General features: G+C 42.8%; 1 protein-coding gene across 1 annotated transcript; it reads right to left on the bottom strand.

Moving 5' to 3' along the window:
- Positions 1–9,652: 9,652 nt before the first annotated feature.
- TNFSF8 (TNF superfamily member 8) lies at positions 9,653–35,283 on the bottom strand. Its single transcript, XM_012768803.2, has 4 exons — positions 34,842–35,283; positions 25,349–25,391; positions 13,706–13,777; positions 9,653–12,182 (listed from the first exon to the last, which is right to left on the bottom strand). The coding sequence occupies exons 1-4, from the start codon at positions 35,034–35,036 to the stop codon at positions 11,788–11,790; spliced, it is 705 nt and encodes a 234-aa protein (XP_012624257.2). The 5' UTR covers positions 35,037–35,283; the 3' UTR covers positions 9,653–11,787.
- Between the last annotated feature and the right edge of the window lie 36,806 nt (positions 35,284–72,089).

Below are 72,089 nucleotides of genomic sequence, written 5' to 3' on the forward strand. Positions count from 1 at the left end.
GGACTTGCTGAGGCCTTTTCTTTTAGTTTGCTACTTTTTCATCTTGTTAGGATACATACTATCAAGTCCATGGTCAAACCCCATGCATTCACCCATGGAACTTCTTAACTCAAAACTCACAAGCAGATTCTATACACAATTCCAGCAAACTTGCTACTCCCTTCTCACGGCTGACAATAATGAGAAGTTCAGATAGAGACAGCATCCAAATGTTTCCCTTGTGAATTTAGGATGTGTAAGTTTGTGTATGTGTATGTGTGTGTGTGTGTGTGTGTGTGTGTGTTGTAAGTGTATATATGTAAATATGCATGGAGTCACCAATAACGTATAGCAGAGTCAGCAAACATTTTCTGTAAGGGTCATGTGGTAAATCTTTGAGGCCATGGGATCTCTCCTGCATTCTCGGGAAACTACTCAACTCCTCCTTTGTAGCACAAAACCAACCATAGACTATACATAAATGAATGGACATGGCTATGCTCCAATAAAACTTTATTTACAAAAATAGGCAGATGCCCTGAGGCTGTAATTTGGTGACCCCAGAACACAGTATAATTCTAGACAAGAACTCATTATACCAGGGGCTCCCAGTTCTGCTCCTTCCCAGCTGAGCTCACCACTTAGTTCTCTTATATATCACTTGAAAGAACAGAGCTTTCTAAACTCTAAAGGACTATGTAGACATCTAAGATGGAATTCATTCAATCTTTCATTTATTCAAGAAATATATATCAAATGCCCATTATGCATCAAAAACTTTCCTACAATAGGTGATGATAGGTAAGGACGAGTCACACAACTTTGGCAAAGGTACCAACATTGGGCTGCTGGGGGCGGTCACAGGGTAAGACGACAGCCTGGGAGGTGGAGGTGGGGCTTTCCCTGAAGGGAATTGATGTTCACATGTTCGCACAGGCAGGGTTATTTTGGGAAGTGGTTAATTCTGGACAGGAAATGAGTTGACAGTTTGGGTTGAGGGTGGTCAAGCTTTCTCTCACCAGGAAGTGTTGGGCCAAGGTTCCAAATCATGGAAAGGGCTGGATGACTCTGTCGGTGGGGAGTGAGCTGTTTCCTGGCTATGTGGGTTTAAGCCTAGAGTGATTGGTATCATCAAGTTCATGATTTTCCACTCAGCAGTGACAGTGACGGAGAGGAGAAGCAGCCCATTTCTGGAGCAACCAGCATCAATGCTCAGGGTTGTAGAGCCTCAAAGGAACAATGCCCCTTTCCACATTCCAGAGTAGGGTGTGAATGGGGGCGGCTCACCCACAATAATCTGGAAGCAAGAATCCCTTTACTTTGTAGGTCCTGGCAGGAGAGAGGTACTGCCTTTAGACATTGTTCTTACCCAGCAGTTCACAGTCTAGCAAGGGAGGCAAACACACAACCACACCATTGTAGTTCAGCGTGGTAGATGTTTAGGTAGATTTGGGGATATCAAGGCCCAGGTTGGATTCCTAGTTTAGCCTGGTAGTGGCTCTTGAGAAATAACATCTGAGTTGAGATTTTATGGGCCAGGTCAAATGAATCAAGCTGAGAAGGAAGGCCACGGACCTCATGGGCAAAGGAATCAGCAGGTACCATTTCAAGAGACCTCCTAGCAGTGTCGTGTGCTTAGGGAGCCGGATTGTGATCATTTATACCCTGGCTCTTCTGTACATGAGTTGCTGACACCCAGACACCCTGTGCATTTTTTTGAGCCTCTGTTTCCTCATGTGTAACACGGGAATGACAACCTGTATCTCATAAGGGTATTACGAGGATGGAGTAGGCTGCAGTATTTGAAGGCTTCAGTGTGGTGCCTGGATCCTGGGGAGCAAGCATTTGGTAAGTGTTAGCAATTGCATGTGTTTATGTAATATAAAGCATGTTAACCAAATACACTGTAGTAAAGATGGAGGAGCGTGAAAAGATCAGATACAATTGTAGGCTGTGAACTTGAGTATGTGAATGTAGCTTTTTTTTCCTTTTTTTAAATTTCAGCATATTATGGGGGTACAAATGTTAAGGTTACGCATATTGCCCATGCTCCCCCTCCCCCTTCGAGTCAGAGCTTCAAACGTGACCACCCCCCAGACGGTGCACATCTCACTCATTATGCATGTATATATCCGTCCCCTCCTCCCCCCTCCCACCTGCCCGACATCCTATAAATGTTATTCCTATATGTCCACTTAGGTGTTGATCAGTCAATACCAACTGGCTGGTGAGTACATGTGGGGCTTGTTTTTCCATTCTTGGGATACTTCACTTAGTAGAATGGGTTCCAGCTCTATCCAGGAAAATACAAGAGGTGCTATATCACCATTGTTTCTTTTTTTTTTCTTTTTTTTTTTTATTTCGCCATATTATGGGAGTACAGATTTTAAGGTTTCAATAAATGCCCATTTCCCCCCTCCCCCCAAAAGTCTGAGTCTCCATCATGACCATCCCCAAGATGGTGCACATCTCACTCATTATGTATGTATATACCTGCCCCCTTCCCCCTCCCACCTGCCCAATACCCTATTACTGTAGTACCTATGTGTCCACTTAGGTGCTACTCAGTTAATACCAGTTTGCTGGAGAATATATCTGGTGCTTGTTTTTCCATTCTTGGGATACTTCACTTAGTAGTATACCATTGTTTCTTAAAGCTGAATAGTACTCCATGGTATACATATACCACATTTTATTAATCCACTCATGTATTGATGGGCACTTGGGTTGTTTCCACAACTTTGCAATTGTGAATTGTGCTGCTATAAACATTCGAGTGCAGGTGTCTTTTTTGTGGAAAGCAACATGGAGATACCTTAAAGCGATAAAGTGAATGTAGCTTTGGCAGTAGCCTCTGTCAGTGTTTTCTTGTGTTTCTTCATCTTGTGATTCCTCACAATCCTGCCACAGGCTGTGGCCTTTCTTCTGTAGCCTCCTAGGCCTGGTGCTGCCTGCGTCAGGCCGACTGGTAAAATAAAACTTACTGTGGGGGCGGAAGGCATGCTCAGAGGGTCACAGCAGTTATGTCATCTGCAATGGGAAAGGAATGATGAAATTGGCCAGCGTTAAGGCTTCCACTCAGCGTGTTCTTAACTGGCTGAGCTGCTAATTCCTTCTTCTTGTTGAGAGTGAAATCTAGACATTTTCTGGGTGCTGGCTTTGTGCCAGACACCAGCATAGGTGCTGGAGTTCAAAGATAGATCCTGGCCTTTGAAGTGCTCATTTCTAAGTGGCAAAAATGCTTATTTCTGGTGTCACCAGTGCTGCCTGGAGCAAGACACAAGGAGGCCCAGGGAGAGGACCCCCAATACTCTGTCTCCCAGCTTGTCAATTACCCAGTCCAGTTCTCCTGCCAGGATGAAAGCATCCTTTGAGCATTTGCCTCATGGAGACCTTTGTTGGTCTAGTGGGTGGTTTTTCCCAATACAGATGGGAACAATGGCTTTAAGTAAGTTTCCTTTCTCTCAGCCTTGCATAGATTTATTTTTCCCTGCTCTTCTTCCCAAGGTCAAACTCCTTGGCAGATACTGAATATAATGAAATACCCTACAGTTGTATACTTTTCAAGCCTTTTATATATGTTTGTTCTCCCAACAGCTTTGGGAAGGATTATCCTTCCCATTTTACAGCTGAGGAAATTTAAGTTTAGAGAGTCCCTGTGACATGCCCAGGTCATAGTGCCAGTAATTGCTTGAGCTCGATTCAAACTCAGGTTTCCAAATGCCAAGGGCACTGTTCATTCCCATCCGACATCCCCAGACTTGTTCTCTCTCTCTCTCTCTTTGGCTATAGGGAATGTTCAGCCCCCATACAAACTTCTAAACTATATCCAAATCTTTCAACATATTGGCCAGACTCTTTTCCCAGCTCTTGCCCAAGATTCCCAAGTGAGAGAGTTGGACCAAAGGCAATTTTTAAAAACTCAGTGATGAATGTTATGAATGACTCTCTGGCGCTTCCTGTAGTGTCTAGACCCTCACATTTGCGTAAGCCGCAGAAAGGGAAGAGAGAGTCCACTTCCCAAAGTCATCTTGGGGGAAACAGAGAAACATCTTCTTGATTTAGCATTCTCGATAAGTCATTGAAATGGTGCTCTCCAAACTGCAGGGTGCAGGTGATTCCGTCTTGGATCTTATTAAAATGCAGACTCTGTTTCAGCGTGGGTGTGTATGAGATGCTGCACGTTTAGTAAGCTCTGTGCTGATGCCAGCTACCAGGACACGATTTGGACAGCAAGGATTTAAGCCACTGACTCTTAAACTTGGTTTAAAGTTAAGGAGCTTAAAATAATCCTGATGCCTGGGTTCTTAATCCAGAGATTCTAATGTAATTGGTCTAGGCTGTAGCCTGGGATTTCAGGATTTAAAAAGATCTTTCAGTGGATTCTAAGGTATACCAAAGTTTTAAGATTTAAACTCTCTAGTGTATTTCAAAATAGACAGAAAAGAGGATTTTGAATGTTCCCATAACAGAGAAATGGTAAATGTTTAAGGTGATAGATATGCTAATTACCCTTATATGATCATTCCTCAATGTATACATGGATTAAAACATCACATTGAACACCATAAACATGTATAATTATTATGTATCAACCAAAAATAGAATGAAATGTTTTGCCTATTCAGCCTTTTAAAAAAATTATAAAATAAAATAAAACTTAAAAAATAAACTCTCTAAGGTTAGTATCCTCCTCACTAATCATTTCTAATCACAAAATGATGAGAATAGCATTCAGCTATCTCAGAGTGGTTGAGAGGGAGGTGGCTTATATGGCAAATATACTACTCCTTGCTTATAGAAGGGGTTCACTAAAGTAAGTAAAGATTTGCCTTTTTCCCTTCCAAATTCTCAGGTGACACAGGTATATTCTGTTTCCTAAAATTTTCACCTTTCTTCAGTAAGCATTCTTATTTCCTGGATGCTGAAAATCATTTCTAAGAAAAATGGTGGCTTTCAATTCACACTTTCATATTTTTGAAAAGAGTTGGTTTTTTCTTTTCATTTTTGAATAGCTTCTATGAGATTCTTTCCCCTGAAATGGACCTGTATTTAAAGTCGTTTTCTTTGCTTATTCATTTAAGAAATACTTATTGAATGGCCATCTACTAGGTTGCAGGAACTGTGCTGAGCTGTGAGGACTCAGTGCAGAATAAGACTGATGGGGTTTCTGTCTTCTGGGGGTTTGGATGTTGGTTGGGGAGGAACAGAAGAGAGAACCAGGGGTGAACAGTAGAGTGTCATGCAATTAAGGATGGGGGAAGGATGGGAGAAAGCAAGGAACTGGGTGTAGCCAGAAGAGTCAGGAAGACTTCTCTAAGAAAGCGACATTGAGATGGAAAAAAGGCAGAGCCTGGAGGGTTGGAGGTTGCACTGGAAGGAGTGCAGTGGGATTGGAGCATAGGGCACGAGGAGGTGAGCGTGACTGATGCTGGGGAGGCAAGCAGGCTGTAGATGGGGAGGGAGACCTGGTAGAAAGAGCTTAGAGTTTAGGAAGGCTGGAGCATGGGATGCGGAGTTAGGCAGACTGGGTCTTGATTCTGTCACCCCCTGGCCATGGGATGTTGGCCATGCTACTCAGTGTCTCAGACTCTCAATGTCTGGATCTGAAGCGTGGGTGTAATAATGCCTACTTCATTCTAAAGTATACTAAAGTTTGAGGTTTGTGAAGATGAAATGACTGAGTGCCTGAAAAGTATATAACAGGTAAGATCTTGACGAACGATCATTGGTACTAGCAATCCCAAGAACAATGGAGAGTTACTGGTGCTGTCTGGAGGTGGGATTTATAAGGAGTCCGACTGCAGGCAAGGACGTGAGTTGAGAGGTGTTGAGAGCAGTGTGTGTGAATCGATGGTGGCTGGAACTACAAAGCTGCAGGGATTGGCCAGATGTTGATGGGGTGGGAAATGAGAAAAAGGATCGTGAGAGACCGAGATAGTTGTTGAGATTCGGAACATAGGAATAGTGATAGATTTGGGGTAAGGATGGTAATGTCCATTCGTATATGTCGAGATTGTTTTTGTTATGAATCATTTGCAGAGCCCAGGCTTCACTTTAGTTCGTTTGGCAGGAAGGGCTTTATCACAGCGTATTCAATGGCTCAGACCTGTCAAGAGGGCTGAGGAATTGAGGTTGAGCTTTAGGAGCAACCTCTCCTAATGCTCCTAGGAACTGGCTGGCTGCGGTGGCTGCTTTCTCTTCAGTAATCTTGCAATCAGGAAGCGGGCCCCTCTAGAACCACAATACTGCTGTCGCCAACAGGAAACCACTATGGTCAGGAAGGCGCTACTGCTGCTGGCTCTAGAACCAACGTGCCTCTGCAACAGACGGTATCAGCAGGACGGATGCTGCTCCCAGACTTGCCGCAACTGCTAAGCTAGTGTCTGAACACTGGCACCTCTGCAAATGCAGCTGCAGAAAACCCAGACACCTCCACGGCTGTGCTTGCTGGGAAGATGGACAAACATTCCCAAATCCGTCCATCTCAGACCACACGATACTAGAGCCTGACTACAAAGGAATAAGGAAAGTATAATTTTAGCTTTCCAACGTCTAGGGCAGGGGAAAGCACAGTAGAACAGTGTTTTGCAGCCTGCAGGCTATGACTGAAGAGGGCATTATAAAATCAGATCGGGTGGTCACAACAAGATTTTTTTTTCCTTAGTCCTTCTTGGCAACATAGGACAATTCTTACGGTTCATGATGAGAACAAAACAAAACAAAGCAAACCAACCCAGAAAGCTCCTGCACTGGATGTTGAATGCCAGTCTCCCATTGCAGGCTCTCAGGAGAGAACTGTGGGAAGAGCCCAATGGCTGCCGAGTCTGTGGGGCTGGATTTTAGGAGAAAGTCAAAGCTGGAGATACATTTTGCAGGTATTGGCAGAAAGATGTCATTTGGAACCCATGGGAGTGGATTAAATTAGGGAGTGTGTGGAGTGTGAAGAGAAAGAGGTCTGGGACAGAACTCGAGGACCATGGGCATTTGATCTCAGGGGAGAAATCTCCTTCTGAGTTTGTGCTTGTCCTTCATCCACTCTGGTGATTTTAATTTACTCTCCAGGAAGCTGGAGCCAGGGAAGCCCCAGAGGCATGGATAGTTTCAAGCACAGGCTAACTAGTGCTGGTTTTGTAGCAGCCTGGCAGAGCTATCACACACGCCATGCTGGATTGTAAACTGGCACTTAGCATGGGGCCCGGTGCCCATGGCACTCAGGGTGTGTGTGTTGAATGGATGAAGTACTTGGAAAGGATGGAGAAAGCCATTCAGATTTCAGAGGCTCCAGATCGTGAGCTATGATCACAGAGGGGTCTAAAATCCTTACTAGCCATGGTTAACACAGTAGCTTTGTGCATCATTTATAATTTTCCAAGAATAGTTCTGTTGTATTATATTGAATATTTCTGTTGTATTGAAAAGTGGCAACAAGGGGTGGGAGCTGTACAAGATGTGCTTATTGCAATATTGTGTGTAATAGTAAAAACCTAAAATCAAGTTAAATTTTCATGCATTGGAGAATGGACACACTATGGTATATATTCAAGCAGTGAAGAATATATCAGTTAAATGAATGAGCTAGGTCTACATGTATCAGTCTGGATAATCTCAAAAACTTAATATTACATGAAAAAATTCAAGTCACAAATGGTTTGTAAACTATGATGTAATTTATTGAAGTTTTAAAAATCATATCAAATTATACTACATAATCTTATATGAACACAAGTGTAAAATTCTGTAAGTGAAGGAACACACAAACTTCCAGGCAGTGGTTATGTAATCTCTGGAATAGAAGCAGGGTAATGGAGAGAGGAGTAGGACTTTAGCTTTATCTGTACAATTTTATTTTTTTAAAAAAGCAGAAACAAATATAGTAAAATATTAATAGATATTAAATAAGCTGATAAAGTGGGGGAGAAATATTTTCTGTTCTTTTTATAATTAAAAATAAATACAAGCATGTATGAATTTTGCAATGCCCAGAGTGAGAATTAGGCTACCTCCCCTGACTCCAGGTTAAGCAGACGACATGTAAAACAATTACTAGGGTAAAACACACACACACACACACACACACACACACACAGACACATACATATACATACACACATATATGCATAACTTCAAATTAAAATAAGCTTTTAATTTTTTTTACTGGAAAAAAAAAACATGGGCTTTACTACATGTATCTTCAGTTTCTGAGAGATAGAACTTTTATGTTGTGGGCCCCTAACCCTTTTCTGAACCATGTGCTGACCGTACACTGGGTCTATGGGAGATAGGATCCATCCGTGTCTCCCGTCAGATGTTGACCCTGGAGTGGCTGGGGAGGTGGCGGGGAAGAGCAGAGGAAATCTCTGAGTGCTGGGGACTGCTCCAATGTAGGGCTGGAAAGACGTGCCCTGAAAGGCTACAGGAGAAGCCCTACAAAGCCTGTCGGGAAGTCGTGGAGCTAGCAGATGGGAGGCCGGGTTCAAATCCCAGCTCTCTCGCTAACCACACGTGATGATTGGGGAGTGTCTGCTTCCCCCTGGGCTTCCATCCAACAGGACTTCTGTTAGGCTTAGCGGATCTCTCGGGATCATTCCAGAGATGATGCTGGCTGACTTCTCTGTCCTCTTAATTTAAGGAGTTTGTCCTCCACCCCCCCCTTCCTGTTCCAGAATAAGTGGGACTCCAGGGATTCTGGAAGGCTCCCTTGTTTGGTAAATTCTGCCCAACTTCCCTTAGCACCTCCTCCCTTTAGTGCCTGCTCATGTGAAAACCTTTCAGGGCACTGGGCTGTCCTCTGAGCTATCCTTTATGTGACTGGGGGATTCTGAGAAGGAATTAGGTAATGCAGTTACAGGGCTTGTCTGGGTAATGGAGAGACCAAGTAAAGACAAAGTTACCAAATGTGGAAAAAGAAAGTCGTATGAATTATTGCAGGGGCAGTTATTTTTCATCAACTTACTCATCTTCCTCTAACAGTTATGCAAGTATACTGAGTGCATGTGTGTGTGTGTGGGGGGGGGGTTGAGGAAGAGCTGGAGTTGAGTTTTTAGCAAAGAGGAATATGTTTTGGGTAGCCTGGGGTCCACCTAGATGAATCACCTGTTTTACTTGCATAGATGGTATCTGCTCACATCATTGCCAGGAGTGATGCTGGCTAACCTTCAATAGTAACAGAATTTAATTTTAAACCTCCTGGGTTGTCCACTCTCTATGCATCTATCAGTTGAATTTTTAACAACTATTCTTTTTCATTTTTTTGTTTTGCTATACTTTTCATTAAAATAATGTACCTCTTGCATCATAAGGTGTTGGCTTTCTGAGCATTGCTTCACAGAGACTGAGATTAGGAACCCCTCACAGTGCAAAAAACAGGTACCTCTGCTCAGAAGATGGTTAGTGAAAAATGAAAATGGAATCTTTCTCAAGTTAGAATGTGAGATGGTAGAAAATTGGCTTAGTTTACACACCTTCTGGCTGCATATACCTTTTCAAGAAAGCATGTGTTGGTTTAAGCAAGGTTCATTTGTCCTACACAGTTAGTGTGCAACTCGAATGCCTGATGTTCCCTTATTCTCTAGCTTTGAGTCCTCAAAACCTGTCTCTGTTTTGACCACATACCATTTGGCTGGCTTCTTCCAATGCCCACTCCTCCCAAAGAATCTACTCACAGAAAGAGTTAAAGAGAAATTTAGACTTTACTGAACGTTTCACAGAGGAGACCTCACAGGAGGCGGATAGAGCACACTGCTCAGCAGATGATTTAACATGTTCCCTTAGCCGTCTGTGTTCTCCCCAGTCCCGCTCATTCATTCCACCACTGCTGATGTTTTCTTTTAAATCTTTTCTAGCCTCTCTCTGCAAACTTTTGCTGGATTGCTACTTTTCTTTTCTCTCTTCTTGGGAAAAATGAAAATCTTGCTCTGTTCTTTGGCATAGCGGTTAAGGGTCTGTCTTTTCTTACTGAAGCATAACCTCAGGGACTTACACTTCAACTCAAGTGGTTTGTCAAAGTCCTTCGACAAATAAAATGCTCCTCCAAAGATGATGCAGACGTGCCAAGTGTGACGTAGCTGGAGAAATCTCATGGCTACCCAAACCAGGAGAGGAGGCTGCCATTTCTCAGAAGTCCTTCGCCCCATTTTCGGGGTTATCTTTGTCTGTCAACAACTTTGTGGGGTCTTAAAAAGCCTCTGCCGAACTGGCTTTCTGAGAGACGTCTGAAGCAGGAGTGTATCACGCAGGGGATGGGAGCAGGTCTTCCCTGGATGAATGACCACATCACCTTGACGGTTGCGTGCTGATGGTTGAACTCACACTTTCTTGACATGAAGCGAAAACTGTTGCTGACTTACTGTCAGTCATAGCTGGAATAGAGTCAGGCCTGGTCACACGGTTTCTCAGGTACACAGGTGGCCTCTTGGATTCCGGATGGCCACTCTGACAGTTGTTTCCATTCCATCTCTCAGATCCTGCCATCCGTACCATCCTGCAAGGCGCCCTGTGTTCTGAGCCTGCTGAGATGACTGCCATGCAGCCAGATGCCACTACAGCCACTGGTTTTATATTGGCGCGGGGGCCCTTCTTCTGGTTGGGGGCTTCCAGAATTCTGCCTGGAATCTCATCCCGCAGGTCTGGTCTTCTGAGATGGAAGAGACTTTGGAGAGATTCAAATCCAGTACTCTCATTCTTTAGACTTGGATCCTGAGTTCCGGGGAGGGGAAGGTGTAGTGAATTCTTATGATTTTATGTTGCCTTGGCATCCACTTTGAACACAAGTTTAACTTTCTCATTCCGGAAGCAGGGCCCAGTCGCCCTTGACACAGTTTCCAGTTGTACGTCACACCCCATGGCTCGAGCTTTTGGCCAGAGATAAGAACTCAGAGGCATCTCTCCATCCTGGCGGACCAGGCTCCCCAATTTCCTGTGGCTTCCTTTAAACGGACCATTCAGGCATTTGCCTGCAAACTTAGAGTGACTCACATTCTACATCCTTAAATGTGCTGCTAGTTGTCTCACTGTCTCTGCCTGACTCTTCATTCCTGCCTTGTGTGACCTGGGGAAGGAGGTCACAATATGTAATAGATCTTTGAAAATTTTTCCACTGGGGTGGAGTATTGAATTTGTGCCTTCCATCGGAAGGACCAGGGACTGCCCCAGGCTGGGTTTTCTCCGATGATACAAAGGGTTGGGGTGGGGGACAAAAGGGCAGGCACCCAGTGCCAGAGCGATGGTTGGGCAGGCATGAACCGGACACAGGTGAGACAACAGCCACAAGGGCATCTGCCAGTACAAACAAGTTTCTTGCGTGAGGGACTCCCTGGTCTGGGGTTGGACAGCCAGGAATTAGGTCGTCCACCAGATAAAAGAAGTACCCTGTGAATACCCACACCCTGCTCCTCTTCATCTCCTCTTAGGGAAGGGTTGCTAGCCGCTCTGGGACTGGAGCCCCAATTTAGCTGGGAGCTCTCAAAACAGAAGAAGTGAATTAAGATCCTACAGTGAATTAGTGGTTGGGCTGGGCATACATCCATCCCTTCCTTCTGCGTCCCCTCTGGGGCTCTCTCTACCATACTACATTGCTTCCCTGCCCTCTATCTGAAAGATAACTCAGTCAAAACTCTCTTTTTAACCCTGGAGTTAAAAAGAGACAGAGAAGTATACTATCTTTCCAAGAGACAGAAGAAGTATACTATTTAATACCCTTTGTGGTTTCAGTCATGATCTAAAGTTTTCTTTTTGCCGAAGTGTTTGGATGGATGAAATACTGTATTATAGAGAGGTGTTTTCTTCCTGAAGCCCAAGAGAAACTGTTCAGTCCGAACTACTGTATAAGAAGATGGACAATACGTTCTCAAGGGGAAAGGTGTCTGTGTCCACATAGTGGAATTTATCCACCTTGACTGATATGGTGGTGTTGACCTGCAGGTAATCCAGCAGGAATTGGGAGAGATTCTGGTATATGTTTTTGGTTTGCACTTCAGACTCGCACACTGTCACCACGGCCTGCTTTTTGGCCTCGCTGTTGATGAGAAGCTCCAACTTCAGGTCGACGGAATGATTAGGGCACTGCACGAGAAACTGCAGTTGGCAAATGATGAAGTACCAACCTGGGAATTGGATCACAAGATCCCCATCTTGATATCTGACTCCATGGATAATCCCATCTTTGTTCCAGGACAACTTGGTTTGGTTTAGATGCTTTGACACTGGGAAGAGACGTGTACAAACAAAATTATTGAGCAAATTGAAGGTACAGATTGGAAAACATTAAGTCTTGATGCCAAGTTCCCTATTCAAGACCTGGGTTTTCTATAATGGTGTCTGCTGTTCTAACCATCTGAATATCATCTGTGTTACTCCTTCTAGGGTCTACTTATTATTCAAGGCACATGTAGAAAGCCACCTCTCTTCCTTTTCTCTACTGCTCAAAGCTGGAGGGTCAGAACACACACGGTACTGTACTTTTACTTTCTCTAGAATAGTTTTCCACTTAATTATTATTCTATTCTATTCATATGTTATTATTATAATTATCTTTCCCTTTTTAGGCCATAAAAGCTCCTAGACTATATTCTCAACAAAGTCTGGACTATCATCTTCATTTATCGTGAATGAGCCTTTGGTGGAGACCACTGTTTTGTAGGCATTGCAGAATGTATCAGAGATAAGACATTCAATAATATTGTTCAATTAATAGCCAATTTAGGTATCAAGATATCCAGGAGAACCTTCATTAACTTTCACATTAAGATGTAACCTCTGTTCATTCCCTGAATTTTCGAATGTCTCTTTTCTCTAAAAGGGCAGCCAAACATAATTGTGTAGGATCCTCACGTGCACATTAAGGAACTCTTGCAATCTGGGATTTATAGAAAAGCAGAGAATTAGCAGACCCTCTCAGCCTACAGGCTCACGTCAGAGCCAAGTCTCTGGGTCCACGAGTGAAGACCAGCACTGCCTAGGAAGGCTGTCTCCAGAGCTGGGAAACCGGCATGCTAGTTTTAATTGCTTCTATGCTTTCACTTTAAGCCTCGTTGCAATTCAGTTGAAGAGTGAAAACTAATCTAACTGCAAAATTGAATTTTTAAAATGAGCAGAATGGCTATTTGGAGAATCCTGCCCATCTCCATCTCATTCTTTTGCAGCGTAAGTGCCTCTTATTGTTTCATTTATAAGGGACCTCTTACCTGAAGCATACTGCGATATGCAAATAGACCCTCTGCCAACATGTTCATTAAGCTGTCAATCTGGGGACAAGGCAATTTCTTGGTTCCCTTGTGAATAACTTCATAGAAGCAGAGATCAAGAGCCTGCCTCCCTTGCATTAGGAAAAGGGCTAAGCACTTGGCTGAAACTGGTAAATAGCTGAATGGGAAGAGGTGGTAATGTTGGCAGTGGTGGAAACACGAATACCCTCCAAAACCAAGTAGGCAGCCAAAGGGGTGAATAGGGCTGAAACGAATACCCTCCAAGGCCAAGTAGGCAGCCAAAGGGCTGAATAGGGCTGAGGAAAGAAGGGCCTTGTGGCTTTGAAGGGTATCACTCTCCTCTCTCCCCTCTAAGGCATACAGATTCAAATTATGAAAAATGTCCTTACAGGCTAAACAGAATATGTCTGTGGGTCACCTTTGGCCATGGGTCTCTGATTGTGACCACTGGCATAGACATTGCTGAAAGGTCACAAGAAGTAGCCCTTATGTGTTTAGGTTTCCTGGATTCAGTTACTGACCTTGGAGGTAGGCCCATGACTTCTTGAATGGAGCCCTTTTCAGGATACAGAAGAGGTCCTCTGAGCAATTTCCTAAATGTAAGGAGATCACATGTTAAATGTCTTCTGCTGTTCTGCCAACCGGAGGCACCAGATCTTTATCCATGACCTTTGATGGAGGCAATTACCATTCTGCTTCTATTTTGAGAATAAAAGGAAAACCTCTTTCTCATTTCGCCTTCAGGCATATTAGGATTTTGATGTTTTTTTTAATTTATTTTTTATTGATTGCTTCCACTTAGGCTTTTATAGAAGACTGTGGCAGACAGGGAAGAAAACAAATATGACCTGAGTCCCTATATAATGTGCCAGGTGCCATTCATGTCACGTCACTTAATCTTTGCAGCAACTCCATGAGAGAGGTATTATTAAGTCCCTTTTACAGATGAGAAAGAACATGGGGACAAGACAGGTTAAATACATTGTCCCATGTCACTCAGCCAGGCTGTGGTAGTCAGCGTGATAATACTGATAGCGACTATTGCTATCCAACCTGCTGTGTACCAGATACTAGTCTGCGTACTCTTACCTATATCAACTAATCTAGTGCTCAGACTAACCCTGTAGGGTTAACCCTGATGCCTAGAGACGGCCAATGCCATCACTCAAGGTCAAGCATGTTTGTGGAAATGCTGGGGTTGCCTGTCTGTCTGATTTTAGAGGCCAGGTTTGTTCTTCTAGGCCATTTTGCTAGACGAGATAAAAACATCTTTGTGCTCAATTTTAAGAGGACATAAGATTAAAGATATCTTAGCAGGAGGCCTACTCCTTGGAGCTTCCTTGGCAGCAGCAAACACAACATTTATGTCATTATAGTATCCAAGAAATGAAAGTATTTTTCATATATTCATCAGTGTTGGTGGCTTAGTTTTTTCTTATTATAGAAACCATTCTGTATGCAAAGAACCAAGATATACATTTCCTGCAATGACTCATGAATTCAACTTATTTGGACCAAATACCTTCTCTTCTTTGAGCCTTGGTTTCCCTATCTATCTGGGAGATCTCTGACCTGAATGGATATTTTTTCATGATGTCACTAGAGGTGACCATTCAGTCCACCATGAGAGACCAGGCAGCCATAGGCCCCTTCAGTGGAGCACCCACACCCTGGCGTATTTGCTCAATGCATCTTCAAGCAAGATCTGCTGGGCTCACAACCTTCCCCATTGCCCTGTCTGCCCAGGCCTGAGAAAGTCCTTCTGGCCATCATCACAGCTCCATGGGGGAGCCTTGGAGTGGTTGAAAGTTAAGTGAAGAGTTCCCTCTGCTGTCTGAACAAGCTCACTACCAGAGGTGCCCCCAGCAGAAGCCTGGGAGAGTTTTCATCCTCATCTGCTCTCATCTGCAAAGAGGTTCTGGTCCAAAGCTCCCCCTGGTGGCGAGGGCTGGAGGGCCAGCTGCCATTCTCTGAGTACATCCTTCCTCATCCTCCAAATGGGGTTGTGGTTCCGCCTGCTGCAGCCCACGCCCCACACTCTTAGGGTGGGCAGAGTCAGAAGCACAACACTGAGGGTTGCTTTTGCCCCTAATGGAATGTGACTACCATTAGGGTGTCCCCCTGGCCCAACTTCTTTGTATGGGCTGTAGAACATCAAGTCTGGGAGACACATCTGGCTGACTCTCTTTGCTTGGAAGCCCTGTCTGACTCCCTTTGCCTGCAGGACCAGGTCCAAGCTGCATGGCATTCATGGTCGCTTGCATTCTGACACCTACTGAACTCTCTGGTCTCGTACCTTCCCTCCCTCCCCTTTCTCTCTATTTCCCAATAGTAATAACAACAGTAGAAGTGAAAACAATATTAATAACTAATACACGTCAAGTGATGGCCATATTCTAGGTACTCTAAGCATGTTACATGTATTATTTTACTTAATTCTCACAACCCACCTCTGAGAGAGATCCTATAATTATTTCTAGCCTGTACTCAAGGAAACTGAAGCTTTAAAAGATGAAGTGACTTGATTGCATTCACACAGCTAGTCAGTGGGGATTATTGATCATGCTCCTGGAGTTTGGGGCTGTGGTGTCCCCATACACCATGGTGATTTGTCATTCCATCTCAGCACCTGCTGTTCCCTCTACCTGGGATCCACAGGCTGGCGGTCATCTCCTCCAGGACCCCTGTGACACGTCCCTTTGTTTATTCGCCTTCTCCATTAGATTATGAAGCCACAGGGCAGAGACTCCTGCTCATACACCCCCACTGCCCAGCCCAGAAGATGCTCTGTACATGTTTGTTGAATTGAATCATCTGGTCCCTCTCTCCTATTTCCCTCTGTGGATACCAGGGAAAGACTTAGGGTATGGGCGAGGTGAATGGGGATGCCTGGCTTGTCTTTTGCCTTGGGGCTGGAATAACAGGGGGCTCTTTCTCCCTTCGAAGGTCAGGTTAGATTAGATGGGAAGATAAGACTTATGCCCTGGGCTGAGTCCAGCGCATCAGGTGGAGAACAGGCTCTGCCCGTTGGCCGGAAGCCCCTCACACCAAGCCTCTCCCTGTCGCATCTACAGAAGGTGCGCTTCTGTAAACAGGTGGCTGTCGAAGTGCAAGCCCAGGCTTGCCTCTCACACATGCAGGTTCTTTTGTTGTTTTTCCCCTTTGGTCTTCACATGTTTAGTGGGGTGACCTCAGCTGTAATTCTGAGAAACCCGAGGATGGAAAAAAAAAAAAAAACACACACACAACTTATTTTGAATCATTTGCATTTCCTGAAGTCAAATGGCATGGCATTTCAGTTTTTCTTAAAGAATCTTTAAGATGGTTTCATGCTAAAGAGAAAACACAGGTAGCACCTTTTAAGAAGGACGTTGCCAGAGCCGGTTCAGAGAACGGCTGGGAGCAGAACGCTGCAGGAGCTATAGAGGGGATGGGCTGTTGAACTTGGAGAAGACCCCAGAGGAGGGCACAAGCTCTGTCCTTTAACCTTGGGCCAGGCTGTCAGCAGGAAGGCAGTGCAGCCTGCTCTGTGGGGCCAAGTGCTAAGGCTCCGCGTGGCAGTGGAAGGAGGCGAAGCCCTCAGCTAACAGATAACACAGCTGTCGTCCCTATTTCTCAGGTGCACCAATAGAATGACCTACCTACAGTAAGGACACCCAACTCTCACTGTAAGTCACAGAGCTGGCAGCTCAAACATCTCACCAGTCTGTGCTGCTCACACATGGAGTAGGCTGCTTTGGAGGTCATGAGGCTCTTATCAAGAGCTAGATGAGCATTTTATGGGTTATCAGCCATGTGGCTTGCGTCTCCCCATCACCCTGTGAGTCTATGATATAACTTTCATTTTGCTTGTGAAGACAGAAAATGACTTATAAATAGATGGTGCCACATGCAGTGGAAATCTTGCAACGTCCCTGGAATTTTGAAGGCTGGGAGCATAATGTTCCTATTTCATTCATTTTTCATTTGAATGTGGAGTCTGGGGGGGTTTAATTTGAAGAATAGAACACCAAGGTGGGGGAAATGAGACTGTCTGCAAGTCGTGGCAGGGTTGATGGCTGGGAGTTCGAATCCAGGGATTTCCCCTTTCTGGGTTCTAGTGTCCCTATCTAGATAAACAGCAGTGTGGACGTCATGATCTAGAAGGGCCCTTCTAGCTTTTTCTAGCAGGCTGTGCAGACTCAGCTGTTCACGCCTGACCTGCTCGGGGAGCTGGGAGAGTGAGTCCCAGCTGCAACTGTCTGTCTTTGTGGCATGTTGCCCACAAAGTAGGAGACTGTGTGTTTATGCATTCAGATTTCCAGACACATGCAGTGGTAGAGCAGAATATTTTAGCTCTAGGCACGATCTAAGTTATGAATAGTCTGGTTCTGAAGGAATTTGCATGGTTTTTAGGAATGGAAGTTCCCTGAGAGATCACCTGGTTCAGGTTTGGTAAACATATAACTCATGTGCTCCCCAATGTTACCCCTAAGGCAGGCCGCTCCTAGGTCACCCCTTGAGTTAGTGGCAGAGGCAGGACCAGAGGGAGCCGGGCTCCATACTGCTGCTGTGGGGCATCATTCTATCTTCCAGACAACTCCAGCACTCCATGAATTCCTCTGAGGACTGAAGCCTTCATATGCATGAGGTTTGTAAATTGTCTTTCCAAGCTTTAGCCTCTTCTTGAAGGATCATGGACCTGTCTTTGGCTTTGTTTGGAAGGCTGAAGAGTAAGATGTGCCAGTGAAGCAGTTGCACAGAAGAGAGAGAGGGAGAAAGAGAGATTGCCCAGGGTGGTTAAAAGGACTATGTTCTGCAAGGTCAGGATTATAGCAACCTTAAGACTAGCCCTCACCTTGAGATTTCAGAAAGCTGGACTGAAAGGGCCATTAAACACCACGATAACAGAGATCCCGGTTGTCAGTGGGAAAATGGAACCCAGAGAGACTGGGACTCTGGTCCCACGTCCCGCAAGAGATAAGCGGCAGAGCTGGGTTTAGACCGCAGGGCTCCTGAGTCCCAATCCAAGGCCCTGTCCCTGGCTTTCAGTCTTCCCACGGAGCAGGGAGGGTTAAATGCAGGAAGAAGTGGGTTTGCAGCCACGGCAGACAGAGACAGCTGGAGGTGCTGGGAAAACAAGCACTAATGAGCCTCCGGAATCTGTCTTGTGGGAGGAAGCCAGCAGATGACTTCAGGCCCTTGTGCTGAGTTCTGCCAAGTCACAAGTCAGGGGCAAATGGGATTTCATAAAGATGCAACAACGTTCAAGGCGGCTCCACCGTGGCAAAACAAACCACGCTGATCATTCCTGCCAGGTGGTATGTGGTTTGAGTGCCAGATAATCTTCCAGTTCTACAGCGCCTTTGGCATAAGAACAAGGCAGACACGAGGCTTCTCAAAAAGAGCAGCTGGGTTTGGTCAAGGCTTTTAGCTTTGGACCTGTCACTTCCCCTTACTAAGCCTCAGTTATTCCATCTGCAGAGTGAGAGTTGTAACCATCAACCCAAGGGTATGGATGTTGTGAAGATGCAATCAGATCATGGATGTCCAGGGACCAGCACGTGGCTAGAAGAGACATTCAGCAAATGGTAGTTTCTTTCTCCCTTAATCTTGTTTCTTGTTATTAGAGTGGCACAGTTTAGCAATGCCACTTAGCAGAGTGAATTGGCAGATGACATGCTCATTAAAATGAAGCTCATGACATTATATGATGGGTTGGGATTTTTCAATTATGTACCTAAGTGTTTAAGGCCATCTGATGCTTCCAGGAAAGTGTGCAGAATCCTCTTTTCATCTGTTGAAAACATTTCAATCCTTCTAAGAAGGAGAGGGATTACCCTGATGACTGTGCATCTGCCATGTCCTGGAGTCTTCCTTTCATGTCTCTGGGAAAATATCCAGGGGTGCCCTGACAGCGACATTTAGTGCAGAGTCTCTCCTTTCTCAGTAGAACTTGGAACCAAGTTGAATCCTTAACTTGAGTAAGGGCCATTTCAACTGGCTTCAACCTGACCATTTCTTTGATCCCACCAGGCCAACTGTTGATGGAGAAATGAACTGCAGGATAAGTCATTTATTAAACTAAGGACAAGGTGACTCTGGACTTACATTTGGGGAATACCTATACTGGCATGCTTAGTGTTAAGCACATAGAAAATGATCAGTAAATACAAATTGAGATCAAGTTGGAATTCATTTAAATCCCATGAAGTTTCCTTGGGATTTGGGGTCTTTCCAATCTTGACCCGTTGCAATATATCTGTAACAGTCAGTCAACCTCTCTGTCTCTATGGGTACTTCCCTGGAATTCATTTATACTAACTGCAGGTTGAACTGACATTATTGGAGGTTTGCAAGAAGCACCTTTAAAATCTATAATCTAAAAGGAAAGGTGAGTCTGGCATCGAATGGTAAAATCTGCTGACACTTTAAATAACTTTTAAAAACACCCTCTCGCTATTGGAGATGCAAAAGTATGGCAGCAATTTTAGAAAGGCAGGCTCAGGATCAGACAGACTTGGGTTCAAATCCAACCTCTGCCTCTGCTACTTACTAGCTGTGTGGCTTTGCACAAGTCGCTCAGCCTCTTTGAATTGTCACTTCTTCTTACCAAAAGTGCGATAATAATACATCTACCTTGAAGAGTTGTTGGGAAGATTAAGTGAGGCAATGTATAACAATGAGTTTGGTGGCTGCCACCCAAATATACCAAATAATGTTGATGCCCACACCCTGGCCCAGGACTTGTGCTGCTTGGATTATAGGAATTTAAGCCAATATATGCTGTGCCTAGACAACTGGAATGAAATATATGATGAAACTATTTCAAGGAATAGGCCTATCCTCCCTCCCTCCCTTCCTCTTTGCTTCCTTCCTTTCCCCAAATATTTTAATGGTGGGGGACCCAGAGATTTCCTTGGGATTAAGAGACTTGTGATTTGTATGCACTAAATCCAAGTATAAATTTTCACATGTATCTCAGTGATCTGATTCGTCTTTCCTTTTCCTCTTCTCTCCCCTCCCCTCCCCTGTACTTCTTCCCTTTTCTATTCTCTTGGTGGCAGGGGTGTGGGGAGTTGGGGTAGATGACTTTAGAACTCAAAGGGCCTCCCCAGGAGGCTATTTCACTCTATTCTGACTGGCCCTTTTTCTAGTTTATGTCTTGCAGAGAGACTTCTGATTCCTGTTAGGACTGCCTTAAGAGAAAGACAGTGAGTATAAGAGCGGGTTTTGAATGAGTGTGTTTAAAGTAAATGGAGAAGCAAGTAGGCTGTTGGAGACCTGTGACTATCTGAAAAGCAATTTGCACCCTGAGTAGGAGCATTCCTCCTTGCTGTGAAAAAAAAAAAAAGACAAAACAAAATTGGCAAATTGGCTATTCTAGACTCAGATCAATCCCTCTGACAGAGTGATGTCTCTGCTTGCTAGTTTCAGTCTTTCTGGGAGGGGGGCAGCAGGGAGAGGGAGGCTGTTGACCCTTCTGTTTCCAGTGCAGTAAAGGTGCCCGGGGGTGGGGGGCTGCTGCCATCTGGACCTGGCCATAGTACATGAGGGTCAGCTGGGCATCGCCGAGGACCCCAGTGTCTTTGGTCTAGGTTCACTGCCTTCAGTGGGAAGCTCTTGTTGTTTCCTTGGGATGGGTTCACCAGGTAAAATTAGAGAGCTAACCTCACTTGGTCTTTAATGCCATACTTTCTTTTTAGCAGGGGAGAGGGCAGGAGGGTAGACTGCCAGGCTTTGCAAAAATTGTAAATGCTAGAATGACAAAATGATCAAAGAATCCTAAGATACTTGTTTGACTCATGAAACTTTATACCAAAAGCAAAATCCATCCCAAGGTTAGGTCATCTGACTCATCCCCCTCATTTCTGACATTTTAGAAACAGCAAACCCAAGTCCCTGACAGGGAAGGTGAGTTGCTTCAAGTCTCAGGACTGGCATGTTGCTATTCCAAATCCCAGTCTGCTGCTCTGCCTTCGGTACCCAGTGCTCAGCTGAAGACTGAGTTCAAGTGAGGGTGTGGAACACACTGAAGGGGTTGTCAGGACCTGCATGTGGTCTATTGTCTCATCTTCCTTAGGGCTTCCAGAAACTTCTGGGCCCTACAGGCCATGTGACATTAGCAGGAAAGACAAATCTGTTCTAACTGGCAGGCAGTGGGGAGGAATCTTAGGTAAGTCAGTAAACCTGTCTGTGCTCCAGTCTCCTTACTTGTAAAATGGGGCTAACCATGGTCCCTGGGGGCTGTTGTGAGGACCGCATGAGCAATTGGTGGTCACAGCCAATTTTTGCCCACAGTGGATGCCCATCAATGTTATCCTCTCTCTGCCAGGGCCTCTTATAGATATGCAGTGAGGGAATGCAAGAACGCTGTCTTCCCTGCTGCCTGCGGGATTCTTCTACAGGTAACACCTGCCATTTGCTGGGGTGTTGTGTTATAGAAAGGCCCAGAGCACATTGGGAAGGTCTGGGGATGAGACCAAAGGATCAAAATCATTCTGCAAAATAGTCAGTAAAATTTGAATTTCTGCACAGTTTGTGAGGGGAGGTGGGAAGGGAAGTGGAAACGGGGAGAAGAAAGACATAAAAGCAGGTAGGAGGGAGAGTGGCTTGGTGCAGGTGGCGGAGGGCTGAACTCCAGGGAGGAGGACTGTCCCTTGAGAAATTCCCAGTGGCAGGAAGAGTGGAGACCTTACAGCAGTGGCCCCCAAATTTTGGTACTAGGGACTGGTTTCAGGGAAGGCAAATTTTCCACGATGGGGGTGAGGGTGGGGGTGGGCAGGGGGAATGGGGGCGAGGGAGGTGGAGCTCAGGCAGTGATGCGAGTGATGGGGAGCAGCTGTAAATATGGATGAAGGTTTGCTGGCTTGCTCACCGCTCACCTACTGTCCCGGTCCTCAGCCCAGGGGTTGGGGACCGCAGCCTTACAGGAACAGAGGGGTCTAATACTCAGTCCTACACCGTCTGCTGGGCTGCTCTGCGATGTGACACACCACCGTCCCAGCTTCTCTACATATCCTAAATCCTTCCATCGATGTGGCTGGACACATATGTGGGCTGCTGTTGGAACTTGGGGGAAATCAAGGCAAAGGTGGCTACATTCTGCTATTTGGGCAAGTAAGCCACATGGCCTGAACACATGTGATTCAAAAATTTGGTGGAAACAGAAAACTGTAACGAGAAGTGAGGAGGAGAAGCAGGCGCCCTGCTCTCCCTACCCCATCCTCCTTGGTCCCAGGCCATATGAGGTGAGATGGGACCACTGCGTTTGGATATGAAAGAACACAGTGGACCCTAGGCCCAAAGGCTATAGCCTCGGCCGCACTTCAGGTAAAGGTTGCATTTGCTGTCCCATTTCATCCTCCTGGTGGCCTCATGCAGAGTCATCATTAACGCCACCTTCTGCATGAGGGCACTAAGACTCGGAGAGGAGAAGGGTGCGAAGAAAGGTTCTCGTCCCCGTGCTCACCCTGGCTCACTGCCCCGACTGGAGCCCTGGAATGGTCCACTGAGTCCTGAGCACAGTGGAGTGGATGTGAGGTGGCGGCTGGCTGGGGCCAGTCTGGATGGAGATGGGAGGCTTGTGTCAGGACTCAGAAATCCTTTCACTAGTGTACAAGGCTTGGTTTTCTGTGGCTCCCCTGTGTATCTGTGTTGCTGCTTTAGCGTGTGCACGTGGCCCTACATCCCAGGCCTCTGCTGGTTTCCTGCTGATGGTGGACGATTTCCAGCAGCAGGTAGCAGAGGGCTCCCTGCAAGGTGTCTGGCTCCCACTCCTGCCCTCCCTAGTGACAAACCACACGCCACCCTTGGAGCTTCCTCCCAGGAGTTTCTGGAAGATGGTTCTCCTCTGCCTGGAATGTTTTCCAATGGCTTTTTTTTTCAAAAGGGCCAATTTGCTGCAAACTCCTCGTGTGACCTTAGGCAGGTCACCCTGATTCCTTGGGCCTCAGCTCCTCATCTGTGCGCTGGAAACACTAGCCCCCACCTCGCTGTTGCTTGCTCTTGGCTTGAGGCTAAGATCACCCCAAAGGAGGTGTGGGAAGGTCTGTAACAAAAGTTCACAGCCCTAGTAGGAATTATTATTAGCATATTAAAAAAAAAAGTCTGGTTGCGGAAACATTGAATTGTCAAATGAAGTTAGTTTTGGATTAGTTTGTGTTCTCACATTCCCAGTCATGGCCCAGATAAGAAGGGATCTCATAAGTGATACAAGTGATGTTTCCAAAATTTGGGGATTCTATGGACCAAAAAAAAATTCTCCCAAAATGAAAATTCAGGGACCAACATGGAGCAGACAACTTTTTTTTGCCAGTTGTGATCATTAAGACAAAACAAAATAACTCTGGCAGAAAGCAAACCAACTTAACTCCCACGTATATCAACTCCACGTTGTAAAAGAAAGGACGTTTTAATGTCCCCAAAGGTGGGAAGAACCATCTCCGAGGCAGAGTGCCCTTCCATTCAATATAACTGGCCAGGCGAAAAAGGGGCTACTTTGTCTTTTTTCCTGTTCTGCTCTGGACTGATGAAAACTTTGATGTGGAACCAGAACCACTAGGGAGAACCCTTGTGCTTGGCAGCCTAGGACTGAAGTGCTCTGCAGGAAAGGAAACTGAGCTCCACAATGCCTGAGGTCCTCTATCACCGAGATCACGTTCGTGGTAAAGATTGCCTCTCCCTGTTAAAAATATTCTTATTCCAATCTTCCTTGGAAAATCTGGGTGCAGATGGTGAAGGAATGGTGCTAGCAGGGAGGGGAGGATTATGTTTACTCAGGTGCTTTGTTGCTTTGATTTTTGCAACACGGGTTACAGGTGAACATGTGTTATATGCTTAACTCAAACATCTGACTCCAAGCCAGGTGACTACAGAGGTCAGCAAACTCCTGTTAGTGAGCCCAGTCCAGCCGCCGCCTCATTCTACACACAAAGTTTTATGGAAACGCAGCGGTGTCTGCACATATGCATGTCGTCTGGTGGCGTCAGTGCCACAACAGCGGAGCTGACAGCTGCAATGGGGGCTTCATGGCCCACCATGCCTAAAATATGTACTCTCTGGCCCTTCAGGGGAAAAGTTTACCTACTTCCGCAGTATACTATGCTCCTGTTTACATTAACGTGGCTGTCTACACAGGCACTATGGGAATTGAGGCCAGATGCTGAATAATTCCAGCCAAGGTTGAGATACGGCTGACAAAGTTGCGATTCTGAATCTGCCTTGAAAGATCCAGAATCTTGTCTGTTGGGGCCTTCTGCTCCTCCTTTCTAAGTGTCTGGGTGACAGACTGCAGGGAAGCCCCGGCCGAGGTGTCCCTACCCTGGTGCCTACGCGGACCCACTTTTTCCTTCTTTCTCTGAGCGGTCTGCTTATCCAGCTGGGCTTGCTCTCTAGGCTCTAAAGGTGACAGGGTTAATGTTCTTGGGTGGAAAAGACACTGCACTACAGATGATGACATCCGGGTACTAGGTGTGGCTCTGTACCACCGGGGACAAGACACCTTACTTTCCCTTTCTGGGTCTTACTTTTCCTCTTCTGAGCAAGGAAAACATGAATCGAATGAGTTCAAAGTTTCTCGCCTTCAGTGTTAACTGAGCTCTGTGTATCGTCCCTCTGGGGCCAGTAGACACAAGGCCTTAATTAGTGACTTCAGTGACTGGAAATGCATGGAGTGAGGAGGGAGTCTGCATCCACCAGCCCTCGACTTCATTTTGCATTTGGCGATTGTGCCGGTTGCTATGTGCTGGTTGCCATGCTAAGCAATTTATAGCTGAGGTCTGACTGGCTTTTTCACTACCTTGATGAGGTAGGTATTATTATTCCTAATTAATAGACGAGGAGCTGAGGCTCCCAGGAGGGAAGTCAAGCCAAGATTCATACCCCCAGTTGCCTGATTTTGGGTTTCAAGCTCTTAACACAAGGCCTGCCTTCCACAGGTTGTGTTCCTGTCCGTGAGATAGCCTACTCCAGAGGCAGAATTAGTGGGAGTGTCCAGGGCTGGCGGGAGACTTGGTCAGGGGCTCCTGACATGATCCAGAGGCATCAGCTCACCCCGAGTGCCCCCCCTCCCCCCACGCACTTGACTGCTGGTCCCGGCATATCTGGTTGGCAGTCAGGCACCACACCTCGTGGTGTCATCTGGACGATCCACCACACATTTATTCCTAATCCCGAGATCTTACCTCCTTTAAGGGGGAAGTTGTCGGGTGGGTTGGGAATGGCGTCCTGGAAGAGAAGAGAGAAAAAAGCAGCATGAGGCAACGTTCAGTTGAAACAACTTGCCTTTTCTTTTCCATTGGGGTTGTCCTTAAAGGACTGTGCAGTTTAGAACTCACCCTCCACCTGATTCTTAAATTTTAAAAATGAATTCGCCGACTTAGTTTCCATTAGCTTGACGACCGACCTATGAGAAATGAAGATGAGGACATCCATCCCCATTTCACAGGCTGGAGACGCGGGGCTGGGTGAGAGAAGAGGACTTTCCCACGGCCGCACAGCGAGTTCATGGCAGCTCAGGGACTGGTCTGGGGCTTTCTCCCCCTCCATAGGTGTTACTGTTTTTCCTTTGGTCAACATAAGAATAATCAAGTACAGTGTAGAAGTACATGTGGTTTCTTTTTTCCATGTTTGATTCAGCTGTGAAAGTATGTTGTAAACAAACCTGGAAAGGTATGTCTCTATCTCTCCTGCGGTTGGAAATTCTGAATTGTTTATATGCCGAGCATCGTGAGGATGTCGTAAATAATTAAATTGGGTCCCTGCCCTCATGGATCTATTACAAGTTTATATTTAAATATGGTAATAATATGCAAATATGTACGAATATGTAACATAATTAAATATAAAATGCATATTATATATTTATACATTTACATTATATACTATGTAGTCTATAATAAACGTAAATATATGCATCACTATTTACACAGATAAATAAAAGGCTGATAGAAACAGATTGTCTTCTGAAGGAGAGAGTCCTGGTTTTGGAGATTGGAGGTGATTAATGGAAGGGCTAGTTCAGGTGCTCTGAGCAAGGAGTTAGGAAAAGTGGAGGGCATAGTTCTCTCCTATTTTTGACATCCCTAGGAGCTCCATCCTGTGCCTTCCACTGACAGCTTGTTTTCTGACAAAAGCACCTCTCCTCCTCTAGCCCCAGCGGGTGGTACTGAGTCAAGGTCTCCTGAAGGCAGAGCCCTGCAGGGCTCTGATCTGGAGATGCGGGACATTTGGGCCTCAGCTTCTCAGGGCAAGGGGGGCGAACTTGACCCGGAGGGTCCTTCCCTGTCTGCTGCGATAGTCTACAACTGTACTGCCTTAGCTGAAAGCTTTGAGCCTAATTAACAATGCTGTACATTTGCGGTCTCTCAGTTACGCACACAGTTCGTAGGAAAATCTGACATCACAAAATTCCCCTTTGCGTTGCCTCCACGGGACAACAAACAGCATTTCGAAATTTAATAAATAACTAATTTACTGCCAAGCATGACTGTGGAGTAGTGCGATGTACAAATGCATGAAGAGAGAATATCTACATTTTAAATGTGGCACTAAGATTGTCAAATTCATCAGCTGCCCAGGAACTCATCCAAGGACAGAGAGAGAATGCTAGGACAGCAAAACCGGCGGAGCCATCCCCCCAGAGGCCACGAGCAGTCGGGAGGTTCCGCAGGGCCACTTGTTCAGCACACCTTTGGTGAGCACCTGGTCTGTGGCAGAAACTGTGTGACTTATTATTGGACGACATCCCATGGATTTTATGGTTTAGTCATTAAGGCAGTCACTTAAATAAATACAAATAAATATATAATTAAATTGCAAGTTGTGGCAAGGGCTATGAAGGAAAAGAATCATTAGAGTGTTTTAGGTAGTGCTTCTCTAGCTTTAGTGTGCGTACGAGCACGCTGGGGAGCTTGTTAAAATGCCAGTGCTGATTCAGCAGGTTTGGGTAGCCCTTGACACTGTGTTTCTGGCAAGCTCCCAGGTGATGCCAACGCTCTTGGACCACAGACCACACTTTGAATAACAAGGCTGTAAGAGGTCATTTCAGAGAGGAGGACTTAATTTATATGGGGGTCCAGGAAACCCCTCTTCTGTCATTTGAGTGCTTTTTGGGTTTCCTAACTTCAGACAGGGCATGTCAGAAGCAAAGCATCTCAGTACAGAAAATAATCCTGTTGCTTAAAGCTTCACCCAGGGGCCAGGGCATCCAAGACAGAAGAGTGACTATTCCCAATTTGAAGAGCTCTTGGGACGAGGTCTCTATAGCTTCCCCTAGCAGCCCATGGTAGTCAAGATTAGGGGATCAGTGTTAGAGGGAGAATGTAGACATCTTTCAGTCCATCAAGCTCATTTGGTAGAGGAGGAAACCGAGGCCCTCGTGACTCAGTAGCAGATCCTGGACTGAAATTCTCCAGTGTACTTCACTGCATAAGTAGAGATGTTGTCTTTAGAAACCAAGGATAGGAAAGCTCATTCCTCCCTCCTCCCTTAAGCAGTCCTTGCATTTGGAAGTGGAGAAGCAGAGTTTAAAGAGATGAAGACTGTTAAGATTTGCTAAAGACAGTTTATGCCCCAGGTACTATGCTCAGTGCTGTCCATCAATTCCTTTGTGGCAAAGTGCCCCCCCCCCCCGTCCGTCCTAGAATTCTCCCCCAAATCTTGGCTGGGGAAGTGTGAACCATTTTGCTCAGTGACTTGGCTCTGGGTAAGGTAGTACCTAGGCTGGACACAGACACAAACAAATGGACCCTCCTAAGTTGTCATTCCCAGAGCCATCGAGTTGTTCAGGAAACTTCCTCTCTGTAAGTACCAACCATTTACACTTCCTTAAGCATACTTCCTCTTCCCCCGCCCTCCCCCGCCCTGCAGCCTCTGTGGATGTCTGGCAGTATTCCCAACAATAATAAAGTGATTTCCGTGTATGGAGAGAGGAGCTGTCATGTTTAACCTGTTTGTCCCCAGGTGAAATGGCCCCCTTCCCAATCATCTTCCCTGCCTACGACTGTTTTCTCTCCTTCTTTAATCACTATGATTGGAGGGTTAGTAATCCACCTTTCCACTGAGTTGTTGCAGACATAATGAGATATTGTATATAAAGTGTTCACAAGTACTTGAACATGGTCACTATTTGGGGCACTGCCTTGCTCTTAACGATGTGCTTAATTTGCCCCAGCACCTTGAAGGGCCCATTTCTTTTCACAGAACAATATTGTGCAGGTGCAGTCAGCTCCCAAATTTGCTGTCGACACAAAATGCCCTCTCTGGCTGAAAGTGATCAAAAGCAACTAATGTTTAGAATGCGCCAGGGGGAATTGCACATTTCTTTCCTTGCTGGCCTCACATGGTCCTGTAAGGTGGGCTCATATTCTGGCTCATAGTCCATGGAGGCCTTTGCTAGGAATGCCTCTTATTTTAAAGCTAATATGGTCAAACACTTAATGAGGGTTACTCCTGAGGCTAAACATTTTATATGTGTGATTTTTATTTGGCCTTTACCTTGGCCCCAAGAGTTAGGGTTTGACTAAGATTTAGAGAAGCAATTACATAATGTGATAATGATTATAGAAGGTCCCATTGGCAGTAAATAGCATAGAATGGATTCAAGCTCAGGTGAGCTGACTTTGAAGGCAGTGTCTTCCATGCCCTGCTACATTGCTTGTCTAGATCAGGGCAGCATGAAGCTGAGGAGCAAATTCTCCTGCAGCTCAATGGAAAAGTGAATAAAGGTCATGGGAAATCCCCAAGGGAAAGACTATTTTTATTGGGAGTACCCGGTTTGGCATGCTCCACAAAAGTGGGAATTGGAACAGAGCGGCTTAAACCAGTGCGTTTCCCACGTGAAAGGATTTACCATCACTTGAGGTTCTTATTAAAATGCAGATTCTGATTCAGTAGGTATGGGATAGGCCCTTAATTTTTCATTTCTAATGAGCTTCCAGGTGACCCCAATGTTGCTGGGCCATGGACCACACCTTGAATAGCAAGGGCTTAAAGACATTAATCAATAGGTAATCAGAACACATGAGGTCTTGAGAAATGGCTACAGGAGGCGGACTATGGATTTGGGCTCAGATGTAGGTTTAGTAAATCCTTCTGGTTTGAAGATAGGGGTGGCATCTGTCCTCTTAGCCTCTTTTATCAATGCCTTTTTCCACCTAATCCACTTCCTGACCCTCTGTACAGTCCGGACTGACTTGCGTTCTGGTCCTATTACTCCTCTCCTCACACCTGAGCTTGCCTTCCTCTGAGCTGTGCTTCTGCTCACTCTTTTCTCTCCTGGAGCATCCTGCCCGGCCTCCACCTGCCACCATCCTTCCAATGGTGAGCTTTTCTCTACAGAACGATGCCGGCTAATAAATGAGGTAGGAATGCCAGAATTAGGCAATCACCCTTCTTGCCTCATTGCCTTCAAAGGATCATCAAGAAATGTGAAAACCTCTGAGTGTGATGGATATTTAGGTCTTCAAAATATTATCTCCTATATTACTATTAATAAGAAAGAAAAAATGTTTCGCAAAAGAAATAGCGAGTGGTTACCATCTTAATCAAGTGACTAAACGTATAATCACTCCAAACGGTTCAAACTGCCATATGCCGCTATCTGCGCTACAATAAGAACTATATGGCATTACCTGTGTACTCCTCTTACCAAAAATGTCTCCTCTGAATGTAATCATGAGTAAACACAAAGACAAATCCAGAACAACTATGAACAGAATTGGCCTGGACCCTTCAAAACAGTCAGTCATGCAAAACAAACAACAAAGGGCGGGGAGATTGTCAGACAAGCGCTTCTCAGACTTTAATATGCTTAAGGATTGGGCGGGAATTTGGTTAAAATGCAGATTTTGATTAAGTAGTTCTGGGGTGGCGCTTAACATTCTGCATTTCTAACAAGGGCCCAGGACTACTCTTTAAATAGCAACATTCTAGATTAAAACGGACATAAGGATAGCATGGTGTGTGACCCTACCTTGGATCACACCCAACAAAACACAACAGCTATAGAAGACATTTTTGGATAGGTGGAGAAATTAAAACATGGACCATATGTTATTATTAGATCATATTACTGAATTAACATGAACTCTCTTGGCTATGATAGTGGCATGGTAAGAGGTGGGTACTGAAGTATATGTGGGTGAGGAGTCATGCTGTCTACAACTCACTTTCCCATATTTACGCAGAGAGAGAGCACAAATACAGCAAATTGCTGACACACCAATCTAGGTGAAAGGTTATATGGGTGTGCACCAATCTGTAGGTTTGAAAATATTCCAAACGAAGGTTTGGGCATAGAACACGATTCTTATAATTCTTGGGGGACCTGGCTTTGGTTCTAGTTCATCTGGGAACCCCTCCTCATCCTAAGCAGAGTTTACCTCTGCTCGGTCTGTGGCATTTTGCGCCATTCTGCCCGGGAATCAAGCACTTGGTGTCTGGGCTTGACTTCATGTCCTCGGTTTGGCATAGAGTTCCCAGAAGACGGGGTCCTGCCCTGCCTGCCTGGGTCTGCCCCTCACAGCCAGCACAGGGCTTGCTCCTGGGAAGACTTACAGTGGGTTTTTTGGGATTGATAAATGGAATGAATATCAGTTAGAGGAAAGTGTAACAGGGCATTTCACCTCGCTCTTATATTGAATCTGAGCTTAAAAACAAACCACAAAATAGTTCCACCACCGACAATCACTGCTCTTAAACAGGTGCTCAGCTCTGCTGCTGGTAGAGGGAGTGGTACTATAAGGATACTTTTTGTTTAAAAAAAGAATTTTCTTTGCTTATAAAGGGAAAAGAGGAACCTGCTTTCTCTTTCTTTCTAGAAAATGGTCTACTTGGAAACCTAATAATTCCGAGTCCTTGATTTAACTTTTTGGAATGCAACTATTTATATTCTCTCCTGGGACTAGACAAGTCCAGTCTCTTGGTTTACAAAACAGTGATGCCTCTGAGTTTGAGGGCCTCAGAGCCCCCCACCCCACCCCCTGAAATGTAAACACCTACTTCTGGTGTTAACCTAGGAGTCTATCTCATTATGCATTCCTTTGCCTCTGGAGGAGATAAGAGCAGTTTATTGTTTTTTTCTTTTGCTTTGCTATATACATTACATGAAATTGCATCCTGACTTTGTAGTCTCATGCAGGCTACCCATATGCACATACTCTTGTGCCTCCTCAACACAAAAAGAAATAAATCATTTTTTTTCTTTCCATATTGATGTAAAGAGGGGTCTCTTTGTTGGTAGGACTTTTACTTCATCAAAGGTACACTGGTGCAATCTCTTTGGAGGCTGATTGACAACATTTATTGAAATGAAAATGAGCGTTCTATCTTTACCACTAAAAAATGGTTCTATCTTTACCACTATATTTTACCACTAAAAATTAATCACACAGACACACTCACAGACATGCACAGAAGACAAAAATTCTAGAGAAAAATATTAGTGTCTCTCACTAGGCATGGTCAAATTAAGTTATGGAGTATTCCTACAATAGAATAGTATGCAACTCTTCAAAAGAATGAAATGGAATTCTATGTATTGAGATGTAAGGATCTCTAAGATGTACAGTGAACACTTATTCAAGTGAATAAAGCAAGATGCAAATATATGGGTTTATATAATGCCATGTGTATACTGTACATTTGTAGATGCACTTATTTTTGGAAGGAAACATGAGAATCTGTTAATGGTGGTTATCTCAGCAAAGAGGGATTAGTGGTTGGATGGAGAGGATGTCAAAGGATTTTACTTTCTTTTATTTCCCCTGATTTGTAAACCAAGTAAAGTACATAGATTACTTTTCTTAAACCATGTAAATATAATATTTTATAATAGACATACTGGTTTAAATGTAAACAAAACCTAACACAACCACCACGTGGTTTTGTTCAAGGCTATATACCTAGTGCTTAGACCAATGTCCCCTTCCCAGTAGATAGTCAGTAAATATTAGAGATTGAAACCTAAGTTCCTTTTTGTCTCTCCCAAGGAGTTTGACCTTGGAGCTATTTGATCTTCAAGTCAAACCTCAAGGCAATCTTTATTGATTTTCCTGCATGCCGTATACCTTCTCCTCTCCACTTCTGTGCTCACGCTCTTCCATCAGCCAGGGGTGCCTCTGCCCTGCTCTTCCTTCCCTGCCTGTTTGAAATTGTTCATGTTTTTCAAGCCAACCTGAAATTCCAATCTCAAGGGAAGTTTTCCTTAAGCCTGCCCGGGGAAACGCCCTCTCTCCTTAACTTGTGGTCTCATGGTAGCCCTATATGTCATGGTAGCCCTTCCAGCACTTTTTATATATTATGACCTCGCTGTTTTCAATTTTGTCTATACATGTGCCTTTGGATCTAGAACTGGGTGACTGCTTGTGCCGGTAAAACTATTCTTACTGTTCTCCTTCCTGCTCCCATCCCACACAGGGAGTGCAATGTAGCCACCGACTCATTCCACTTTTCATAATGGGCGTTGGAGTCTAAACTCCTTGGCTTTCTCCCTCTGGTTTCTTTCCCAGAGACCCTTTGAGTCTCTTCACTTGTCTGAGTTCTTCCTGTTTTAAAGTCGGTCTACATTCCCTCTTCCTCTAGGAAGCCTTTCCTGATATCTCAAGTTCAAGGGGATAACATTTTCTTCTTAGGTCTTACAACAGTGAATGTCCGAGCAATGTATTGGAAATGATATGTGCAAAGTACTTGACACTTAATATATCACAACTGCTATTAATATCACAGGCCTTAGTTTTAAGGAAGTAAGTGATATTTGTCAGCCTAAGAAATCACAGCACACCAAACCAGACATTCAGACTGTGAAGGGGATCTTTTCATATCCCAGCATGAGGGATAAGTCAAGGAAATGGATGCGTAAGAGGGTAAAGCTCCCAAGAGAAGAGCGGGAACAAAGTTTCTTTGTGCTTCTGTGGTTGTCGGTGTTGGGAAAAGGAAAAGCTGCTCTCACTAAACAATCAAGCAGTCTTGGCTTTGCCACTTTCTCGGGGTGACTTAGTTCAAGCCCTGTTCCCTCTCTCTCTTCCTCATTTTCCACATTTACAAAAACAAAGCAGAAAGATCCACTTCTGTTCCTTCAAATCAATTCCACTAAAAGTTGGATTTGGTTGAGGACTATTCTGGAACTCCCTCGGAATACCACCATTGAATACCACCATCCTCACCCCTCCTCCCACCATGTTGATCTTTCTCTCTCTTTCTTAGCAGCTCCAGCTATAACCTCTCACTAAAGAACTTCTTAAATGCTACATCCATTTATTTTCTTTGGCCATTGCTATAAAATGACACATCCCTGGTTGACTACAAATTAGAATCATAGAAACCGTACAGCCTCTACAGAACAAAAGTGCCCTAGAATGTTTTCAAGAGTAATATTATTGGTAGGTGCAGATGAGCTTGTTCAATTATGAATTTTACAAATTCCCCTGTCTAAATCAAATGTCTGTAATTTCCTTTTCTCACTTATGGAGATGTGGGCTTCAATGCTGCATTTAAATTTCAAAGCTTGAAGACACTTGAGAAATAGGCTTTTTGGAACCTAGTTCTTTTTATTGATTGATAAGCTGTGGAGTATTTGGCCCAAGACAACTGCAAGCAAACCAGAATAAATCCCACAGGATTCTGATACCTTGAGAAGTGGGAGCTGTGAAGTAAAAAGTAGAAATGTTCTCACTTTGGCAGGGTTTGCTAGGGAGTTGGGGGGTACATTTCTTAAATTACCAAAATTATCAAAAACTTTACTTCATTGAAAAATTTCATGAGCAATATATGCTATTACTGTAGTATTTTCCACACAGTACGTACTGGTGGATTCTCTGTAAACATCAATTTCCTAAAATATGAAGAAGCTTCCTCCTTCATCTCTTCTTCTGTTTTCAGAAACAAATCTTACCATTTACTTCAAACAAAATAAATCTCCTGAGACAGTTTCATCCTGCACAGTGTGTACCCCACAATTGCTTAGTATTCTGAGGTGTCTCGAGGGGAACAGGTGTTAAAAACATTTCTATTTTCTGCCTCTGTGCTCTGTTTCTTGTGGTACCCTAAGTTCTTCAAAGCTTTCAGTTTGTCTTGTGGGCTTTAACACTGAAATGCCCAAAGCTCTTAAGGAGCCCTGGTCTTCTCTCTTGCCTTCTTTCCTTCTAGACCTTGTCTTTCAAAGAAACAAAATAAAACAGAACTCTTGGCAATGACTGAGATCTCAGAAACCTCAGGAACACTTCGACTGAGGCGACAGAACCTCAGAGTCCAGTCCGACGGCCTCGAAGACATGATGCATTGTACAAACGTGTTCTCAGGTTTTCTCATTGCTTCCTGCCTTGATACAGGTCTCTGGCTCAGCAAGATTTAAATCTTAATTTCTCAAGGCCAATAGCTCCTCTCCACGCCTTTTGGCTCAGGCATATCTGGAAGGTTCTGAGAGGATGGCCCCACAGTATTTCTCTCAACAAGCCAAACCTTTTCAAAGAGTTAAATTCCTGTTTCTTCTCTTCCTCTCTCCACCACGTGTGTACACACACACACACACACATATATATATGCACAATTTTGTTTACTTTTAATTTTTTGCTCTCAACTAACTTCTCAACGAACTTATCAGTTTGTCCCCAGGGTTTCCTGTCTGGGGGAAGCGGGATGTAAATCAGAAAGGAAAGGGAGGAAGAGGCGTCCACTTACCGTCCTCCGAACCGTCAGCACCATAATGGTTGTCGCCGTGAGGACGAGACACAGCGCCAGCATGGCCGTGGTGAAGTAGAAGTAGCGGCGGCTCGCGGTGCCCAGGTGGCCGGCCACGGAGCCCGCAGGCTCGTGCATGGCTGCGTCCCGAGGAGGGGCCCCTTGGCTGAGTGCTTGCCGCGGCCCGGGGTCCATTCTTTATATAGTCTTCCCCACATCACACCTTATCTCTCCTCATCTGATCCGGTTCTGGGCTCATCTCGGTTCCAAGAAGGATTCTCCCCCTGCATCCTGGATCATGTGACTTGGAAAAAAACCTTCACCGGCTGCCTCGTGGAGAAACTCTGCTCTGGGGGCGTGAGGCAACGGGCTGTGGCTCGGGTGGGGGAGAGGTTCATTTTTCACTGCCAGGGATTGATTTGAGTGCAGAGAAACTGTCACCACGGAGAAGGTGGCTGATGTCAGAGGGCACGTAGGAAAATGACGGTTCCTCTACTCTGTGTGTGTGTGTGTGTGTGTGTTTGTGCGCGTGCACCAAGCAGCTTCTGCTTCCTTTAGGCTTGGCCACAAATGCCTTCATGCCTGAGAAGCCGCACATTCTTTCATCGAGGCCTGCTCTCGGAGGGCCTCAGAGGCTGTGTCTTTGCTGGGCCTCAGGGGTCTGGATCCCTTGACCGGCAGCAGAATAACTTCAAAGGGTTCAGTTTGATCCTATCGGCTCCTGCTGGAAACGGGAAATGCTGCCGGGTATTTGGAAAGGAAGAGCCCACGATGGGAAGATTTATCCGAAGGGGGACAAGCTCATGGCAGTATGCAATTTGGGGGCAGGATACTGTAAGAGAGCAGGGACCTGGAAACATGGATCATGTGCACAAGAACACTCCCACAGAGTGTTTTGGGATCTGTTAAACTTGCAAATGAACCTGGGCCAGCCATAACACTCAGAAAGAGGAAGGAATTGGCAGTGAGGCTGGGGGAAGGGAGGCAGTGCGGCGGGGACTGTGGGAGGGGTGGGTTCTGTGTGGTGCGTGTGCGTTGCATGTGTTGTGTGTTCTGTGTGGTGTATGTATGCCGGGTGTGCATTTGTGATGTGTGATGCATGCTGTGTGCGGCGTGGCGTGTGTTGTGTGTGTGACTGACAGAATGGAACCCCAACTATCTCAGGCAAGCGCTAGGAGCTTTACACATGGTGTCACTCCTTTTCCATCTCCATCCTCGGAGGCAGGTAATATTTCTCTTTCACATGTGGAAAAATTGAAGCTCTGAGAGGATGAAAACTGTCTCAACCAAAACTGCAAACATTGATCATGGAAAGAACTTGGGTGCATATCCAAACCTACCTGGCTTGCAACTTATCCTAAGTCAGTCAATCCTTCACTGCACTGGAAGGCTGAAAGCCTGAGGTCTGGTCTCAGCCCTCCTTAGCCTTTGGTCCTCGTACAAGTCCTTTCCCTAGTCCCCTCCTGCGTTCCAGTCACGGGGAAGATCAAGTGAGATGACGGAAGAGGACTTCGTGGGTGGAAATAGATTTGGCATATGGTGTTGGATAATTCCTGTGAAATATCCCGAGTGGTCCCCCTAAATTCTAAGTCTGGAATTTAGACAGCTAACACAGACAGATTCTCTGGGGGACAGAGCTGGGTCACATCTGTGGTTCCTAATGATCTCCGTCTCAAAACACCACTTAAAATGTCAATCACGGCATAGTTGCTGCCTCCAGATGTGGCTCTTTGAGGGCTCCGTGTGGCGTCACCCCGCAAGTCCCATCCTTCGTAGCACCCCCTTCCCTTTCTGCTCACTGTTTTGGCTGCAGTGCATCACTGAAAGCCAGCAGAGAACCCAGCCCCACCTAAGGAAATGTCTGAAGCCATCGTTGGATTATTGCCATTTATATCCCTGCATAGATCCCAACATCTGAGTATTGGTTGACTTAGGTCAGACTTTAGGAGTTGGTCTGCATAATCCTTCCCAGGGAATCATAGAAGCATAGATTCTGGAGACAGAAAAGGCATCGAGAGAGATGTATTGTTTTCTTGGGCTCAACAGAGTGGTAGGCAATACACCCATTTTGCAGTCAGGGAAGCTGAGGCCCCCCTTGATCCCAAGTCGACTGAGTGTGGTTTTGGAAGAGGTGTGTGTACACATTCACTTGTTCTGGCAGTAGCAGTGGAGTGAGGCAAGCCAGTGTTTTCTGGAGCATGGACCTGGCTGAGCTGCGGAGCGGCTGGGTCCTCCTCTGGGCAGGGATGGTGAGTGGGTAGCGGGGGCCTTCGATCTGCCCGGACCTGCTGAGAACAGGCTGCTCTCTCTCTCTCGGCCCTCTCGTTCAGCCTCTTTGATCAAAGTGGAAAACTTCTGATTGTTGAATGGAAGCTGTGGGTGTTGAAGAATAAAAAGGCTTTGCTTGAAATTCAGGTCTTCCTGAAGGCCTGTGGGGCTGAGAAGGGCAGTGGAAAAAAATGTTTGTCTTACAGTTACCCGTTTTGCATACAGTGTAATGTCCTAGGAGGGAAGGCTGACAAGGGGGAAAATCACCCTTTGTTTTTACTCAGAACCTTCTAAGCAGTTGAGATTTTCAGATCATTTTCTAGTGCAGTAGTTTGTGGGCCCAATTTCACTTCTTTTGCTGTGGCACTCCTCCCCGCTCACAAGCCATCACGGGCTCCCTGTTTCCCACTCCCATGGTCCTAATGCCCTTTGTGCTTTCCAGATGTCCCAGAATCAAGCCGCTCAATTTGCACATGGAAGGATCCTTTATGGAGTTTCCCGTTGAGTCATTTTCAGATCCTTTCTGGAAGCAAAACTGAACAGGAAGTATACAAATATGAGACAGCAGAGTTGTTCTGGCTGAAGCCCAGGCGGGATGGAGAGAAGGGCTGAGCCTGCTCATTCACCCTTTTCTGGCCTGGGATCTCGCCAAGAGGAATGAAATAGAGAAATTATGATTTAGCCCAAATCCCTCATTTCTCAAAATGAGGAAACTGAGACACAGAAATGAGAATGGCGTGAGGAAGGACACGCGAGGAGGGATGAGACAGGCTTGAGAGCCCCCTTGCTCATTCTTACAACCCTCTCTGCTAATATTCCAGGCACACCCAGGCTTCCTTTCGTGTTCCCTCGCCTTTCCACTGCTTGCATCCTTCCTTTCCCTCGAAGCCCCTGCCGGCCCTCCCCAACTCCTCCAGGAACCCAGATCTCTCAAGTCCACCAACATCCTCTCTCCAGAAGCTTCTCCCTCCACACCACACCACCTCATCATCTAAGTATCTACTTGTCTTGATGTATAATGGTCAGGTGTGTGAACACGTGTGAATTTTGTCTTCTCCATGAGATTGCAGTCCCCGAGGGCAGTCTGCACTCTCCCAGTGTTCTTTCTTTTATTTCAAAGTATTAATTAAGGGGTATAAGTGTTTTTGTTACATGGATACCTTGTGTAATGCCTCAGTCGGGCTTTTGGTGTGCCTGTCACCACAAGAGTGTTCATTGTACCCAATAGGTAAGTTTTTAAGCCTCACCCACCTCCCCCTTCTTAATTTCTTATGTCCTTTATATCACTTTGCGCCTGTGTACCCATGTATTAGCTCCCACTTATTAGTGAGAACATATGGTGTTTGGTTTTCCATTCCTGAGATACTACATTTAATGGTCTCTAGTTCCACCCAAGTTGCTGCAAATGACATTATTTCATTCCTTTTTATGGCTGAGCAGTACTCCATGGTGTGCGTGTATATATATATATATATATATATATATATATATATATATATATAGAGAGAGAGAGAGAGAGAGAGAGAGAGAGAGAGAGAGAAAGAGAGAGAGATAGATAGATAGATAGATATAGATATAGATATACACACACACACACCACATTTTCTTTATCTATTCATGAACTGATGGGCACTTAGGCTGATTCCACATCTTTGCAATTGTGAATCATGCTGCAATAAACATTTGAGTGCAGGTGTCTTTTTGATAAAACAAGTTCTTTTCCTTTGTGTAGATACCCAGCTGTGGGATTGCTGGATCAAATGGTAGGTCTACATTATTTCTTTGAGGAATCTTCATACTGTTTTCCATAGAGGTTGTACTAATTGTCAGTCCCACCAACAGTGTGTAAGTGTTCCTTTCTCTCTGTGTCCATGCCAGCATCTGTTGTTTTTTGACTTTTTATTTTTTTTATTTTTTATTTTTTCCTTTGGCGAATGACATGTTCCAGAATGTTTTTTGACTTTTTAATGATGGCCATTCTGATAGGGGTAAGGTGGCATCTCACTGTAGTTTTAATTTGCATTTCCCTAATGATTGGTGACGTTGAGTATTTTTTCATATGTTTGTTGGCCATTTGTCTGTCCTCTTTCAAAATGCTTGTGTTCCCTTGGTCTTCAGATTTCTTGCATTCCACCTTGCATTATGTGGTGCTGGGTCGATGTATGGTCAACCCTCAGTGGATGCTTGTGTTGACTTTGTGTATATGAAAAGTGAAAGTTCTAGAAGGACTGCTTATACAAAGGAACTGTGTGATGGCATTTTTGGGTTTCACTTCTCAACTGTCCTCCATTTCCCCATCCTTCTTCAGACAGTGGCCTCATGAGAATGACCACTAGCCTCCTTTCGGCCTGTAATTAGTTGCTGAGGTGTGGCAGCAGCCCGTGAGACTCAGTGGGCAAACAGAACTAATCTCTCATCCTTTCAAGAGAGAACCCCATTTTGAAAGAAAAATGAAGAAGAGCCAGAGTAGCCCCCCACCCACTGCTTTACCAGATAAGGGGCTGTGAGATCAAGCTCTATCATATGGACTAGTGGTTCTCAGGTATGGTCCTTGGACCAGCAGCATGAGCATCTGTAGCACCTGGGAACTTGGGGGAACTTTCTAGACCTCTGAGACCTACTGAATTAGAAACTCAGTCTGGGGTCCAGTGATCTATGCTTTAACGGGCACTTTGAGGAATTCAGAGGCCTGAAACCATTTGAGAAACAGTGGTTTAGGGAAATAACTTGTCTACTTTCCAGAAAGAACATCCAAGGGATCATCTGGTCCAGACTCTGGCCTGTGGTTCAGCTCTAATGCCCAATCTCTTCAAGTTAGCCCCGGCAAGACAAAGACTCTCCTGTGAATAAGATAGGACCTTTCCTCCTCAAAAGACAATTTAGTTGCATATTTTATTGCATATAAACATACCCCAGGGGAGTCTGTCATCCTTTCACATACCCCAAAGGTTTTTAAAAAATATTTCTTTCTACCACATACGGTGATCACCACAAGAGAACCTTAGCTGAATATCTTATCTCCACTTTATTCCAAATATAAATCCATCTGCATAAGCAATAGTATTTTTAAAGCCCCCACCCCATCCCAACTCCCACCCCCCATCAATAAAAAAATTGTCTTCCATGAAACCAGTCCCTGGTGCTGAAAAGGTTGGGGACCACTGATTCAAGGGAGAGAAAAACTAGTCTTTATACCAACATTAGCCCCCTACATGACCCTGGACAATCACTTTCTTATGCCTCAGTCACAATGGAAGGAGTATTTCACCTGCCCACAGGCCAGAGAGAACCCAGTGAGGACAAGCATAGTGCAGGGAAGGTTTAGAGCAGGGTCAGGGAACAATGGGCCACAGGCCAAATGTGATAGCCACCTACTGTTGTAAATAAAGTTTTATTGAAACACAGTCATGTCCATTTGTTTATGCATCGCCGATGGCTGCATTTCCACTACAACAGCAGAGTTGAGTAGTTGCAACAGAGAGCTCATAACCCATAAAGTCTAAGATATTTACTATTTAGCCCTTTATGGAAAAGGTGTGTGATCCTTAGTTTAGAGTTTTCAAATAAACTCAAGGCAGGATAACCAAAAGGGTTTTGGGGAAAAGAACGGAAATGTGTTTCCTAACACCTCTATAAAATCTTCACTCATGTCTACATTACTAACTCCTGCTTTCATGTGAGATGATTCTTTTTGGGATTCACTAAGTGTAGAGGAGCTGTATGTTCTGGTTGGTGCATGACAAAAATTGACTGCTGGAGAGGACATGGGAGCTGAAAGGAAGGTGGGACAGAAGACATTTGTGAAGTACAGTTGCCCGACTAGAAAACTCTAATAGTTACATGGTCTTCAATAATCTATTGTCATTCAAAGAGGAGAAATGATTCTCCACTTTTTTTTTTTTTCAAAGCTAAGGAATGGTCCTTACATATCTACAAATAATAGATACAGGGAGAAACATCATCCACTGAGCGTTTGAGAACTTAGCGCAGGCTAGGCACTGTCAATGTAACAATGAACAAGACAAACATCATCTCTGCTTTCATGAAGCTTCTAGTTGGGTGGGTAAGGTGAGAAGTTAAATAAGTAATTATTATATAATGTGACTGATATTAATGATGAACAATTCAGAGTGTTATGTGTACACAGTGGGGAAACTCAAGTTGTTCTATTATTCTCTAGGGGACTTCCTTGAGGTGAATTCTTTGACCTCTACACTAGTTTAATGAGTAACAATCTACCCCAAACTCTTACTAGGTCATTTCACTAATCCATCTTCTTCTAGTTTAAAATCTTCCAACACTTCCCCTTGCCTGTGGAATCCTGGCCATGTTTCTTTGCAAGGTCTCTCGGGCCTTTCCTAAATTTTATTTTCAGCTGCTTACCCCACTAAATTCCTACCTCTACTCCAGGTGCACTGCTTCACTCTGATCCCTGCACTGCCAGTCCCTTCCCTGACTCTGCTTTTTTGTAGGTGACATCCTCACTCCAATATCAAATGCTTTTTCTTACATCTCTTGCTTTTGCAGTTCAACACATTTTTTAAAAAGTTGTTTTTAAATATTATCTCTTTTCTATGCTCCCTCCCCCAACTTCCAGTAAGAAAGACACCCCTCTTTCCTCTCTAGGGTTTCATAGCATGCTTCTATCAGCAAGTCAATCATGTGAGTAATAATAATTATTTTACAGTTGCAACAATCGCCTGCATTTAGTGAGCTCATGTTATGTACCAATCACATTACATTTATAATTTTACAGAAATCTTGTGAGTGCCATTATTCTCATTTGGCAGATAAAGAAACTGAGGCTTAGAGTTGCAAAATGGCTTTTCTAAGTTCTTGCTGCTATGAAGTGATGGAGCTGTCATTCTGGCCCAGGCCTGCCTGACTCCAGAGCAAGTTGCTGTAACCACTAGGTGATTATATTACCTGTGTTCCAGGTGGCTGCATAGGACTCTCCCCAAACTGAAAGCATCTTGAGAATATAGCATGTGGCTTGTATGTGTCTATGCCTAGCAGGCTCCCAACAAATGCTTAGCCTGTATATTTAACTAGTAATTTAAAATTCATAATATTGGGAAAAACAATATTTGTTTTAAAACCTCTTTTTTTAAATTTTATAATGAGGTCCAAATATGAGACTGTACCAGACAAGAGATCCCAGGGCTGGCTTCCCCTCTGCTTTCCTCTTGCTGTCTTTCATCCTCCAAATTCCCGTCTCCCCTCATTCCAGTTATTGCTCTAAGTGTATGTACAATCACATGCCTTCAAAAAAGAAGCAGAAAGAAACTGTAGCATGTATAAAGGAATTGTAGATGTATATGTGAATTGTAGATGTGTATGTATAATCACATGTCTTCAAAAAAGAAGCAGAAAGAAACTGTAGCATGTATAAAGGAATTGGTGCCTTCTTGGAATGGTGTCTTGAACATAATTGGTGTGCAAAAAAATTTGGATGTACAAATGTTATTTAAGAAAATAAGAAGGAGGGAGGGAGGAGGGAGAGACAGAGAGAGATACACAGAGAGAGAAAGAGAGCACTGAGCACATTTCAAAAGTTCATGATCTGAGATTTTTAATTTTTTTTGATTTATATAGATTTATGGGCAGATTTATGCAGATTTGTTAGATTTGTTACATGGATATACTGCATAATGGCGAAGTCTGGGCTTTTTGTGTAACCCTTACCCAATTAGTGTTCATAGAACCCATTAGGTAATTTCTCATCCCACTCCTCCTCCCACCCTTCTGCTCTTCTGAGTCTCCAGTGTCTACTATTCCACCTTTGTGACCATGTATACTCTACAAGTGAGAATGTGTGGCATTTGACTTTCTGTTTCTGAGTTATTTCACTGAAGATAATGGCCTCCAGCAGGATCTGAGATTTTTCTGAAATGAAGAATGACTCATTTCTGAGTTACTCAATTAAACTTCTGACATACAGAATCAAGCCTCCGGCCTCTGGTTGTGCTAGTTATGGGGTTTGCTGGGGTAAAGGCAGGCTCCGAAAGATGCCCTGAAGCATTGTTTCCTGATGCTAGCAAAATCAGGAAGTGATCCTTTCTCTTTAAAGTGGGCTAACTTTTTTTTTTTCTTTGCCAATTTCTGTGAAATATGAAGCTTGGCGATGTCAGTTTTGAAGTAAAAAATCAGTCTGTTCCTGCATGGTTAGGGCAACTGAGTAAATAAATGGTTTCAGGTGGGACAGGAACGCTGCTGTGCAGTGGCACACATTTTCAGTTGCAAGGCGACAACCAAAGGAGAAACAAGCATGTGAACCACAGCAGAATGCACCAATTCATTTTTCATAGTGATTGTTTTTACTGGGAAAAAGAACAAAAAAGTCCCGACCTAATTTTGCCTTCTTGACACCAAACTTTCAGCTGTGCAAACAAAGGGTGGATTGGCAAGCTGATAATGCCCAAGTGTGGTGACGGCTTGATGCTCATGGGAGGAGGGACCGGGAAAGGGACAACCAATCCAGGGGGGACAAAAAAGCTGTTGAAAATGGACAAAAACTTCAATGGAACACCTCTCTGGGCAATTCATCCTCAATGAAGCCAAAGAAGATTGTGAATATTTGAAGAATAATTCAAAGAGTTGTCCAGGAAAGGCAGACCTGACTTCAAATCCCCTCCCTCTTCTTTTTACTCTGAAACAAGCACTTGTTGAGCACCTGCAGTAAGGTAGGGGCTGGTAACCTTTGCAGAGGTTTACTAAGTAACCCCAAGTCTCAGTTGTTTTCACTGGTAATATGACAACAATCATTTTCACTTTTTAGAGTGTTTAACAGATGGACATTGTGTGTTTAAAACACCTTAGAACACCTCCTGGTACATAGTGGGCACTTGGTTTACATTTGTTGAAAGAATCTGAGCCTTTCTTTTATGATTTGAGGTGTTAGATTCCAAGCTAGCCAAATAAACCATTGGACTACATATCTGGAAAATAAAACTCCCCTCCTCTCTCTTGCCCGAATCACTGAAGACATCCTTTCCCCCTTCTGCACTCCCAGGCTCTGGTGCTCTTTCTTTTCTCATTGCTTTTGTTCCCTCCTTCATTCTTATATTCCCTCCTGCTGACTTCCGAACTGCAAAATTTTACCAGGCATACAAGGAGACTTCCAAAGTTTTGGGAAAAATGAAATTAAAAATTAAAAATAAAACTATACATTTTATTTCTCAACTTAATCTCCATCAAGTTGAAAGCACTTCTGCAAGCAATGATACCAGCCATTTAGTCCATCCCCAAAGAACTGAAAGTCCTGGGAATTTAACCATGTCAATGTAGTCTTTTTTGCATTATTAACTGAATAAACATTGGTGCCCTTTGAATAATTTTTTAAGATTAGGAAACAGAAAGAAGTCAAAAATTTCCAAATCAGGACTGAAAGGTGGATGCTCAATGATTTCCCATAGTAATTCTTGCAAAAATGCCCGTGTTTGATGATAGAAATGAGTAGGAGCATTGTCATGGTGGAGATACACTCTCTGGTGAAAGTTTCTTGGCCATTTTTCTGCTAAAGCTTTGGCTAATTGGCTAAATTTCTCAAAACACTCTCATGAAAAGCAAATGTTACCATTCTTTGGCCCTCCAGAAAGTCAACATGCAAAGTGCCTTGAGCATCCCCAAAAACTATTGCCATGACCTTTGCTCTTGATCAGTCTGCTTTTGCTTTTGACTGGATCACATCTACCTCCCGGTAGCCATAGCTTTGATTGTGCTTTGTCTTCAGGATCATACTGGTAAAGCCATGTTTTATCTCCTGTTACAATTCCTCAAGAAAATGCATCAGGATCTTGATCCCATTTGTTTAAAGTTTCCATCAAAAGCTCTGTTTTTGTCTGTAGTTGATCTGGGAGTAATGGTTTTGGTACCCACTGAGTGGAAAGTTTGCTCAACTTTAATTTTTAGTCATAACTGCATAAGTGGAACCAGTAGAGATGTTTATGATGTTGGCTATTGTTTCTGCTGTTAATTGTGGGTCCTCCTCAACTAGGGTACAAACAAGATGAATTTTGTCTTCACAAATTGATGTGGATGTTTTGCCGCTGTGGGCTTCATCTTCAACATCGTTTTGTCCTTCCTTAAAACAAGTTATCTATGTGTAAACTGCTGATTTCTTTGGGGCATTTTCCCCCACAAACTTTTCATAAAGCATCATTGACGTCACCATTCTTTTACCTAAACATCACTATAAATTTCATGTTTATTCTTGCTTTAATTTTAGCAGAATTCATGTTGCTCTGATAGGGGTCTTTTCAAACTGATGTCTTATCTTCCTTAGTGCCTCAAACTAGATCTGCTTCAGACATGTTATAACAAGTTAGTACAAGTTGATTTTGGTGCTAAAAAATTTTAAACTCCATGCATAGTTTTTTCATAATATGTGTTTTCCATGAACTTTTTGAAGACCCTTCATGTTTTTCTCTTTTGTCTTCATATTATATATTTTTTACTTGTCCTAAATTGCTTATAATGACTATGTATTATTTTTTATAAAGAAGACACTGGAAGCTTATAAAAGACACTTCTTTTATAAAGAAGACACTTGAAGAAGACACTCCTTACTCATAAAGAAGACTACAAGTAATATTAATAGGTTGGGATCGTACTGAACATATGTTATACTGTTGTTTTCTTTTTAAACATGTAGTTTTCTATGAGACATAGGAAAATATAGTGTTTCCTTATCTGAGACACCATGCATTACTTTTCACTACCGCTTTCTAGTGAATGTGGAATATATAAAACTTAAAGTAAATTTCTCTCTCTGAAACCAGCCCACAGAGTGGTTGGTGACCCAGCACTGTGTGCTCTTTTCTTCTTTCTCTGTAAACTTGCTTTCTGGGGTATCCCATTTTGTCCTTTACTTCAAAAAAGCTGTCCTTTAGTGCAGCTGACAAGTAGCTGGACAGGCTGAAAACCCTTGATGGGAACTGAGAGAGAATAAAGTATCAGTCCAAGGGGCGCATTGTGTCAATTTGGCAAAACCATAGAAGATGATTCCTTTGCCGTTAGAGAGCTGGAACACAGGCATGGCTGTGAAAATGGGAAAACCTCTCTTGGCCCCAACCTCCTTCTGTGAAGTCCTGTTCTCTGTTGAAGGGTCCCAGCTGGACTAAACTGGTCCAGTTCTCCTGGGCTTCATGGGACTAGGAGAGCCCCCACCTTCAAGGCCACATGGTTTTGCTTTCATTTTTTCTTTGTCTTGCTTTGATGTGATGGAGCTTGATAAGCATTTCTGGGGGGGAGTAAATAAGCCTAAATGTTAATATATTTAAAATGCTGAGGGGAGTTCCTTTCCATGCTGCATTGGGAGTGAGGGCTAATTGGTTATCTGCAGGTTAAAATAGAATGACCTAATCTCTCTTATAGAGTCCCCTGGAGAACATCAGTAATGTTGTGATTGAAGAATTACAAGTAAAAACCAGAAACAATAAGAACAATATATACACAAATTTTGATTCCACCCTGGAAATGGCTAAGAGTTTTTTTTTTTTATTTTTTTATTTTATTTTATTTTTTTTTTTGCACATCGATTCAGACAGCCAAAAGAGTTTTTTTTTTAAGATTGTCAGATATTGGACGATGTTCACTATTATGCCCATTCTATGGAGCCACTAGTTCTGGTCCTGGTTCATCTATACCACTGCCTCTCAAACTTTAATTGTGCATGGCAATTGCCTGGAGATCTTGTTCAAATGGGGATTCTAATTCGGTAGGTCTGGGGTGAGGCTGACTGCATTTCTAACAAGTTCTGGGGGAAGGCTGATGCAGCTTTTCGAAGGTCAATACTATAACATATTATAATAACAAGGACAGATCATCAAACTTACATGACCACAGTGGTGTATTTCACTTAGAAGAATATAGCAGAGGAAACACAGCCAGCCAAGAAGGCAGCCTTGAGCATGTCTTTTCAGTGGGAGTCTTCATGGCAGCCCATGGGCTAATCTCCTCCTGCCCCAACACAGGTGTTGTAATGAAACTTCAGAGTTGGGTGTGGGACCCATTCTATCTTAAAAGCCCCAATCTCCATAGGAAATGATATCTGTTGTAACAGCTTCCAGGTCCTATACTTTGGGAAGTCTGAATCTATGCCTTCCCAGCAGGTATTCATAGCTCATTCTCAGTTTGCTCAGTCTAGAGTCAGTTTATCAATAAGGGATCATTTTCCTCATTGGCAATGGCATTGAACCTTTATCAGGGGATAGCTTCCAGGGAATAGTGCTATAAGGTTAACCCATTGTTATTTTCCTTGAGAAAAGGCAAAGGCATTTTGTTAAAACCTTACTCATACTCATCAATCTGTTTTTTGTTCATGAGCACACAAAGCCACCTGGGAGTCTATAATAAACTCTCTCCCTTGCAATGAGGGTGGGGCCATGTGGGTAGTCAGAGGCAATGGAATATGATGGGGACTTGTGAGTTGGGTATTTCTCTGAGCAATTTCTCAGTGAACTAACTGGCTGGGTGCAGAGGATCCAGCAAAGTCAGGGAAGACTTGTGGGACATGATGAAAACCTCAAGGTGGAGGAAGAACAATAGTATGGGAAGAGAGATGTCTGGTGAGAGTTGTGTGTGCCATAACTAGCCTAACCCTATAGTTTATTGTTTAAACCAGGATACCTAAGAGGCAAAGGGAGCTCTAATATTAATAATCACACTGAAGTACACTGGAACAATAAGTATAAATGGGAACTGCCCTAGCCAAACCATGACATATGTGGTCACCCTAGATATAATCCATTTTGTGATCACTGAAGACATTCTCTGCTGAAAACAATGTGATTTACCATTGCCTTCAGAGCTGTGTGTATGTGTGAGAGGGAGTGATACAAGGAAGCATTGAGTCTAGCTTCCAGGTAGATATGGAGCAAAATCAGGGACCATCCATGGTGATCTATTCACATTTGAGTAACACGGATGAGAAAATTCAAGACTAGAGAGGAGATGACTTTCCATGACCTCATAAGCTGATGACAGAGCCAGGCCTCAAGCTCTTGATCTTTTTCTTTCTTTCTCCAGTGTTCCATTCTACCTTTTTGTATTAGACAGGAAAATACTAGTATGTGCAGCAGTAACAAGTGAAACCTGAAATATCAGGGACTTATAAAATACAAATGTATTTCTCAATTATGCAAAGTATAATGAGTGGCAGGTAGTCCTTGTGGTCTCCTAAGTGGGAATAGAAGGGAAGACAGTGTGGAATATTGTACAAAAAATATTCTATGGGCCAGGCATGGGAGTGCCATGTACCACTGCTGCCTGCATTCTATTGGCCAGAATTCAGTCATGTGACCCCAATCCAAGAACAAAGGATGCTAGGAAATGTAGTCTTTCTGTGTTTCTAAGAAGAAGAAATAGTGTGGAAAGCGTAAAGCATTTTCTTTGCACACTCTGTCAGAACTATGCTTTAACAATTGGCTTTGACAATTGTATAGAAAACTATGTAAATAAGACTGAAGGTCTGATGAGTGCAGCTAAATGTCCCCACCCCCACTCCAGTCTTCTATAGCAGACTGTATGAGTCAGCTGGAGCTGCTGTAATGAAATACCATAGACTGGGTGGCTTAACCAACAGACATTCATTTCTCACAGGAAGTCATGGTCAGGTTATGATAAGGGCCCTCTTCTTGGCTTGCAGACGGCTGCCTTCCTATTGTAAACTCACATGGTGGATAAAGGGAGCAAGTTCTCTGGCCTTTTCTTTTAAGGGCACTAATCTCATCACACAAACATTACCCTTATAACCTCATGTAAATCTAATTACCTCCAAAGGCTCCAACCCCAAACATCATCACATTGAGAGTTGGGGCTTTAACAGATAAACTTTTGGGGGTACAAGAATTCAGTCCATAACAGATACCTTCTTCTGTTTTCTGCCTATACCCAGGACATTCTGCAATTGGAGCTATGCAAACTTGGTCCAAAACTGGACCACCTGTGACTGTGGGAACTGGGACCGATACTCATGTTTCTTCTTGATGTATAAGTTTATTCAAATGTCTGTCTTTAGAGCTTTTGAAATAATAAACAAGAAGAAAATTCATGGAAAGGAGTGGTGATTACCGTGGCACAGACAGAGGGAAAAGAGTTGGTTGTCTGTTTGTGCCTTCACTGAGCATGTTTTTTGAGCACTAAGTACAAGATACTCTTCTAGAAACTACAGATACAATGTGACCAATGACAAATGTGCTTGCTGAACAAATCCTCATAGATTTTTTTCTCTTAGTCAAGGTCGTATACATTACTTTTGTGCTTCTTTGAATAATACCTAATTATGGATTGTAATTACTGCTATGAAGAAAAGGCACATAGTGATATAAATGGACATGATAGGGGTACTCAGTCCAATTTGGGGGGACATAAAAACTTCCTGGAGCAAGTAATGTTTGATTAGAGATCTAGAGTATCATTTGGATGTAAAGTAGTAATTAAGGATGTTGATGATGATGATGATGATGATGATGATAATGATGATGATGATGGCACTTACCGAGACCTTGCTATGTGCCAGGCTCTGTTTTATGTGCCTCACATGTATTAGCTCAGTCATTCCTCATGATCATCCAAAAATATGTTTATTTTATTTTTAAAATTTATATAAATTCATGGGGTACTAATGTAATTTTGTCCCAGGCATAGATTGCATGGTGATGAAGTCAGGACTTTTGAAGCACCCATTACCTGAATCATGTACATTGGGCCCATTAAATATAGAGTCTAGTTATTAATACTAGCCCCTCTTATTTTTTTTTCTTCAACAGAACCAGCTGGAGAAAAGAGAGGTGCCCCTCCCAGTGACAAGGAGCAAGTACCAAGACCCTGTGGCTGGAGAAAACATGACACACGGTACACCTGAGGAACCGAAGGGAAGAATTTGGAATATAGTGTGTGAAATGCTAAAGGGAAAAGACTTCCCCCTTTCCCTTCAAAGCCTGAATGTGTGGGGGGAGGGAGGAGAGAAGCCAATGTGGGAGTTTGTGTTTGGGTGTTAAATTCAACAGTCTATAAAGTACATTACCATGTAATATGAACTTATGGAGAATTTGATTTAAATTTTTGTGCCTGGATTTCTCATAATGTTATCACAGGATCTCAGAGAAACGTAGGCTTTTGGAAGATGTATAAAACCCCCAAGATCAAGAGGAGGGGATTCAGGGTTTGTTAGCACTTTTCTTCTTTTGAAGCTATAAAGCTGGGTGTGGGTGCTACTGAGGTTTTGTAGAGAACAGAGTTCAAAGAGAATCCTTCCACTTGACCTTATTTAAATCTGCAATGTGGACTGAGGAAGATAACAATTTTGTATATCACAGCGATGGCTTATCTAGTCTGGCTCGGAGGAGGTTAATGAGAAAGGCTTTTTCTTTTCTGTTTAGAAAACGATCAGCTCTTTTTGAAGTTAGAGTGATTCTCTATGCTAGGCAGCATTTTGTTTTCATTTAATTGACTTAGATGTGAAATGTCTAGGCATTTTCTGAATTCTTTAGAGGAAGTTTCTTCCTTTGAAGCTGGGATGTATATGTGCATAATTATCTGTGTCACACATACAATATTGGCATACGTCTATGTGTCTGACAAATCCACGCGTTCACTCCTTCCCTAGCCAGTATTTATTCAATAGCTACTATATGCTACATTCTGTGAATGCCTCATTGAGTTCATCAAACAAGGCTCATGTCTTCATGGCCATAGAATTGACAATCTGAAGGTGCTTATAGACATCAGGCCAAAAAATAAATATAGAAGTGAAAATTTTATTAAATACTAAGAACAGAAAGAACAAGTTGGTTGAGGCAAAGTAACAAGAGTGTTTACCTAAGAATGAGTGGTGTGCCGACTAGCTCCCATGTGTCACTGCAACCTCTCTTGTCACCCTTCCTGGGAAGCTGTTCTGCATGGACTGCCTTAGAGGGCTCCTCTGCTCCCAGTTGGGGATTGGCCACTGGGATGGTGGGAAAAGAATGAGGCTGGGGTATTTACTTTCCTGGCTCCCTCCCTACCATGTCTCCCTATTTGATTGCCACCTTCAACTGAACGATGTCAATTCTTTGTTTTCTTTTTATTTCAATAGATGTAGGGGGTACAAGTGATTTTTTTGTTGCATAAATGAATTGTATAGTGGAGAAGTCAGAGCCTTTAGTGTACTCGGTACTTCAATATTGTACATTGTACCTAATAGGTAATTTTGGATTCCTCATCCCCCCCCTCCCCTCCTCCAAGTCTCCAAAGTCCATTATACCATTCTGAGTGACTGTATACCCGCCATTTCATTCCCACTTATAAGTGAGTACATGTAGTATTTGTTTTTCTGTTCCTGAGATACCTCAATTAGGATAATGGCCTCTGGCTCTATCCAAGTTGCTGCAAAAGACATTATTTCATTCTTTATCATGCCTCTGTAGTATTCCATGGTGTATATATCATATTTTCTTTATCCACTCATCAGTTGATAGTACTTAGGTTGGTTCCATATCTTTGCAATTGTGAATTGTGCTATAATAAACATAGAAGTGAATGTGTCTTTTTGATATAATTACTTGTTTTCCTTTGGATAGATACCCAGTAGTGGGATTGCTGGATTGAATGGTAGGTAGATCTACTTTTAGTTTTTTGCGAAACCTCCATACTGTTTTCCATAGAGGTGGTCCTAATTTGCATTACCACTGTGTATAACTATTTCCTTTCACCATATCTGTGCCAACATCTATTGTTGACTTTTTTTACTAGTAGCCATTCTGACAGGGGTAAGGTGGAATCTCATTGAGGTTTTAATTTTCATTTCCCTGAGGATTAATGATATTGAACATTTTTTCATATGTGTGTTGGCCATTTGTATACATTCTTTTGAAAAATGTATGCTCATGTCTTTTGCCCACTTTTTAATGGGGTTATGTGTTTTTTCTTCCTGATTTGAGTTTTTTGTAGATTCTGGATATTAGTCCTTTGTCAGATGTCTGGTTTGCAAATATTTTCTCCCATTCTGTAGGTTGTCTATTTACTCTATTAATTATTTCTTTTGCTGTGCAAAAGTTTTTTAGCTTAATTAAATACCATTTATTTATTTTTGTTTTTGTTGTATTTGCTTTTGGGGTCTTAGTTGTAAATTCTTTAACTAGACCAATGTCTAAAAGAGTTTTTCCCAGGTTTTCTTCTAGAATTTTTATGGTGTCTTATATTTAAGTCTTTAATCCATCTTGAATTAATTTTTGTACATGGTGAGAGATAGGGGTCCATTTTCATTCTTCTGCATGTGCCTATCCAATTTTCCCAGCACCATTTATTGAATAGGACATCCTTTCCTGAGCATATGTTTTTGTATGTTTTTTAAAGATCAGTTGGTTGGTTATAGGTATATGATTTTATTTCTGCATTCTATATTCTGTTCCATTGATATATGTATCAACTTTTATATTAGTACTATGCTGTTTTGGTTACTATAACCTTATAGTTATAGTTCGGTAATGTGATGCTCTGGATTTGTTCTTTTTGCTTAGGATTGGTTTGGAATTTGGGCTTTTTGATTCCATATGAAATTTAGGATTGTTTTTCTAAACTGTGAAAAACAATGTTGGTATTTTTATGGCAATTGCATTGAATCTATATACCACTTTGGGTAGTATGGACATTTTAACAATGTTTATTCTTTCAATCCATGAGCATAGTATCTTTTTTCATTTGTTTGTGTCATCTATGATTCCTTTCATCAGTGTTTTGTAGTTCTCCTTGATTTTTCTGCAGCTATTGTAAATGGTATTGAGTTCTTGATTTGATGCTCAGTTTGGCTGTCATTAGTGTATAGAAATGCTACTGATTTGTGTGCACTGATTTTGTATCCTGAGACTTTACTGAATTTATTTGTTAATTCTAGGAGTCTTTGGAGGATCCTGTGGGGTTTTCTAGATATAAGATCATATTATCAGTAAACAGAGATACTCTGACCTCCTCTTTTATGATCTGGATGCCCTTTGTTTCTTTCTCTTACTTGATTCCTCTGGCCTTGACTTCCAGTGCTATGTTGAATAGAATTGGTGAAAGTAGGTATCTTTGTCTTGTTCTAATTCTCAGAGAGAATGCTTTAAACTTTTCTCTGTTCAATATGATGCTGACTGTGGTTTTGTCATGTATGGCTTTTATTACTTTGAGGTATGTTCCTAGTCTGTTAAGTGTTTTTATCATGATGGGGTGCTGGATTTTATTGAATGCTTTTTCTGCATCTATTGAGATGATCATATGGTTTTTGTTTCTAATTCTGTTTATGTGGTGATTTACATTTATTTATTTGCATATGTTGAATCATTCTTGCATCTCTGGGATGAAACCCACTTGATTGTGGTGAATTTTTTTTTTTGATGTGTTGTTGGGTTCAGTTTGTTAATATTCTGTTGATGGCTTTTGCATGTATGTTCATGAGGGATATTGGTCTGTAGTTGTCTTCTTTTGATGTGTCCTTTTCTGGCTTTGGTATCAGATGATATAAGTTTTGTAGAATGAGTTAGGGAAGATGCCCTCCTTCTCAATGTTATTGAACAATTTCAGCAGTATAGGTACCAGTTCTTCTTCATAGGTCTGGTAGAATTTGGCTGGTGAACTGTGAAAAAAAGTCCATCTGGTCCTGGGCTTTTTATTACTGGTAGTTTTATTTATTATTGATTCAATCTCACTACTCATTGTTGGCCTGTTCAGGATTTCTATTTCTTCCTGATTCAGGATTGGAAGGTAGTTTATTTCCAAAAATTTATCCATTTCCTCTAGATTTTCTAGTTTGTATGCATAGAGATGTTCATAGCAATCTTGAATGATCCTTTGTATTTTTGTGGTATTATTTCTGATTGAGCTTATTTGAATCCTCTGTCTTCTTTTCCTGGTTAATCTAGCTAGTGGTCTATTGATTTATCTTTTTAAGGAACGAATTTCTCATTTCATTGATCCTTTGCATTTTTGTTTGTTTGTTTTGATCTTGTTTAATTCTGCTCTGCTCTTTGTTATTTCTTTCTTTTGCTAGCTATGAGTCCAGTTTGTTTTTGTTTTTCTACTTCCTTGAGGTGTGATGTTAGATTATTAATTTGTAATTTTTCTGTCTTTTTTTATGTAGGTATTTAGTACTATGAGCTTCCTTCTTAGCATTGCTTTTGCTGTATGCCAGAGATTTTGTTAGCTTGTATTGCCATTGTCATTCAATTTAAAAAAATTTTTGATTTTCATCTTAATCTCATCACTGACCCAAAGATCATTCATCATCAGGTTGTTTAATTTCTCTTTATTTGTGTAGTTTTAAGATTTCCTCTTGAAATTGATTTGTAGTTTTATTCCACTGTTGTCTGAGAAGATACATGGTATAATTTCACTTCTTTCAAATTTTCTGAGACTTGTTTTGTGGCCTAATATATGGTCTATCTTGGAAAATGTTGCATGTATTGATGAAAAGAATGTGTATGTAGTTTGTGGGTAGAATGTTCTATAAATTTCTGTGAAGTCCATTTGTTCTAGGTTACACCTGCTTGCTCCAGGTTCTGGTTCACTTTCCCTCTCCTCCTGCCTTAGGCCTCCCTGCTTCTGCTAACCATGGGGTACTCATCATCTCTTGCTGGTGTCCCTATATCCTGCCCATGCCTTTGTGTATAGCCCCTTCATGAACATTTTACCTTGTTTGGTATATGACATCTGTTTCCTGTCCCTTACTCATACAAATCCAAGAGGGTATTTTTGACGATGTGGCTTTTAAGTTGAAACCTAAAGTGTCAGAAATTTTGAACAATTCGTGGTAGGAAGTGACTTTTAGAAAGAAGGAAGAGTAAATATGAAAGCCCCGAGACCAGAAAGAATTTCAAATGTTTAAGGAACATTTAGGGGGAGGGGCTCATATACAGAAATAAAGAAGAGATAGCGCTGGGTGGGGCTGGGAAAGTGAACAGGCATAAGCATGTCCAGCTTTGTAGATGGTGTTTGGATTTAGTCTGAGTATGATGGAAGCCACTGGAGGAGTTTAGGCAGGGAGTCATGATTATCTTTAATGCATTAATCCATTTAATTGCTCAAAGTCATGAATTGACACTGTACACCAGGTTCTTTACAGAATATGGGGAGGGGAGAGAGTAGATACAGAGGCATATAAGGCATAGCCCTTTCATCAAGTAGCCTACTAGAAAATTTAGGGCATGGGTGTATGGAATGCTAATAATACAAGACAAGATACGAGGGGTATAAGAGGAAGCATCAGTGACAGATTGTTATCAGCTGAGGTGAATAGAATAGGGAAGACTTCCTGGAGGTGGTGGCATTTGAGTGGAGCTTTAATGGATGGATAGATCTTAGGCATTTTTAATGAAAAGGCATTCCAGAGAAAGAGAACTGTATTAGGCAGTGCTATTCAAAGTAGTTGGTCTGTGTACCAGTGAGATAAGATGCTTGTGTTTGAATGTAAATCAGTATATTACTTCCTTCATCAAGAGAGCCTTACAATGGGCAACCTGGCATTTGTAGATAGGAGGTAGAGAGGAGTAGAGAGAAAAAGTGGTTGGTAAGTGAGTGCAGTCAGATCAGACCACAGAAGGATACAAATACCAGGGTAAGGAGTTGGGACCATGCTGTGGGCCATGGTAGACATTGAACATATTTGAGAAGAATGGCAAGTTTAGAGCTATAGTGAGAAACAGTCAAGTAGGACAGGGCTGGGTGAAAAGTGTTGGGCAGTGATCGGAAAACCACTGTGGAAGTTCAGTTCTCTCTCTTGTGGTTTCATTAATTTAACAAGAGGTGTTTTATCTTTGAAATGAGGGCTGTGGTGTAAAATGTGCTATTATTTACCTTCTTCCTTCCATGCTAATTTTGGATGATGATGATTTTGGATGAACAACGCCAGGAGTCTTCAATAGAATAAAGCAGCAGTCTTGAGAACAACAGTGAATTCCAGTCTGCTAATTTTCAGCTTCATTTTTTTCTTTTTTTTTTCTTATTTTGGAATTGGGAGGAGTGTCTATCTATTCTGCAAGCTGTGACTTATGTGAACTTAGACAAATTAGAAAATTTTTATTAGACCCCATTACTTTCAGAATGATGTAAAAGATTCATGCAGAGAAATCTGGTGAATCATCAGCACACTGTTTAGTTATAGTTAAAAAGATCAGTTACTTTTATTAACAAAGGCTCAAAATAATATTCATAGAAGAGAAAGGGGAGGGGGAGGGGAAGAAAGCAATTGCAGGCAGTCTAGGAAGAGTGAATCTCATGTGCACATTTTCTGGGTAAACTGATTAGCTGGCATCAAGCAAATGGTTCAGAGTGGGCAGTTCCTGAGAAGACAGGGTAGGGATGTCAAAGAAAACCATTCCAGTTGTTTGTGGATTGATTCTCTGGAAAACCTGGAGAATTTAGCTACAGCAAATATGTAATGGCTGCTTCTCTGTCTCTCTGGGTCCTTGCCTTAACACTGTCCTGTTTTCTTCATTAGAACTTCTCAGTTGGTATGAACTTGAATGGAGAAAGGTAGAGTGGGCCTAGAGTGGGTGTTCAACAGCTGCTCTTTAAAACACATGCACTCATGTGCATGCACACGTGGGAATGGAGACAAGTGCCTGGTCATATGTCAGGGAAGCCTGGACAAAGTTCTGTTTGGTGATTGGCTTTGGTTAAGGGAGTTGGGTCATAATTCAACCTGACACTCCAGACTCTACCTTCCAGCTTTGCGTGTGATTCCTCTGGAACATACAGCCCATGCTTCACTCATGTTTGCCATTAATATCCTGTCTATGTGACCTGCACCATGATTTGCACATTTTGGAGCCTTTTTATAGCATGCCCTCCTGTCTCAAACCCACAAACATAATTACTATATTTTCTATAAGGCCAAACTCTAAAATCATTCCAAAGTCACTTACCTCCTGAGTCTATTTCTGATTCTCTCAGCTCATAATACTCCCCTTTCTCTAAATGCTTCTTAATAAATTTATCAACACACCTCCTATATATTTATTATTATTGTTAATTCATTTAGTAAACATTTTTTGAAAGCTTACTCTGTTATTTAATGAATGTTGACCAGGTGCCACTATTATTAAATACATTATTCTATTCACCACTTGAAACTGTCCTGTAGGTAGGGTTGTTATTGCCATTTTACAGACAAAGAAGCCCGGGCTTGGAAAGGTTATGTATATTCCTGGTGACCAGCTGTTCTGATTTTTCCAGGACTGAGGGGTTTCTGTGAATGTGAGACTTTCAGAGTCCTGAGCAAACCACGATGGTTAGTCACCCCACTATTGAGCTAAACTTTAAAGCCAGGCCTGTCATAGCCAAGCCCTGCTCTAAACCAGGGCTATACAGTAGAATTATAATGTGGGGCACAAATATGAACCACCTCTGTAATTTTAAATCTTCTAATAGCCACATTAAAAAAGTAAAAAGAAACAAATGAAAATATATATTCATAATATATTTATAAAAATATATTCAAATATCACTCCATCGTGTCATCAATATAAAAATGATATATTTTATATTATCTTTTTTGGTCCTAAGTCTCTGAAATCTGGTGTGTCTGTAACTCTTACAGCACATCTCAGTTTGGACTGGCCACATGTCCAGTGCTCAGCCATATGTGAGCAGTGGCTGCCATATTGGACAGAGTGGCTCTGGGCTATCATGGTGGGCTGTATGTGCCAGGCTGCGTACTGAGCCATGGAAATAGGTACTGGACAAGGCAGGGCTCAGGCCTTATTATTGTGCTGACAGTCAAGATATAAACAAATACACAGACAGCACTACCACATGACAGGAGCACAAGGGGCTTGAGGCAGGCGAGAGGGCTTCTCAGAGGAGGTGACACTACACATGAGTGAAGACAGAGAAGGTGTCGAAGAAGACATCTGAGCAGAGAGAAGAGGACAGTTTGAATGGGCTGGCGTATTAGTGTAGGGTGAATGGCAGAAGGTGAAGCTAGAGAGAGAGAGGCAAGGACCAAATCATGGAGGACTATTTATGTCACGAGGGAGAAAGTGGAACATAATCCCGAGGGCAAGGGAAGTCTTTGGAAAGAGATGCTCTTCCAATTAAAACAGGACATTGTGGATGCATGGGAAAGAATAGCAATACGTGGGAGGCTGGGAGACTTTTAGCTTTCTTGGATACTAGGTTGAAAGGTCCAGAAGGAAGGAAGACTTACTCCTAGCAGGTCCCATGGGAATGCTTGCTGAATGGAAGAATGGAAACGTAAAGGTGAGAAGGGCTCATGAGTCAAATGTGCTGTAGAAGAAGCTGTTAAAGGCCGGTGGTGGTCTGCAGAGAGAGCTTTCTACACGGGGTTCTTGGGACTAGGAATGATGCATAGCAGAGGAGGAAATTAAATGGGTTGAGGCTGTGGTGACCACAGGAAGGTAGAGAGTAACCCAGGATTTGGAGCTGGGGGCAGCCAGAGACAAAACCATATTGCCCTTCTTCCTTAAGAGATGAATGATGTATACTGGAAAGAATTGCTGATGAAGAAAGGATAAATTAGAAATGAGATACTAAGTGTAAGACTCAGGAGACAAACCTTTGCAGGTAGAGGGAATAACATCTAGAAAAACTCTTGAGACTGAAAGGACCCTGGCACGATTGAGCATCTGAAAGATGGCCCTTGTGGCTGGAATACAGAGAGAGGGGAAGGAGAGGCTACAGTTTCTGGCTGTGCCAATGTCAGGGGTGTTGCTGCATCATTATTGCTATGATCCACATCATTGTAGCTACTGTTTCTGGAGCTTTCATTATGTTTTAGGTGCCTTCCATGCCTATTTATATGGACTTCCCAATGGCCCTGGGAGACGGGCATTGCTATCCCCAGTTTACTGATGAGAATACTGAGGTTCACAGAGTCCTTAGACTTGCCCAGGTCATACGGTTAGTAAGTGGGAGAACCAGATGGGAAGCCAGTTCCATTGTGCTGTACAACCTCAGTCCTTCCCCTGCATTCATTGCTTCTTCCCAGGGTCCTCCCCTTCCTCCTCAGCCCTAGCACTCAGCACAGTGCAAATTGGTAGTTGCTCAGCTGATTTTGCTATGATTATTATTCTGCATAGCACGTGGCAGGTTTAGGACATTACCTCCCCCCAGAGTGGTGCAAATAAGAAATAGGAAACAGCAAAAAGACATCCTGCATTCTGAAATAGGAATCTACACTCTAGGGGGATGAAAAAGAATTGAGATAAGCCCCTACATGATGGAACCAAATGAATTATCCACAATGAAAATTCAAGGACAGAGTGAAATTCTAAGGTGAGTCCATCACCTTGGAGTGACATCACGTTGGCCACTGGGGGTCATGCAAAAACTCCCACACACCCCGGATCCTGGATTATGCATCTGAATGTTTACGAACCATTTCACTAACTTACTAATAAACACTTTCTTTATGTAATGGGATATAAGCGTATCTCCTCCCTGCTTGGTTGGGAGGATTAAATGAAAGCACTCATGTGAAAGCATAATGTTTGAATAAGTAAGAGAACGTTGCTTTATTATTTTGATTAAGCCAGTGATTCTCAAAATGCGGCTGAGGCAGCCTTGAGCATCCCTGAAACCCTCTTAGGGCGCCCATGAGGTTAAAACTATTTTCACAGCAATACTTTTGGTTCTCTATCAAGCCCATTGCCTCATGTGTGTAAGTGGAGTTTTCCTGAGCTTGTTTAATATGTGATATCTGCAACAGGCGACAGAAGAAGGGGGTGTGAGACTCCCGATGCCTCCTATTAATCCAGACATTAAAGAGATTTACAAAAATGTAAAACCAATGCCACTTTTCTTAGTCTTTTTTCAAAAGTATAGTTATTTTTCATAAAAGCATATTATTTATGTTAACCTGGAATTGGGCTTATTACTTTTAAAATGAATTAATAAGCAAAAATTTTAAAGTTTCTTAGTTTTTATTTCTAATAATATTCATAGATAAAGCCACATGCATGCACGTTTGTTGAGGTCCTCAACTTTTAAAAGGCTAAAGAGTTTGGAGACCAAAATGACCGAAAACCACTGACTACATTAATGGTTAGGACACGTTATTGATTCAGTGCTACCTAGTCCCAGTGCAATAAAAATGATTTGTAATTAATCCTTGATAATTTCAACAAGAAAATGCCAGCAGCAATGATGTGGAGGCGTCCTGCTGTTTTTAAAGGAAGCAAGAGTTAATATGCAGAGACTTAAGTGCTATTTCAGAGAAATAATTACATCTGGGTATACTTTAACCCAAGGGCATGGATTTTAAAATGTAATTAGAACACATTTTCTCAAACATTAATTGCTATTTCTTTAACAGAGGAAAAATCATCTATTAACAGAAGAAAATAAGAAAGGAAATCCACCTCTTGGAATTTCACAGTGTCAGGCTCCTGCCCACGGCCAAGTAGCGGCTTCTTTTCTGCAGTGTGGAAGGGAGCACCTCGCAAACCCAGAGTGACGCAGCCTGTGCCATGACTCTGAGTCCGCTACCAACATGGCAGCATGATCTTGGGAAAATCTCTTTTTTTCCTAAGACCCTTTCCCTCAAGGAGGTAAGAGAGAGAGAATTGCTTGGCTTCCTCCCTGAGACACCCAAGTCTGTTGTGAGACATCTGACACAGAATGAGGGGAGGATAAAGGGACAGGGTATTTAGGAAACCAGAGAAGGAATGGCCAAGACCAAGACTTTGGATTCATTCGAAGAGGGGCCACTGGGAACCTGATGAGAGATGGTTGGAAATCTTGCACCCAAAATCCCAGGAGGGGTTAAGGGGAAAGAGTAGGCAGGTATAGGAGCTAAGCTGGAGTTTACTTGAGAAAAATGTTGCAACATAGTTGATGAGAGCAGGCCATCCCCAAGGTTAAGTAGCCACTTCCAGAGCCAGCAGGGACCTTGGGAGATCCCCTCACTGGCTTACAGCTGAGACTGACATGTCACGGTGGAGGAAACAGGTACAGTCGGGCTCAACTTTCTGCCAACACAATTTCTTTTGTTAGGTGGGTGGATTTGAATCTGTTTTTATGCAAAATGGTGAAAGGAAGAAACACATTCCAAGTGTTGGTCTCAGTCCTGCAACATGTTCTTGTGAATCTATTTATGGTATCGCCCAGTGACTCAGCATGGCCTTTGGAATAGGGTACAGATGCTTCATGGTGACTTCATGGTCTCTTTCCTGCTGTCTTGGCTAGTTTGTTCCTGAAAACTTCTATAGCCACACTCTCCCCTTCAGCCAATCTCAGCCATTTCAGATCCTGTGATGGAACTCCATCTCACGAGTGAGACCTGACTGGGAGGTCCCTTCCCCCCAAATGGCTGGCTGGCTGGCTGGCTTTCAGCTTCTCAGTTTACATGTCACCTTAGAACCATCTTCCCTGCAGACTAACACAAGTTTATGGTTTCTCTACCTCCTTCTGATGGCACCTTGTTTTAGGGCTCCATAGTACTTATTGTATTTTCTGATTTTTTAAATTTTTAAAAATTAGTTTCCACTTTATTAAGTTAAGAAAATGCTGAAAAGTTTGGAAGGAAAACAGCAGTGCTCTGCCAACTAATCCCTGCATCACTTGGTCTTGCTCATGAGACAAATCACTTGTAATTCTGTTAGCTATTTCTTCTGGCACATACCTTGATATTTCTAGCAAATATGCCTATATTGTTATCTATTTATTTATCAATGTTAGACTTCTACTGACTTACTGCTATAGTAGAAGAAAATTTAGACTTTTTTATAGAGCTCTTCATTTCTCCTCTCTCCTTTCCTCAGCATTTATATCCCAAATCTTGGATAAATCAGCATCAGTGTTCATGTTTTTATGATCATGCAAATATTGTTCACCGCAGAGCCCAAATAGTGTGTACTATGATCATTTCTTTTCTTGTATAACTTTATATTTCCTGAGTGAATAGCTGCCTCTTTACCCCCATTTGGTGTCGTTTGTTCTACATTTATTCTCATCTTTTCTCACCCATTCCATCAGATCACTAATTTATTTTTTCCTTTTAAATCAGGGGTTGAAAAACTCTTTCGATAAAGGATCATATAGTGAACACTTCTAGAATTTTTAGTCCAGACAGTCTCTGTTACAACTGTTTGACTCAGCTGCTGTGGGGGAAAGCAGCCACCCACAATATGTAGCTGAGCTAGGGACAATATGTAGCTGAGCTACAGACAATACATAAGTGAATAGGTGTGGCTGTGTTTCAGTAAAACTTTATTCACAAAAACAGGTGGCAAGATTTGGTCCAGGGACTATAGTTTGCCACCCCTGTTCTAAATTATAAAATACATCAGATATTTATTTTTGGAATTTTTTATTTTTCTGACACCTTTTCCTGGAGCCCTCCCCTCAATTGCTCTGTCTCTACTGGTTGTTCTCCTTGTGTCCTGCCCTGCTGGCATCCTGGAACTTCCCTCCACTGCTTTCCTGTTTTGGGCTCCTTGTTTCTTGGGTCTCTGCATCTTACTCTTTCTTGTTTGATGCCTTGGTTTAGCTGGAGGACATTCTCAAGTGAAAAAGAGGGTGCGTATGGGAGGTAAACTTTGAGTCTTCTGATATCTAAAAATGTCCACATGTTCTTCTTATGCTTGTTGATAGCACAGCTAAGTAATGCATTCTAGATGAAAGAGTCCTTCAAAATGTTGAAGGCTTTCTCCAGTTATTTCCTGACTTCTAGCATTTCTTGGTAGAAGCCTGATTTAATTTTGTTCCTGTTCTTATATGACCTCGATCTTCTCCCCTGGCCCCCACCTTGTCTGGGAATGTTTAAGATCATCTATTTACCCCTAGAGTTCTAAAATGCATTGTGATGTACCTTGGCATGCTCATTTTCAGTCTCATGCCTCACCCATGTCTCTCTGTGCCTAATGGACAGGAATCTGGAATTTCTTCAGTTTCTCTAAACACTAGCTCTGTCTCCTGTGTGTTCTACAGTGTGCATGAGTTTGATGATGTTCAGTAATTCTCTTCTCTGGGCTCTGGAAGTTGAAGTTTTCTCCACTCTTCGAAGTCAATGATTGCTCATCTATCTATATCCTGTCTTCCAAAATCTGATTAAAATATGTTGTTCGCTTGTCCCTTAAAACAACTTTTTTGGGCTCACTTTATTAGGAGAAGGGAAAGATATAAATGCTTGGGCCAATCTGTCATGTTTAACTAGAAGTTCATAATTTTTTCTTGTATAAATTTCTTTTCATATACTTTCCAGCCTGCCCACCACTGTGGTTCAAGCCAGAGAAAACTCTGGCTCATCTAGGGCCTGTCTAGGAAGAGGCTGTGTCTGTTTGTTCACCCACTGTATACCTCTTGCTTGGCTAAAAGTGGACATTCTATACATATTTGGTGAATGAATGAATACAAGTTGAGTGAAATGGTTTGGCAGGAGGAGGCCTCAGGTCGGGAACCTGGGAGAAGATGCTGGAGGAAGCTGAACGAGATCATGAAGAGCCTTGAATGCCAGGCTAAGGAGAGTGACCTTTTCCTGGTTGGAAGCTTGTTCATGGATTTTCAGTGGTGAGAGAGGTGATGGCGGTAGGGCATTTCAATCAAAGTGATTTCAGAAAGAATTTTTCTGACTGTGGTATGAAGGCTAATTTGAGAGGAGTAAACATGTGGGGGAATAGGATGACATGAACAGACAAGAACTGGGAGAAAGGAAGAGTTGTCTTGTAGAGAGTTTATGGAGAAAGAATCAATAGTACTTAACTTAGTTCTGATTTAATGGGGGGGAGTTAAACATGATCCTCAATAACTGGTGGTTCCATCAGCAGAAAGAAAGTGGAATACAAAGGATTTTGGGGGAGGTGGAAAGAGTGGGTAATGGCTTTAGTTTTTCATATTTGAAGCAAGAAAGAAATATCCAAGTGGAAATGTTTAGCAGGCAATTGGCTATAAAAGAGGTAGGAAATGAAAACAGATTAGGGAGTTCTTATAGAGAAGTTAAAGAAAAGAATGACTTGAAGAAAGATGGTCACTTGATCAAGGTCGTATAGCAGGTAACTGGCAGACCCAGAACTTGAAGTCAGGTTTGTCTAAATCCATAACCGATGTCCAACCACAATAGTTTAGTGACTCTAAAACTTTGTCCAGATGCAGCCCAGAGAAACAGAGGCTTAGGATTGGCTTTGAGGAACACTTGCATTTGACAGGGCAAGTGACTTAAGAATGAAGGTGCAAAAGGCAATGGAAAGCTAATGAGGTGTGGGAGAAGAATGCTGATACCATAGACACCCCCTCTACCCCTCAAAGTCTAGACAGGAGGGTAGGACATGATACCCAGGCTAATTTGGCCGTGGCCAGGGCTGAAATCTTCTGCAGACCCTTCCTGCTTTCACTCTGCAGACTTCTTCAAGAGCATCAGCTGTACTTTCTTTTCATACACTTTCCACCCTGCCCACTGCTGTGGTTCAAGCCAGAGAAAACTGTGGCCAAGTAGCAATTCTCAGAACATAAGTGAAGCTCACATCCTGCCTGGTTTCTTCTTCTCTCTTGCTCAGCCCAGAGCAGCCTGAGAGAATCATGATGAAGTGGTGTTCAGGGCTTTTCAGATGTGCCCCATGCAGGGAAGGGCTCCTGGGCTCCTCTCTCCCTGGGGCCCTCTCCCTATAGCATGCCTTCGGGTTCATAGCATGGGCCAGGGGAGAAAAAGGAAGCAGACGCCATCAGAGTGGGTGTGTGGGGTGTGTAGGTTGTGAAACAACATGAGAAACCTCCAGAGCTAGCAAAGAAAGTTTTGTTTTTGGAATTTGGAATTCAAAGCTTTTCACACTCAATATTTCTGTGACTAGAAGGCGAGATAAAAATCTATGTCATTCCACCGGTTTTCAACTTTGTTTTAAATTATCTGATTTTAAACAGAAATTATTATCAGTCTGATATTGTTTCCTTTTCTAAAATGCGGTTTAATTTCGTAAGGAGGTGAGCAGGACGGCAGAGCTGAATCATAGGAAGTGTCAGCATGCAAGCTCTACACCCATGATTACAAAACCCTGTTTGAGGAAACATGGTAGTCTCCCTGAAAAAGTGCTCCTTAATCCTGGATCTTTGTCTTTAGCTGGGTACATTTCTACTTCCTTTCTTCTGCCAATACAGCATCTTTAATTTCATGTGACAGAAGAAAGCATGGATCCTGAGTTTGAATCCTACATCCTCCTCTTCCTTCTTGGGTAATACTGGGGCAGTTACTTAATCTCTCTGAGGCTCAATTATCTCCCTAAAATGCAAATAAGAAGATCGAGGACACACACACACACACACACACACACACACACACACACACACTCTACTGGAATGTAGTAGGTGCTGAAATTGTGTTAATTCCTACCATTGAACAGGGTTGGATAAGTTTTTTCCCTAGTGATGGTCACTGTGGTCACTGACTCACCATCACCACCAACAAAGAGAGAGAAAAAAAAAAGAAAAGAAAAAAAATCAATTTACTGTATTTTGTTAATTTAAGGGAGACAGTTGTGGGTGTTTGTGTTTTGGATCTTATTTTTAGACATTACATAAATGTTCCATCCACTGGATTTTGAAATTAAGAATGAGGAAACATTATTTATATCTGAATCATAAATTACAACAAATGAAAATGTTACATGTATGATTTCAGTTCTATATTATAGGTGTTTAAAGGGAAGAGAGAGAGGGAGAAGGATTGGAAGGGGAAAAATGGGGAGACAGGAAACACACCAATTTGGTGAACATGTAAATGACAAAGAAAAAGGTAAGAGAAAGTGAACTTAGGCACCACTGTTTACAGAAAAATATTTTGGGTTTTCCCCAAACTAACTCTTGATCTATGAGTAGTAGAGTCATGTATTTGCTGTTGTCACTTCTCTTTGAAACCCATATATCCATTCTTTAATTTATTGTTTGATTTTGTAAATACCCTTCATCTATGGCCCTGTCCTAAGTGCTACCAATGCAAGAGATCAAGCCAACCCTGCTTTCCCAGAGCTCATAGTCTTGTGGGAGAGACAGACAGGTAAATAAGTGACAGCAGAGAATAATAAGTGACTGGCTTGGATTTGGGATGGCAAAAAGGCTTCACAGAGGAGGTAATCCTACACTGGGTCTCAAAGGAAACAGAGAAATTTGTTAGGCAGACAAGATTTTTGGGTGGTAGCAGAGATTAGGAATGCCTTCTGGGCAGGGGAAAATTCTGAATCGCTTTTGGAGTGACCCAGTTCTATCTGAACTGGGAACCAGTTTGTTGGAAACATAGCTCTATGTGTTCATGGAGCCAATTTGACCAGTGGTCAAGATCAAGGATGTTGTAGGCATGTACACATGGGTCTAATCCTGATTCACTAGTTGTGTGGCCTTGGTCAACCTATTTAATCTCCTGGAGCCCTCATTATTTATATTTAAAAGGAGGATAGAACTCAGAAATGTTGTAAACATTAGGTGAATTAAGCGAATACATGCAAAAGCTTTGTACATTGCTGGGCACAGAGCAGATCCTCAAATTGAAAGCATTGCTCTCACTTCAATATATTGGATCTTTGGTCTAGTAGTGTCTTAGTGGCACCCTGAGCAACTTGGGTAAGGGGATGAAAGGCTAGGCCACGTGAAAGAATGGGTCATATATTATTTATGATTTTTCAGCTCTTCTATTGAAAGTTTTCAGAAACTTTTCTGAATCACAGTAACTCAAGTAACAATGCTGAAATTTTCCTTTGGGGTGCATCTCCCTCTGTGCTTCCTAAAGCTGGAATGAAACCAAACCAAGGGTGAGAGAGTCACTATCTTTGTTGTAGATTATCTCTTGCTGGAAAAAAAAAACAAAAAAAAAAGTTAAAGCATTAACTTCTGAGAGCAAAGCTTTTTGGAAGACCATCAGCAACACCTCCAACGCAAGGCAGTTTTCAAGCCTGTAATGATGAGTAGTACCTAGGGTGCCAAGTGATGAGGATGTTATATATCTAGTTCAGCTGTCTTAGAACACACACTCATCCACAGGATGTACAGAAAGCAAGTAACGCCGTGTGACTAAAGCATAGATGGAGGGTAGTCATTTTTAACAGAACGACCTGAAGTTAGATGTTTCTTCCATAGGAATACTATGAAGTGCTAGGGGCTAGGAGAGTAATTCATTTCAACTGAACAGGTCATCAGTTTATAATTGTTCCTTCTCAGGTAACGGCCCCAGCATCAGAGTGTCCAGATTTGCTGTTTATCTCCCAGTTTCTTTGGCCACAGTTGATCTTAAGGCAGTTGTTCTTAGACTGGAGTGTACATCAGAATCTTCTTGTTAAAACACAGATTACTGGGTCAACCCCCAGAGTGTCTGGTCTGGACAAAGGTGTGGCTTGAGAGGTTTCATGTCAGTAAGTTCCCTGGTAATGCCGATTCTGCTGGGCTGGGGTGCACACCGAGAACTCTGACCTAGGAGCAGGTACTAGAACTCTCACTCTTCTTCCAATGCACCCACCTCCCTCCCTCCACCCTTAGCCCTACCCCACCTTTCACGTGTTTTCCAGCTGTCCTTTCTATTGCTCACAAATAACATAATTTTAATGGCTACCATAGGGAAGTGTGTCTATAGCTTGGAGAAGAGAGGACATCAAGGGAGGGGGACATCAAGGTGTCCTCTAACAGCTGAAGGTCTGTTATGTCAAAACAAGAGTAGGAGGTGGATCTTACCAAGTTGCCAGTTTTGCCTCCAACAAAGGAAGACATTTTTTTTTAACAGTTTAAAGTGTCTGAGAATGGGCAGCTTTTGGTTACAGATGATACACTGAACACACTCACTTATCCTTGCTTTCTTCTTAAATACCAACAAAATGACAGTGATTGAACTTTTAGCATAGTGTGTGGCGTAAACTCTTAAGCACGAAAAGAAGAGGAAAAGGGATGATAAGAATGTTGAAAATGGGAAAGTGGACAGACAGCTGTCCCAGCTGGCTTCTGCAGAGCTGGGGACTGTGAGCTGGAAGCTGGCAGAAGCAGGAGAGCAAGCAGATTTGCACCCCAGAGCCCCGGGAAAGTTCTGGGACCAGGGACTTCTGAACAGGGCAAAGTCAGGGTAAAAAGGGGAGGACTAATTGAGAATCTGAATAAGGAGCAAGTGAACTTCCAGATCCTCCCCTGACCACTAGGTCAGGTGACGTCTCCTCCCAGGCTCTGGCATGTAGCCGGGGTTTTTCTCTCTGAAGGCAGAGAATTGGAGGAGCTCTGGACAGTGGTTGGAAGGAGGAGGACTATAGAAAATGGGTGGGGAGATTAAATGAAAGTCAATATATGGAACCTTTATACCCAAGTCTTCTTCCCACACCGGGCTCCTAGAATGTTGACCTCTAAGCACGTGCCTTCCAGATAGCAGCATACTGCTGGGATTTAGAAGGTGGTTGACAGCCTGTGGCTATTACACAAAAAGATCAGGAGAGGGTGGAGGGGGTTTGTGGTGCAGGAGAGGCCTGCTGAGGGCGTCCAGAAGGATTTTAAGGTCAACAGTATTTGCTGAGCAGCTATTCTGCTCAAAATTGCAAGCTGTGAGCTCTGATGATTCAACAGCGAGTGAGAATCAGCGTGCCCATTCCTCAGTGAACCAGATGGGGAGGTTGGAGGAAGGAACAGCGTGTGCAAAGGCAGACAGTAGAGAAGCAGCATGCTGAGTTTGTGGAACCATACGCAGCTCAGCTCTGTTGGCATGGAAAGTGTACATGTGCAGGGAGCGTGGGAGGCAGGGAGGCCCGAGACATGCTGTTTTGCTTATGTCCTTCTCTTTCTTTGTGTGTGCTCTGTCAAAATGCATATTGTTTTATATGCGCCTATTTTTAATCTTTATAAATACAATCCATTCCAGTTTTCTTTATTTTTTTTTTTCACTTTTCATCAAGTGCGCTGTTTTTAAGATCCATCTAGGTTGTTATGAAGATAATCTAAGACATTTCTTTGAACTCGGGCCTGATACGGTATTTTAAGGCATGCACCCGCTGACTTTTACCTAACCGTCCCCCTAGGGATGGACACCAAAATTATTTTCCATCCTCTCCCTCCTACCACTTGATTCAAAAAAGAAATATGACAATAAGCACCCCCAGCAATGGCCTCTGATAAACCTATGTGTTGTACACCTTGGAGGAAGATCGCTGGGTATGTGCATGTGGAATGACACCAAATATCGACAGTTTGCACTCTAGGATGGCTGCCTTCCAGGACAGTTCACTACTGGGAATGATGGCCATAACATTCTCATATCCCTGCTAATTTAGCTTTTTTTTCTCACAGTTTTATAATTTTGGCTAGTACAAATGTTTATCATTTTTCCTGGGTCCAAAATGTCATTTGCATTTCTCTAATTGCTAATGATTTGAACATCTCTTTATAACCTTGCTAGTTTTTTAATCTTTCTCTTTTGTAAGTTGACTGTTCATATCCTGTCACCCTATTTCTACTGGGGCAGCTGTCTGTTTCTTCTTGCTTTGCAACATTTTAAAATATATTTTAGATCTTAAATCTTCGTTGGCTTTAGACCTTACAGATATATTTTTCTAATCCCTCATCTATCTGTTAAGTTTGTGTATGATCTTCATGAGACAAAAATTCTTAGTTACAATATAATCAAATTTGTCTATTTTTTTGTGGTTTGTGCTTTTGAAATTTTAGCTTTGTCACTCGTAGGTTACAAAGATATTTTCCCATATTTTCTTCTGCTAACTATAGTTTTAACCTTCATCTTTAGATCTTAAATTCTTTTAAAGTCCACCTTTTGCATGTAATGTTGGGCAGGGGTCCAGATTTATTAATGTTTTTCTCCACACTGTGGGTAGATCAGTCAGACCTATCTAAGAGAGTGAATGCCATTTCTAGTGTTTCCAGGAAAAGGAATTTAATGCAGGGAACTGGCAGGCTTGGTAAGCTAACCGGGAGATGCCGAGGCAACTCAGACATTAGCAACAGCAGGAAGCCAGTATCACTCTTAGGTTGAAAGATGAACAACAGGAGGAAACAATTTCACTGGAACCCAGGGACTAGTGTCTCCTTGGTGGAAACTGGAACCAAGGCGGGCCTTTCTGGAGGGAATCGGAGTGAACAAACAGATGCAGCTGCTGCCAGAAATGTCATCAAGTGCACGGAGGGTGAGAGAGAAAAATACCTTGGCTTCTTCCTCTTTCTCTCACGTCTCCTCCATCGCTTCCCATTGGCCTCACTTGGAGGCCGGCAGACAACAGGAGAGACTGGGAATGCAGCCTGCAGCCCGTGATATAAAGCAGAGGGGTAAGACCTGGATTGGAGAGGACCAAACAGTAGTCCCGTGAGCTGACATTTCCCAACATCACCTGCTAAAATCTATTCTTTCCTAATGATTTGTGGTGCCACCTTAGTTATATATTAAGATATCCTCTATATGTGGGTCTATCTCTGAACTCTCTATGCTGTTCCACTTGTCTCTTTGTTCTTGTGCCAATTCCATAAATTACAATAGCTTTAGAGCATGTCACATCTGCTAGGGGAATCCCCTTTCTGAACGCCTCTTTTCTTTTTAAATTGGCTTAAATATTTACGGACCTTTATTCCTCCATATATTCCATTTTTCATTTTGTTTTCTATATTATTATAAATTTAAAGTTGTCTTCATAGAGATCTTAGTTCTGCAGCCGCAGAAGGAAGAGGAGCAGCCATAGCACTGTCTCAGAAGTGAAAAAGGTCACCTTCACTCACATTCGCTGGCCAAGGCAAGTCACATAGTCACACCCAATCTCTTTCTTTTTTTTTTTTGAGAATTTTTATACACTTTTTTTTTTTTTTGCCTGTTGATATATATATATTTTTATGATTTTTTTTATTTCAGCATATTATGGGGGTACAAATGTTGAGGTTACGTATATTGCCCATGCCCCCTCGCCCCCCTCGAGTCAGAGCTTCAAGCGTGACCGTCCCCCAAACGTTGCACATCTCACTCATTATGTTTGTACAAACCCATCCCCTCCTCCCCCTCCCACCTGCCTGACACCCGATAAATGTTATTCCTGTCTTAAAGGGGCGGGGAAGTGTAATCCTATCGTGTTCCTGGGAGGACAATTGGAAGTCTTTGGTGGATAGCATTGATGATGACCAAAGTCTAGCTGATCTTTACTTTTTACCCCAGCTGACCAAAGTCTTCTGATCACCAAATATTCAGTTTACTGTCCTTCTGACATGCAAAACACAGTCATGTAACCTCAAGGGAGACAACACAACAGTCCATATAGTCTCTGGAATTGGCTAGAAAACTAAGATATCTAAGGGGTGCTAGTTGGACCCTTCACCAGGTCTGGGTGTGTCTTCTTTTACTCTGATAATTTATGTGCTTAAAAAAATGTTTAATATGCTCCCCTCATGATACACCTAATATACAGAGACAATAAAACTGAAATAAATCCTCTTAATGGGAAAACAAAAGGATGGGAGACATATTTTAATAGGTCTACCGCAGTTCTGAAGTTGAGTGATACTGCTTGGCTAGAGCACAGCCGCTTATATTAGAGCTGAAGAATTTCTTTCAGTCTCAGGTCCTGCCTCAAGATATAGCCATAGAGTCTCAGAAACAGAAAAATGACCTTGAGACTCAGGGCAGCATAACCTGGTAGTGAACCTCTATGTGGCACATGTTTGCCTGGGCCCAAGGACCGCTGGGATTATTTTGTCATTAAATATCTTAGTGTCTGACTTTGTTCACAAACTTCCCCTTTCATTATTTCCTCCATCTGGGAATAATTTTCAGACACTGTATATTGCTATTATTATTGTTTTTCTTTTATTAGACAAATAAAAATGTTTTCTGTTGAAAAATTAGGAAATGCTCAAACTGATAACAAAATTATTAAAAACTACCCATTATTAAAAACTACCATTATTAAAAACTACTACAATTAATCTTTTAGAATGTATTCCAATTGCTGGAAATAAATAACTAAGAAGGTGTAAGCAGCATTTTGGCAAATGAGATTTTACTTTTTACCCCAGTGCTCTATACTAATATTTTTTGTAGAAATGTCTAGATTTTACTACAGTTATTTATTA

This window comes from Microcebus murinus, chromosome 12 (genome assembly GCF_040939455.1).
Source record: "Microcebus murinus isolate Inina chromosome 12, M.murinus_Inina_mat1.0, whole genome shotgun sequence".
NCBI lineage: Eukaryota > Metazoa > Chordata > Mammalia > Primates > Cheirogaleidae > Microcebus > Microcebus murinus.

What these genes read in the sequence shown, in the direction of transcription:
- TNFSF8 (XM_012768803.2), bottom strand. Translation starts at nt 35,036, where the DNA reads ATGGACCCCGGGCCGCGGCAAGCACTCAGCCAAGGGGCCCCTCCTCGG. An exon ending in TGCTGACGGTTCGGAGGACG is followed by an intron (nt 25,392 to 34,841) that starts GTAAGTGGACGC and finishes CTTCTCTTCCAG; the next exon opens with GACGCCATTCCCAACCCACC. An exon ending in GTCATGGGCCTACCTCCAAG is followed by an intron (nt 12,183 to 13,705) that starts GTCAGTAACTGA and finishes GTCTCTTCCCAG; the next exon opens with TGTCAAAGCATCTAAACCAA.